General features: G+C 39.4%; 1 protein-coding gene across 1 annotated transcript; it reads left to right on the forward strand.

Annotated features, from left to right (window-relative positions):
- The first annotated feature begins 29,097 nt into the window (after nt 1-29,097).
- Nucleotides 29,098-59,871, forward strand: LOC132010153 (ceruloplasmin-like). Its single transcript, XM_059388091.1, has 19 exons — nt 29,098-29,252; nt 30,143-30,393; nt 31,813-32,025; nt 32,528-32,698; nt 33,524-33,766; nt 36,047-36,212; nt 37,893-38,023; nt 38,375-38,512; nt 38,787-38,998; nt 40,602-40,752; nt 41,392-41,604; nt 44,009-44,216; nt 44,993-45,132; nt 47,024-47,152; nt 49,181-49,287; nt 50,210-50,411; nt 53,873-54,012; nt 58,582-58,744; nt 59,731-59,871. Exons 1-18 carry the CDS (start codon nt 29,098-29,100, stop codon nt 58,738-58,740), a joined length of 3,129 nt encoding a protein of 1,042 aa, XP_059244074.1. The 3' UTR covers nt 58,741-58,744; nt 59,731-59,871.
- Nucleotides 59,872-60,948: the final 1,077 nt, after the last annotated feature.

Genomic DNA, 60,948 nt, shown 5'->3' on the forward strand with positions numbered 1-60,948 from the left:
CCTTGGCCATCTGTAATTTCTTGGTGAGTGCAATCAGCTCCACTTTTTGCCCCGAAGTTCCATGTGGCAGGGCTGTTGTCCAGAGTCCCTGCTCAGGAGAAACCACCGCAACCCCCACATACCTCTTTCCATTGACCATGTAGCTACTCCCATCTGTGAACAGAGTCATCTCTGCCCCTTGGAGGGGAGTGTCTCTGAGATCCAGCCTTATTCCTGTGACTGGGTTAGGACCTTCCTGCAGTTGCGTGGGTGCTTGGCCAGTTCCTCTGGCAGCAATGTGGCTGGATTTAGCACCACCTGAGGCTGGAATGTCACTTTTGGTTCACTGAGGAGGAGGGCCTGATATCCTGCCACTCAGGCATTTGTTATCCACCGGTCTGGTGGAGCCCAGAGAAGGTGCTCAAGAGTATGGGTGGTGGTCAAGATGAGATTTTACCCAGAGTCAATTTACTTGCATCCTTGACCAAGAGGGCTATGGCAGCAATTATGCGGAGGCAAGGGGGAAACCCAGCTGCTATTGGATCTAGTGATGCCCCGCGAGACTCAGGGTGCAACCCACTCAGACTCTGTAGCCAAAGTGGTGGAGCCATACAGACACATTCACACAGTCAGGCACTCTTCAGATTCAAACGGTTTGGACACCCTCCCCTTTGGGTATCCCTGGCTAATGGGAGGTGGTCAGTCTCCCCTTCTATTCTTTACGAATGGGTCTAGCTCAGACAGTGGCCCTGGGGCTGTTAAACAGAATTCAGTTAAGCACAAAAGATGTTTACCAACAGATTTCAAAAGCACAAACCTAGTTCCAGCAACCGACCAATGCTCTAGCATTTTATCCCATTTAGTTTAAAGTTTCAGGTTAGAAAAGACTTTGAAAGCTACTTTAACAATTACCCATTAAAACTTTGAGTCAGACAATTAACCATCAGTTTTAGTCATCTCTTTGCTAACAGATTTTAACCCAACAGATTTTAACACAGATTTTAACAAATAACACGAGCTTATTTGACTTTAAGAAAAAACTCTGAAGTTTCACATTTCTACTGTTAACTCAAAAGACATGTTTATCCTAATTAACCCAACAAACTTAACTTAGTTCAAATACTGATTTATGTTCCACCTGGGCCCTCTCCATTTCGAATGTTTACCTGAAGCCCAGGGAAGATCCAGAGCAGGGGGTGTTAGGTCCAGGGGGCGCTCTTCTTGTTTCTCGACAGTGAAGAACAGAACAAAGTGCCATCAGAAGGCAGAGAAAGGGTTCCCAGTTCTAGAGCTCATAAGCTCCAAGAGAAGAGCAGACGCCATGCTTTCCCGCCAGCAAGGGGGAGGGGCTAGGCAGTCTCTGTCGGGGAAGAGAGGGCAAGGAATGTCCCTGAAACAGTTTGTTTTGGCAGCTGCTAGGGAATATTCCTTAAAGTCTCTGTCTTGAGTTAAACTAACCCCAGCTGGCTCCAGTTATAGCCCTTAACACACGAAATGAGTGAGAGAGAAGCCCCACATCTATTAGGAGGAACAGAGAGACGAAAGTCAGAGTCCCCTTACTCTGCTTGCCCCATTCCTTCAAACACAACAAACACCACAACAGACAACAAAAAGACAAGACAGACAACTGCAAACCAAGGGGCCCTTACCCAGAGCCAACCATGAGTGGGGGTTTTTCCATCCCCTACAGGGGTTACCCGGCCCCCTACAGATGCTCACCAGAATGAACCACACAACAGAACCAGACCCAGTGGCCCTCACCCAGAGGCTGCAGCTGGTGGGGGTTTTCCGGTGTCCTACAGACACTCGCTGGGACAAGCCACGGCTGCTCCCTGAGATAAACCACAGACCAGAATCAGACCCAGTGGCTCTCACCTGCTGGTGGGGGTTACCCGGCCCCCTACAGACCCAGATGACTGCCTAGGGGGTACTCGGACCCCTAGACGATCTACCAGAAGAGTGATGGAGCATCCCCACATCCACTCCGGCCCTGGGGAGCATGACTGCATCCAGCTTCTCCCCTGTGAGCTCTACCTGGAGCTCCGCAACCAGACAGACAGATTCAGACCCAGAAATTTTGATGCTGGCTCAGTTCTTGTCGTTTAATCCCAGACGAGCCCCCAATGTTGGGTCACCCCAAAATTGGGTACCCCAATAGTGGGTCTGTGATTAAAGGAGAGAGACTGATACAAAGCGAAGGTCAAGCAAAGCTTTATTTCATGCCAAGCATCAGGAATTAGACCGACCGCCAAACAGACTGGTTGGGGCCGCCCTTTATAGAGAGGACAACCCCTCCCTGCTTTCCAGATTAACTTTTATAGAGCAAAGGCCATTTGGTTTGGCCTGACCACACACAGGTGGCCAATGAGATTGTAACACACACAGGAAACTCCACAGTGATGCTAGGCGACCAACTGAATTACAATTTACCCTAGTAGACATTTGAACCAGCCTATCACACCTTGGTTAGGATTGATGCCAAAAGGCTCCCAAAGGGCGGGAGCCCATACTCCTTGGTAGCTAGGGAACAGTATGAGCCCCCACTGATTGAATACCTCCACCGTCTGACCCACCCTGGTACTTGGACTTTGTTACCTGGGACTGGTTTCCCAGACCTGTTTTTAAGTAAGTTCCCCTAGGGGGGGGGTAGGCAAAGTCAATTTAAGTTTTACAACAAAATGGCAGTTCAAACGGGGTGGGGCCATTCTGGCTGAATAGGCCCTCACCTACTAATTTGTATAATCTTATTTACATATCATATATACATACATATGTATATCTCAGAAAACGGTGTTTGGCACATGGTTGTGATTTATAAGTCTATAACGTAGTGGTTTAAAGATGTACTCTGGTGTCAGAATGCTCAGATTCAGATCTGGACTCTGCCTTATTAGCTGTACGATCCAGGTCAAGTTACTTACAGTGTCTGTGCCTCAGTTCCTGAATTTGTAAGAGGAATAATAATAGAGTTGTGGGGCATTTGGGTGTCTCTGTCGGTTATGCAGCTGACTTGATTTTGGCTCAGGTCATGATCTCAAGGTCATGAGATCAGCTACCCACACCACACTGACCCAGGTCAAGCCCAACATCTGGCTCCATGGAGGAGTGATTGTGGAGCCTCCTTAAGAGTCCCCCTCTCCTTCTTCCTCTGTCCCCGCTCCCCTTCTTAAAAAAAAATATTTAGGAGTTCAAGATGGCAGAGAAGTAGCAGGCTGAAATGACATCAGGTAGCAGATCAGCTAGATAGCTTATCAAACCATTCTGAACACCTACAAATCCAATAGGAGATCAAAGAGAAGAGCAGCAATTCTAGAAGAAGAAAATCGACCACTTTCTGAAAGGTAGGACTGGCAGAGAAGCAAATCCAAAGCGACAGGAAGATAGACTGTGGGGGGAGGGGCTGGCTCCCGGCAAGCTGTGGAGCAACAGAGCACAAAATCAGAACTTTTAAAAGTCTGCATGGAGGACATTAGGAGAAAGAAAGGAAAAGGGAAAGGGGAGAATCGGAGGGGGATATGAACCATGTGAGACTGTGGACTCTGAAAAACAAACTGAGGGTTTGGGAGGGGATGGGATTGAGGGGATGGGTGCTCCTGATGATGGATATTAAGGAGAGCATGTATTGCATGGAGCACTGGGTATTATATGTGAATGGTGAATCATAGAACACTACATAAAAAACTAATGATGTATTGTATGGTGACTAACATAACCCAATTAAAGAGAAAAAGAAAAAAAAAAGTCTGCTTCACTGAGGGACATCATTCCAGAGGCTAAGCAGGGGTGAAGCCTAAGCGGGGACAGCATGGCCTCAGGTCCTGCGGGGTCACAGAAGGATGGGGGGGGTGTCTGAGTGTCATGGAGCTCACAGGTATTAGAGCGGGGAAGCCAGCTACAGAGATGGAACCTAGGAGTGAGCTCTCAACTTGGGGTTACCTTATTGTGATCCATGGCACAGGTCACTGCTCTGTGAGTAGGGTCCCCACAAGATCCAGGGAGACTCCCCTGGAAGAGCTCAGGGATCTGCAGGGTTTGGAGACTCCAGGTGGTACTGTGTGCCAGAGACAGAGACACTTGGTCACAGGCTGGGTGAGTTCAGAGCACAGCTGGAGGCCAGGGAGACAGGAGTGATTGAGCGCTTTTCTCTGAGGGCGCACTGAGGAGTGGGGCCTCAAGCTCTCAGCTCCTCTGGCCAGAGATTGGGAGGCCGCCATGTTCATCCCGTCCTCTAGAACCCTACGGAAAGTGTTCAGGGAACAAGAGCTCCCAAAAGCAAACCCAAATGATTACTTAGCCTGGCCATTGGTTAGGGTGGTGCAATTCTGCCTCTGGCAAAGACACTTGAGAATCACAACAACAGTCCCCTCCCCCAGAAGATCAACAAGAAATCCAGCCAAGACGAAGTTCACTTAACCAAGAACAGCGGAATTCCAGAGGAGGAGAAAGCAAAGAATGGAATTCATGGCTTTCTCCCCATGATTCTCCTCATGCAAAGTTAATTAATTTATTTTATTTTATTTTTTTCTTCTGCTAAATTTTTTTAGACTTTTACCCTTTCCTATTTTAATGTTTTTTTAACTAGTTTATCTTAACAATACCTTTCAAAAAAATCTTTTTGGAACCTTCATTATTACAGTCACATTTTATCCTTCATTGTATCTAACTTTATTTTTTGTATACACATAGGGTTTTTTCTTCTAAAAACATTTGGGATGTTTTTAGAACAACTTCTTCTAATAGATCAAAATATACCCTAAACCTACCACAGGGCTTTGTTCTAGTCTCCAGCCTGAGCAAATTTTCTCTACTTTCTTTTTCTTTATCCTCCCAACCAACTTATCAACTCCTTTTTTAGAAATTAAAATTTTTTTTATCTTTATACTCATATTCCATCACTTCATCATGTTTTAGATATGTCTTTAGATATGTTTTTCATTCTTTAAAATTTTGGGAGGTAGTTTCTTCTTAGAGACCAAAATACTCCCAAAATTAAGTGGGTAACCCTGTTCTAGTCACCAGTCTAATATATATATTTTTTCTTGTTTATATTTTTTCTCTTTTTAATTTTTTTTCTGAACTTTTTTTTTACTCCCTTTCTTCCCCCCATGATTTGGGGTCTCCTATGATTTGGTTAAAGCACATTTTACTGAGGTCTTTGCCACCCTTTTAATATTTTATTCACTCCTTCATATATTCTTATCTGGATAAAATGACAAGGCGGAAAAACTCACCGAAAAAAAAAAAAAAGAACAAGAGGCAGTACCAAAGGCCAGGGACCTAATCGATATGAACATTGGTAATATGTCAGATCTAGAGTTCAGAATGACAATTCTCAAGGTGCTAGCAGGGCTCAAAAAAGGCATGGAAGATATTAGAGAAACCCTGTCCAGAGAAATAAAAGCCCTTTCTGAAGAAATAAAAGAACTAAAATCTAACCAAGTTGAAATAAAAAAAGCTATTAATGAGGTACAATTTAAAAAATGGTGGCCCTTATTGCTAGGATAAATGAGGCAGAAGAGAGAATTAGTGATATAGAAGACCAAATGACAGAGAATAAAGAAGCTGAGCAAAAGAGAGACAAACAACTGCTGGACCATGAGGGGAGAATTTGAGAGATAAGTGATACCATAAGATGAAATAACATTAGAATAATTGGGATTCCAGAAGAAGAAGAAAGAGAGAGGGGAACAGAAGGTATATCAGAGAGAATTATTGTAGAGAATTTCCCTAATATGGCAAAGGGAACAAGCATCAAAATCCAGGAGGCACAGAGAATCCCCCTTGAAATCAGTAAGAATAAGTCCACACCCCGTCATCTAATAGTAAAATTTACAAGTCTTAGCGACAAAGAGAAAATCCTGAAAGCAGCGGGGACACGAAGTCTGAAACATACAATAGTAAAAATATTAGATTGGCCACAGACTTATCCATAGAGACCTGACAGGCCAGAAAGAACTGGCATGATATATTCAGAGTACTAAACGAGAAAAACATGCAGCCAAGAATACCATATCCAGCTAGGCTATCATTGAAAATAGAAGGAGAGATAAAAAGCTTCCAGGACAAACAAAAACTAAAAGAATTTGTAAACACCAAGCCAGCTCTACAGGAAATATTGAAAGTGGTCCTCTAAGCAAAGAGAGAGCCTAAAAGTAGTATATCAGAAAGGTACAGAGACAATATATAGTTACAGTCACGTTATAGGCAATACAATGGCACTAAATTCATATCTCTCAATAGTTACCCTGAATGTAAATGGGCTAAATGCCCCAATCAAAAGACACAGTGTATCAGAATGGATAAAAAAACAAAATCCATCAATATACTGTCTACAAGAAACACATTTTCGACCAAAAGACACCTCCAGATTTAAAGTGAGGGGGTGGAAAACAATTTACCATGCTAATGGACATCAAAAGAAAAGTGGGATGGCAATCCTTATATCATATCAATTAGATTTTAAGACAAAGACTATAGTAAGAGATGAGGAAGGACACTATATCATACTCAAAGGGTCTGTCCAACAAGAAGATCTAACAATTTTAAATATCTATGCCCCTAAAATGGGAACAGCCAACTACATTAACCAATGAATAACAAAATCAAAGAAACACATCGACAATAATACAATAATAGTAGGGGACTTTAACACTCCCCTCCCTGAAATGGACCAATCATTCAAGCAAAAGATCAACAAGGAAATAAAGGCCTTGAATGACACACTGGACCAGATGGACATCACAGATATATTCAGAACCTTCCATCCCAAAGCAACAGAATACACATTCTTCTCTAGTGCACACACATGGAACATCCTCCAGAATAGATCATATCCTGGGTCATAAATCAGGTCTCAACCAGTATCAAAAGACTGGGATCATTCCCTGCATATTTTCAGACCGCAATGCTCTAAAGTTGGAACTCAATAACAAGAGGAAATTTGAAAAGAATCCAAATACATGAAAACTAAAGAGCATCCTTCTAAAGAATGAATGGGTCAACCAGGAAATTAAAGAAGAACTGAAAAAATTCATGGAAACAAATAATGAAAACACAATGGATCAAAATCTGTGGGACACAGTGAAGGCACTCCTGAGAGGAAAATATATAGTGGTACAAGCCTTTCTCAAGAAAGAAGAAAGGTTTCAAATACACAACCTAACCCTATACTTGTAAGGATCTATTTAGCCAGAGCAACTCCATCTTGGTTAAAAGCCATTTTGTTGTTTGTGCAGTAAAACTTAAACTGACCCTGCCCCCCCCCAGAGAAACTTACTGAGAAGCAAGTCTGGGAAACTAGCAGAACGTGGTCGGCCAGTTCCTAATAATAGAGCCCAGAATACAAGGCCAGTTCAGCCAGTTCCTGATAACAGAGCCCAGAATACAAGGACGAGTCACACCAGGTGAAGACATCCAATCAGTAAAAATACACATATTGTCTCCCTAACTACCAAAGAATGTAAACCCCGCCTTTTGGGTGCCAAACTTGAGCGCCAATTCTGACCAGAGTAATAGCTTAGTTCAAACAGCTACTAAAGGGTAAACTGTAATTCAGTTGGCCACCTGCGTGTGGCCTAACATGAGTATGCAATATTACATTCTCACTGGCCACCTATGTGTGGCCAGACTTCTGCTCTATAAAAAGTAGTCTGTAAGATGGGGAGGGGTCATTCTCTTCAGAGGTGGCCCTGACCGGTCAGTCAGTCAATTCTTGAGCCTGTAAACTGGGGTTGGTCGCTCTCTTTGGAGACGGCCCTGGCTGGTCAGTCTGACTTCTAATGCTTAGCATAGAATAGAGCTTTGCATAACTTTCTCCTTGTCTCAGTCTCATTCCCCTGGGATCCTAACCTGAGCTGAAGGCAGAGGCTTTAACCCACTGAGCCACCCAGGCACCCCATCTGCCAAATATTTAAAGAATGTTTAATTCCTATTCTACTGAAACTGTTCCAAAAAGTAGAAATGGAAGGAAAACTTCCAAATTCATTTTATGAGGCCAGCATCACCTTGATCCCAAAACCAGGCAAGGATCCCATCAAAAAAGAGAGCTATAGACCAATATCCTTGATGAACACAGATGTGAAAATTCTCACCAAAATACTAGCCAATAGGATCCAACAGTACATTAAAAGGATTATTCACCATGACCACGTGGGATTTATTCCAGGGCTGGCAAGTTTGGTTCAACAACTGCAAATCAATCAATGTGATATAATATATTAATAAAAGAAAGAACAAGAATCATAAGATACTCTCAATAGATGCTGAAAAAGCATTTGACAAAGTACAGCATCCTTTCCTGATCAAAACTCTGCAAGGTGTAGGGATAAGAGGGTACATACCTCAATATCATCAAAACCATCTATGAAAAGCCCACCACAAACATCATTCTCAATGGAGAAAAACTGAGAGCTTTTCCACTAAGGTCAAGAACACATCAGAGATGTCCATTATCACCACTGCTATTCAACTAGTACTAGAGATCCTAGCCTCAGCATTCAAACAACAACAAAAAGAAATTAAAGGCATCCAAATCAGCATAGAAGAAGTCAAACTATCACTCTTTGCAGATGATATGATACTATATGTGGAAAACCCAAAAGACTCCACTCTAAATCTGCTAAAACTTGTACAGGAATTCAGTAAAGTGTCAGCATATAAAATCAATGCACAGAAATCAGTTGCATTTCTATACACCAACAACAAGAGAGAAGAAAGAGAAATTAAGGAGTCAATCCCATTTACAATTGCACCCAAAACTATAAGATATCTAGGAATAAACCTAACCAAAGAGGAAAAGAATCTGTACTCAGAAAACTATAAAGTACTCATGAAAGAAATTGAGGAAGACACAAAGAAATGGAAAAATGTTCCATGCTCATGGGTTGGAAGAACAAATATTGTGAAAATGTCTATGCTACCTAAAGCAATTTATACATTTAATGCAATCCCTATCAAAATCCCATCCATTTTTTTCAAAGAATTTGAACAAATAATCCTAAAATTTGTATGGAACCAGAAAAGACCTTGAATAGCCAGAGGAATATTGAAAAAGAAAGCCAAAGTTGGTGGCATCACAATTCCGGACTTCAAGCTCTATTACAAAGCTGTCATCATCAAGACAGCATGGTACTGGCACAAAAACAGACACATAGATCAATGGAACGGAATAGAGAGCCCAGAAATAGACCCTCAACTCTATGGCCAACTAATCTTCAACAAAGCAGGAAAGAATGTCCAATGGAAAAAAGACAGCCTCTTCAACAAATGTTGTTGGGAAAATTGGACAGCGACATGCAGAAAAATTAAACTGGACCATTTCCTTACACCACACACGAAAATAGACTCAAAACGGATGAAGGACCTCAATGTGAGAAAGGAATCCATCAAAATCCTTGAGGAGAACACAGGCAGCAACCTCTTCGACCTTAGACGCAGCAACTTCTTCCTAGGAACATCGCCAAAGGCAAGGGAAACAAGGGCAAAAATGAACTATTGGGACTTCATCAAGATCAAAAGCTTTTGCAAAGCAAAGGAAACAGTCAACAAAACCAAAAGACAACTGACAGAATGAGAGAAGATATTTGCAAATGACATACCAGATAAAGGGCTAGTATCCAACATCTATAAAGAACTTAACAAACTCAACAGCAACAGAACAAATAATCCAATCAAGAAATGGGAAGATGACATGAACAGACATTTCTACAAAGAAGACATCCAGATGGCCAACAGACACATGAAAAAGTGCTCCACCTCATTTGGCATCAGGGAAATACATATCAAAACCACAATGAGATATCACCTCATACAGGTCAGAATAGCTAAAATTAACAAGTCAGGAAATGACAGATGCTGGTGAGGATGCAGAGAAAGGGGAACCCTCCTACACTGTTGGTGGGAATGCAAGCTGGTGCAACAACTCTACAGAATGGAGTATCCTTAAAAAGTTGAAAATTCAGCTACCCTATGACCCAGCAATTGCACTACTGGGTTTTTACCCTAAAGATACAAATGCAGTGATCTGAAGGGGCATGTGCACCCAAACATTTATAGCAACAATGTCCACAATAGCCAAACTATGGAAAGAATCTAGATGTCCATCAAGATATGAATGGATAAAGAAGAGGTGGTGTATATATATAGATATATATATATCTATATATATACAATGGAGTACTATGCAGTCATCAAAAGAAATGAAATCTTGCCATTTGCAACGACATGGACAGAACTAGAGGTTATTACACTTAGCAAAATAAGACAACTGGAGAAAGACAACTCTCATATGATTTCTCTGATATGAGAAAGTGAAGATGCAACGTGGGGAGTTTGGTGGGGTAAGAAAAGAATAAATGAAACAAGATGGGATCGGGAGTTAAACAAACCATAAGAGACTCCTAATGTCATGAAACAAACTGAGGGCTGCCAAGGGATGAGGGGTAGGGAGAGGGTGATGGGGTTATGGACATTGGGGAGGGTATGTGCTATGGTGAGTGCTGTGAAGTGTGTAAACCTGGTGATTCACAAACCTGTACCCCTGGGGCTAATAATACATTGTATGTTTATAAAAAATTAAAAAAATATTAAAAGAAAAAGTTCAAGTATACCAAAAAGAAAAATAATAATCCAGCTTCACACAGATAGGTAGTTGGAAAAGGAGTCAGAGAGTCATGGAAATTCATCGTTGATACTACTCTCAAACTCAACAAGTATGGTTCCTAGATGGTTAATTACAATATGAAATTTGAAAACAGATCAATGAACTTCTCATAATCTGTTATGTTATAACCCATTGATCTGTCTTGTATTTGAGCGGATCACTTACCCATGCATGATTTTATGTTATTCAGTGTTCATTCGGAACATAATAGTTCACTGAGCTATGTAGATCTTCTAAATGTTGAAACATTTTGTTATACACTATAAAGAAAATCACATTTGTACTGTGCATTTTATATAATGAACTAACTCTAGCTTCAACACTGCTCCCAATACTGTCCTCGGGAAGTTATTTCTAGCCTCAGTTTTCCCATATGTAAAATGGGGGTGATAATTGTGCTTTCCTTTCATAGTGTCTCAGCAGGAGAGATGAGATGGCTGTGAATGTATTGTGTGAATGCTGGGATGCAATTTAGATGCAAGGATTAAAAAATTAGCAAATGTGAAAAAAATAAATAAATATTTAAAGAATTGTAGAGGTGTTGTACAGATTGTGAGTTGGTACATCTAAAGCCCTTAGAAGCTGGTTAACTCCAATCAGAACCCAGTGTAGTTGGAGCAGTTTTGGGGTTGCTGAGACCCAGAATTGCCACAAATATAACAGAAGGAAACAGAGTAAAGGAATGTCCTACATTTCTAGGGAGAGGATAGGGTCAGAAGTCTGGGGAGGGAAAGAAGGCAGAAGTAAGAGGCAGGCATTGCTAGGCTAGACAAAGTACAAGACAGGCCTGCACTACCTTTGTCACTTGTTTGGAGAGTGTAAACCTAATAGCCTCAGAATCAGGTTCCTGGGACACCTGGGTGGTTCAGTCAGTTAAGCGTCTGCCTTCAGCTCAGGTCATGATCCCAGGATCCTGGGATGAGCCCCAAATTGGACTCCCTGCTCAGCAGAGAATATGCTTCTTTCCCTCTGCCTGGCACTCCCCCTGCTTGTGCTCTCTCTTTGTCAAATAAATAAATACAAATAAAAAAAAAAAAAGAATCAGTTTCTTAAAACCTCTGCCTCTGGCCTATATGCTTCCATCCCACAGAAAGGAAAGGGGAAATTCAAGGGTGGTGTTATGAAAGCCCCAACTCTTTATATTCAGAATGACTCCTGACAGTTCTACTTCCTGCTTCATGAGATGAAGCTGAGAATTAGGGGCAAGATTCCAGTCCCAGAGAAACTGGAATATCTGGTAGGAAAGGGATGCAAGAAGTCAAGCTTCAGTGTGTGTCATTGGGCAGGTAGGGCAGGACAGAAAAACCTGGTAACTAAAATCCTTTTACTAGTTGTAGTGCCTAGTTACTCTGGTCAGAGCCAACCCATGCCTGGCCTAAACAATATAACCAATTCAACTCAAATGCTTTTTCTGCATTAATATGAAAACACACACACACACCATCTAATTTCACTCCTGCCTAAAATCACTAAATTTATAATGAAGAATTTTTTAAAGACATAAACTAACAAATACACAGAGATTAGGAGAGGAGAAAACAGCAATAAAATTGTGGAAGCTGCAAAGCCTACTGAAAAAACATAACTAACAAAACCAGCTCATGAAACATGAAAATCCCAGGCTCTGGGAGTTGGGGTGGGGGCAGAGAGCCAGCACAATTTACATGTCAGAATCTTCAAAAGACTTCCAAATGGACAGTTTTTGTTACAACTGGAATTGGGAGAAAAGGAAGAACACTAAAACAAGCAGGATTGAATGACTCCCTGTATCCCTTCTTTTCTCTATGTCACTGGAAAGTGGCAGACATTTGAAAGTTTATTCTCTGGAAAGGGTAAAATGAGGGGCTCTGAACTGCAGGGAACTAGACTCACCAAATATATGGACGCTGCAGCAAAACCAGAGACATTAAATGACCGGTACTTCCTGAATGAGGAATGCTGAGACACACCTGACCCCAAGACCTTTTAATTCACTCAGATCTCAGAATACTGGTAGCCAGAATTTTCCCTTCCAAGTTGGAGCCTCTTGTAGAGAGTCTGGCCAGTCCAAGAGGGGAAACTTAGATATTGACCCCCCAAAATGTGCATGTCCTAATCCCAGGAGCCTGTGAAATGTTGCCTAGAAATGGACTTTGCAGATGTGATTAAATTAAGTATTTTTAAACGGGGGAGATTATCCAGGCAAATCCAATGTAATCACAAAGGTTATGGAGGAAGACAAGAATATCACGTTCAGAGTGAGAAGATATGTGGACAAAAATAGAAATCGGACAAGGGAGAAGCTGCTATACTTCTGGTTTGAAGATGAAGAAAGGAGATCATTCAAGGAATGCGGGCAGCCTATAGAAGCTGGAAAAGTCAAGGAAATGGATTCTCATCTAGAACCTCCAGAAGGAATTCAGACACCTTGATTTTAGTCCAGGCAAACTGATTTTGGGTTTGCGCTCTCTAGAACTGTTAGATAATAAACTTGTGCTGTTTTCTGTCACTAAGTTTGTAGTTATTTGTCATCATAGCAATAGGAGACTAATATATTAACATTTGCAATTCTTCAACAAATGGCTCACACAATTTACCCAACAGTGAAGTTCAGGGTCAATAAGCTCGACACACACACTCAACTTGCAATCAGCTCTCCCCTTCATTCATAATCATGATCAGATAGACCCATCTGAGGAATGCCTCTTACTTAAAAGATAGAGACTAAAGCCAATAGAAATAAACACTGATTTGGACAAACAAACTTGGGAAGAAGAAACCTTAAAAAATACATATCATGAATTCCTCCCAAATATAAGATTCTGTGTTCATGAGAAAAGACAGCAATGCTATTTAAAAAGAAACATTCGAAGAACAACAGCAACAAAACCTCTTAGAAATTAACAATAAGATAGTGTACATGAAAAACTCAGTAGTCAATTTGGAAAATGAAGTCAAGGAATCACTCAGAGACTACAGCAAAAAGAATAAGTTGTTTGTTTGTTTGTTTTTTTAATAGGGCAAAAACTAAGGAAAATTAGAAAAACAGTCAGTCTTAGGGTCATTGGGGATGTGTATGTGCTATGGTGAGTGCTGTGAATTGTGTAAACCTGGCAATTCACAGACCTGCACCTCTGGGGCTAATAATACATTATGTGTTAATAAAAAATAAAAATTTAAAAAAAGGAAGAAAATCACTCAGTCTAAGAAGTCAACACCAAATCGTATGAATTTGTAAAAAGAGGCAACAGATAAAATGGAGACAGAAATAATTTTAAGATTTTATTTATTTATTTATTTATTTATTTATTTATTTTAGAGAGAGTGTGAGAGAGAGCATGCATGAGTGGGGAGGGGCAAAGGGAGAGAAACAGAATTTTCGCTGGTTCTCATAACCCTGAGATCATGAGCTGAGTTGAAACCATGAGTCGGATGCTTAACCAACTGAGGCACCCAGGTGCCCCAGGGCAGAAATAATTTTAATGCAAGAAAACTTCATGCAGCTGTAAAGTGTGAGTATCCAGATAGAAAAGGGATACTAGAGGAGGTTTTAAAACCCCTGACTGAAAGAGGATATTCCATAACTTGCCAGATAAAAAATAATAGGTCTCCTAGAAAGTACAGGGTATCATATTGGTTTTAAGCTTCAAAACAGCTAAATTAGAGAAAGGCTGGAACAATGCTTTTTAAATTTTGAAGGAAATTATTTCCATGACACAAAACATTTTCTGAGATTAAGTTCTCAAAATATCACCTTCCCAGGAAGCTCCTGGAGAATGTACTCCACCAAGATTGAGTGAACTCTCCCTCCACAAAGAGGAGGAACTCTGGTTCAGGAAACAGGAGATAGATCTTAGAGAGAGCTTAGGGGAATTCCCAGAGAGGAGGAAAAGTGTATTCCAAAATGACACCTGTTCACCAGGTGTAGAGCAACCAGTCCCCTGGAGCAGTAGAACTTGACACACAGATAGGTGGAGGGCAGTCGTCACCAAGAGCCCCGCTGTGAATTTAGGATCCTTTTAACTTGAGGATGGCATAACTGGGTGAGATTTTTCTCTCTACCCGTCTGGCTTCACCACGTGCTGCTGAAGTTCCTGATCTCCCTTCTGTTGTCTACCATTTGCATTGGCTGAGGACACTCACTCCACTCTCTGAAAGTGCTCCTCTGCCCACTCCCGAGAATGGGAAGGTCACGGGAACCATACTGTGACCTAGAGTTTGTTCCACTTATCTTCTCCCAGGAGCCTGCAGCCAATATTTGCCTCATTGCCTCTTTTCTAAGACAGGTTTATGTTTGCTGTCATTTTCTTTTCTTCGGAAGTAAATAACATTCTTTTTGGCTCAATATCTAGATAAAATGATATAGAACAGAACAACTTATTTGCCAGGGAATAAGCTATTTTCACCAAGGTGGATTCCCGGGTCACCCTGGCTGTGCCTGTGTCTTTAAGATCAGTTCTGGATTTCATACAAAATGGCATTTTGGAAGTCCTGGGGAATTCTAACTCAAGGAAAGTCTCAAGCACAGCAGTGCAGGAACTTGCATAAATATTGAGGGTTGGGGGTCTTTTCCATGTTCTCCAACCTTGTAAGCAAGACCCAGTGCAACTTAGGTCTTGCCCTCCATGTCCCTCCATGTGGCCTCAGCCATTTGGGCACCCATAGGAACTCTGGTTGTGGTGGATTTCATAACTTGTCACTCTAGGCACTAAGATAAATATATTTGAGTGATTCTAAAGATTTTTAGAGAAATTTATTTTTACTCACAGACAAACTTGGGAGCCTGAGATCTCTAGAGAACAACTCAACATAGCTTTTAGACTCCCCCTCCAGAAGACTCTGGTTCACTGTATCTAATGCAGAGACACAACAGAAGATACTCAATGGAAGTTGGAACTCCTTTAGGTGGGGAGCTAAGGTTTCCTCTGCAGACCAAGGATGGAGAACCCTGCTGAATGGGTATAACTGAGCAATCTTGGCCTCAGGGCATCCAGATAAAGCTATTCCTGAAGTGTCTAGAAAAAAGAACCCTGGGAAATGAGCAAAACGTGAAAGCTTCCATTCCAGGGAATAAGAAGAGGTACTCTGGCTGAGTCCTGCAGCTCTAGAGAATCCATCAGGTCCACCATGGTGGAAATCTCTAGAAATTCAGATGCTGCCTATCATGGGGAGTCTTTTGTTAGCTTCTCTGAACTGGAAAATGAGGTTCCTTGGAGACTTTTGATATTCTTTGCTATGATGGGGCAAATCTCACTGCTCTGCCTCTGAGTTCTAGGCCTACTCTTCACCTATTTTGGCAGAAGCAGTAGTACCCTAGGGGTAAAGGGGCAGGAAGATTGAAGAAAAACATTGGCAAGAATCCTGGAGGCAGTTCCTGGTATCTTGGGTCAGTTTCTGTAATGCCATAAACCCTTAAGAATGAGTTCTTTAGATCCAAAGATCTAAAAGGATGACCAAGGGAAAAGATTAAGGCAGGCTCAAAGAGTTCAGGGGCCCAGGTGAGGGTACTTGCATTAATTATAGGCTTTTTGGACCTCAGTGATCAGAGATAGGGTTTGATCCCTTATGTTAGTAAGAGTTATAAGTGAGGGTACCTGAGTGGCTCAGTCAGTTAAGCATCTGCCTTCAGCTCCAGTCATGCTCCCAGCGTCCTGGAATCGAACCCAAATTGGGCTCCCTGCTCAATAGAGAGTCGACTTCTCCCTCTGCCCCTCCCTGCCCCACTCCTGCTCTTTCTCTCTCAAATAAATAAATAAAATCTTAAAAAAAGAGAGAGACTTATGAATGAGTAATGGTAAAGTCATTGAGTAAAAGTATGTTTAGGGAATAAGATGTTTAGTTGATCTCAAAAATCACCTTTGGGGGCACCTGGGTGGCTCAGTGGGTTAAAGCCTCTGCCTTTGGCTCAGGTCATGGTCTCAGGGTCCTGGGATTGAGCCTCGCATCGGGCTCTCTGCTCGGCGGGGAGCGTGCTTCCTCCTCTCTCTCTGCCTGCCTCTCTGCCTACTTGTAATCTCTCTCTCTCTCTGTGTCAAATAAATAAATAGATGTTTTTAAAAAATCACCTTTGAAATTACTTACAGATTACAAAGGGAGAAAGATACTTTTTGAATGGAGATATCTGACATCACCTTCTCTAAGTGCACAACTGAGTGTGGCAGACATGTCAGTGTTTTTCTCTTTTCCCCTTGGTTCACCTGGTAGGGCTTCTGCAGATAGTACCAGTACTGGCAGATGACTTTCTGCATTTCTCTACCTGAATATATTCTCTGGGTTAGGAGCATGCTTGCACAGCACACAGGGAGGCAACAGCCCAGCAATGACTTTCCTGTGCGTAAATTCCATAACCTCCTTGCTCTTCGATAGGATAGCTCTGAGCAGGTATTATCCAGTTTCACAAAGAATCCCCAGCCTGACTGAGCCCTAGTTACCCACAGCATTAACTCACTCCCTTTTTGGCTTCTCTCTGTTCCCTGCTTCACTTCCCAGTGCCAATTAAATGTAAATGTTGCGGGACTTAAAAGTCATTGAAAGTAATGGGGAACTACTCAAATCACACACAAGGTCTTGACAAATAAGGATCTGGCAGAGGGAGATTAGCAAATGTTTGAAGAAAAGTCAAAGGATTATGGTAGGTTAAATGTGTCAAAAGAATGATTTGAATATGATAGATTAAGAGAAGCCCTTAGGCTTCCCTTCAATATTTAGGCAAAATGACCCTCTCTGTGAAAGTGCTACATGTATCAGAAATGAAATGAAGGAGTCTATGTTGTGCTCTCTTAAAGCTTTGTCAACAAAAATGATAAAATTGAAATCCAAGAAACATTTGATTTCCTTTTTCTGCATCCTAAGATTTGGAGCAGATTCATAGGCCTAATCAAAATTGTGTTAAATATTAGATAAAACCATGTGAAACTCATTTTTATAAATCAAAAAAGGAGGATTTCAACGGACATAAAATAAAATAAGCCCATTCTCTTAATTGGTTTCATTTCTAACAATAAAATCCTAATCAAGTATTTTATTTCTAGTTTCAAATGCATTTACTTTAGGTGGCCATGTTTCAGTAACAATGATCATTGGTTATTTATCTATATTTGGGTTTACAATGTCATTTGGAGGGCAGAGGTAGAATTCATCTACCACTCGTAACACTGCTTCGTTGGGAGATAACTTCATCCTGAGGTTCAAAGAATGAATTACAAAATAATTTTTGCAATGAACCCACTTATTTTAGCTGATAGGAGCTAAAGAGTTGTGAATGTGACATAGTTTAACTGTTTTAATAAGAAACACACTGGAATGTGCATATTCTTATGAATGTAGATATTCTCGAAGTCATCAACCTGGGAAATTACACAGATATTATCACAATAAGATCATGGTTTCAAATAGTTGTTGAGTCTTCTCTTCTGGTTGTCCTGAAATTCTGTGGCAATAATTTTTTAAATACTTGAATTTATTTGTAATTTTTTAAAATTTAAATTCTATTAATTAACATATAATATATTATTAGTTTCAGAGATAGAGGTCAGTGATTTATCAGTCTTACATAATACCCACTGCTCATTATATTACATGCCCTCCTTAATGTCCATCCTCCAGTTACCCCATCCCCCTATGTCCCTCCCCTCCAGCAACCCTCAGTTTATTTCCTATGATTCCTATGATTCCTATGATTATTCCTATGATCTCTTATGATTTGTCTCCCTCTCTGCTTTCATTTTATTTTATTTTTTCCTCTCCTTCCCTATGACCCTATGTTTTGTTTCTTAAGTTCCACATATGATTGAGATCATATGATAATTGTCTTTCTTTGAAGGACTTATTTCACTTAGCATAATGTCCTCTAGTTGCATCCACGTCATTGCAAATGACAAGATTTCATTTTTTTGATGGCTGAGTAGTATTCCATTGTATATACATACACCACCTCTTCTTTATCCATTCATGTGTCAAAAGACACCTCGGGGGAAAAAAAAAAGACACCTTGGCGCCTACCACAGTTTGGCTATTGTGGACATTGCTACGATAAACTTTGGGGTGCAGGTGCCCCTTCAGTCACTACATTGTATCTTTGGGGTAAATACCCAGTAGTGTATGTAATTGCTGGGTTGTAGGGTAACTTTATTTTCAACTTTTTCAAGAACCTCCATACTGTTTTCCAGAGTGGTTGCACTAGTTTGCATTCCCAACAGTGTTAGAGGGCATCCTTGCCAACATCTGTTATTTCCTGAGTGGTTAATTTAAGCTATTCTGACCCACAGTGAGGTGGTATCTCACCCACAGTGAGGTGGTTTGATTTATATTTCCCTGATGCCATGTGATGTTGAACATTTTTCATGTGTCTGTTGGTCATTTGGATGTCTTCTTTGGAGAAATGTCTGTTCATGTTTTCTGCCCATTTCTTGATTGGATGATTTGTTCTTTGGGGGTTGAGTTTGATGAGTTCTTTATAGACTTTGCATACTAGCCCTTTATCTGATATGTCATTTGTAAATATCTTCTATTCTGTCAGTTGTCTTTTGGTTTTGTCCACTGGTACCTTGGCTGTGCAAAAGCTTCTTATCTCGATGAAGTCCCAATAGTTCATTTTTGCCTTTGTTTCCCTTGCCTCTGGAGATGTGTCTAGAAAAAAGTTGCTGCAGCCAACGTCACAGAGGTCACTGCCTGTGTTCTCCTCTAGGATTTCGATGGACTCCTGTCTCACATTTAGGTCTTTCATCCACTTTTGAATCTATTTTTGTGTATGATGTAAGGAAATGGTCCAGTTTCATTCTTCTGTTTGTGGCTGTCCAATTTTCTCTACACCATTTGTTGTTGAAGAGATTGCCTTTTTCCCTTTGGATATTCTTTACTACCTATAGTTGACCATAGAGTTGAGGATCCATTTCTGGGCTCTCTATTCTCTTCCACTGATCTATGTATCTGTTTTTTGGTGGTTGTTTTTTTTTTTTTTTAAAAGATTTTATTTATTTATTTGACAGAGAGAAAGATCACAAGTAGGCAGAGAGGCAGGCAGAGAAAGAGGGGGAAGCAGGCTCTCTGCTGAGGAGAGAGCCCAATGTGAGGCTCAATCCCAGGACCCTGAGATCATGACCTGAGCCGAAGGCAGCGGCTTAACCCACTGAGCCACCCAAGCGCCCCTATGTATCTGTTTTTGTGCCAGAACCATATTGTCATGATGATTATAGTTCTGTAATAGAGCTTGAAGTCCAGAATTATGATGCCACAAGCTTTGGTTTCCTGTTTCAACATTTCTCTGGCTATTTGGGGTCTTTTCTGGTTCCATACAAATTTTAGGATTATTTATTTCAGCTCTGTGAAAAAAGTTGAGGTATTTTGATAGGAATTGCTTTTAATGTATGGATTGCTCTAGTAGCATAGACATTTTAACAATATTTGTCCTACAAATCCAAGAGCATGGAATGTTTTTCCATTTCTTTGTGTTTTCCTTAGTTTCTTTCATGAGTGTTCTATAGTTTTCTGAGTTCAGATCCTTTGCCTCTTTGGTTAGGTTTATTCCTAGGTATCTTATGGTTTTTTGGTGCAGTTGTGAATGGGGTCGATTCCTTAAGTCTCTTTCTTCTTCTTCATTGTTAGTTTATAGAAATACAACTGACTTCTGTGCATTGATTTTATATTCTGCAACTCTGCTGAATTCCTGTATCAGTTCTAGCAATTTTTCAGTGGAGTCTTTTGGGTTTTCTATATGGAGTATCATGTCGTAAGTGAAGAGCTTGAGTTTGGATTCTTTGTTGGTTTAGATGGTTTTTATTTCTTTTTGTTGTCTGATTGCAGTGTCTAGGAATTCCAGTACTGTGTTGAACAACAGTGGTGATAGTGGCCATCCTTGCATGTTCCTGACCTTAGGGGAAAAGCTTTCAGTTCCTCCCCTTTGAGAATGATATTCGCTGGGGGTCTTTCATATGTGGCTTTTATGATATTGAGGTATCCATATTGTGAAGACTTTAAATCAAGAAAAGATGCTCTATTTTTTCAAATGTTTTTTCTGAATCTATTGAGAGACTCATATAGTTCTTATCTTTTCTTTTGTGAATTTAGTGCATTACGGTGATCAATTTGCAGCTGTTGAACCACTCATGCAGTCTGTGGCAATAACTTTTTAAATGTCTTTTAAAATAGCAGCTGCTCATCCACTGAAGATAGGCTGATTTTAGTAATGTGTCAAGTAAATAAGCCAGGTAATATATTTGAGAATACAAACAAGAAATAAAGTTTGTATCTTCCTCTGGCCATATTTTATGCGTGGCTCTACCATCAGCCACAGACACACTTCACTCATTATACTGTCCTGTTTTACAAATGCCATTGCCCCCCTTAGTGACTGGTATAAGGCTGGACACTTATAACATCTCTGTAAGCATCAACTTTCAAAAAGTTGAAAATAGAGCTACCCTACAACCCAGTGATTACACTACTGGGTATTTACCCCAAAGATACAAATGTAGTGATCTGAAGGGACACTCATAATCATTATGAGTGTCATTCACATATACAGTGAAGTAAAAATGGCTCATAGTTGGTAAACTATGTTGGTAAACTATGTTGGTAAACAAAAAGGGCAAAAAAATTTTTTTTCCAATACAGTTTTCTATTAAACCTACCATTTTATATCCCAGTATTTCCAGCCAGTTGAATATCTCCGAGCTGTACCAGACTCCTTCAGTCTCTCCTCCACACAAGTCCCTGTTTTCTCCTAAAAGCAGGACTGGAGACTCTGCCAGTTTTGGTTAATCTGGCTATTCAAAATTCTTCTATTTTCTGTGAAGAACTTTGATTTACACAATCACTGTTTGCTCATTCTTACAGATACTAGGGGAACTTGGATAGGAAGGACTAGCCAGCATTGTATTGTTATGGCAGGAAAAATAAAGTTTACTTATGTACAGTTGTGTGACATTTGCATTGGGAAATAGGAAGGAGGAACATTCCGAAGGATCTGCAATGTGGTGTTCACAGAGCTACTAGTTCCTGGTTCCATCAAGTCATTATTTTCTTACTTAGTCTGAAAACCATCAGCAAAGTAGATAAAATAGTAAAGCAGAGTGACATTCGGGTTTGTAGATATGAAAGGATTCTTTAAAATAATCTGGCACAACAGTCTGTAAGGAAGAGGAAAATGCTTGAAGTACTGAGAGGATAATTCGCTTTCCCAACAAAGCACATTGTTTGTAAACTTGAGCTTTGGAGCCCAAATACCTGGGTGTTCAAATTCTGGCTCAGTCTTTCACCACCTGTGCAGCCCTGGGAGGGAGTCTTTTTTTTTTTTTTTTTTTTTTTTTTGTACAAGAGAAAGAGTGAGCACAAGTAGGGGGAGGGGCATACAGAGAGGGAGAAGAAGGCTCCCCACTGAGCATGGAGCCCCATGTAGAGCTCTAGGTGGGTCTCCATCCCAGGACCCTGAAGTCATGACCTGAACTGAAGGCAGCACTTAATGAACTGAGCCACCCAGGCACCCCCTGGGCTGGAGTCTTGCCTGCTTCCTGCTTTAGTTGTCTCATTTCCAAGGTTATAGAGATTAAATGAGTTTCACTCATAAAGTACTTAACTCACAAAAAGCACTCCAATATTGTCATTAATGTTGCTGCTACTGTTTTTCTAGCTCACATAGCCAGTTTCAGGGTATCCTACCATGCATTCATTCAGCAAATATTCATTAGACACATACTTTGCGCCAAACACTGTTCTAGGTGCTGGGGATACATCAACAACAACAACAACAACAAACCAACAAAATTTTGTGCCCCTATGGAGTTTACATTTTAGTATAAAGAGACTTACACACAAAAAAATCATAAACCTGATAAAGAAGATTGTATAGTACATTGGAAGATATGTGCTGTGGACAAAAGGAAAAGTAGGAGGGAATCCCATGTGCTAGAGAGAAGAGAGGTAGAACAGGTGCTGCTATTAAAAGTAGATCTCATTGAGAAGGTGACATTTAAATTAAGACCTGGTGGAGATGAAGAAGGGAGCATGAGGATACCAGAGGCGAAGTGTTCAGGCAGAGGGAAGAGTCAGTGGCGAAAGCCTTCTGTTGCAGATACGACTGATAGGTCAGAGGAACAGCAAGGAGGCAAGCTTTGTTGGAGCAGAGAAGGCAGAGGAGAGAGGAGTGGAGATGGGAAAAAGAGGGTAATGGGAAGTGAAGTCATTAAGGAGCTTTGTTTTTTGTTTTTTTCACAAGACACATTTATTATCTGTTATCTGGAATATATATACTTAACTTTTTTTAAAAAAAAGATTTTATTTATTTATTTGACAGAGATCACAAGCAGGCAGAAAGGAAGGCAGAGAGAGGGGGGAAGCAGGCTCCCCGCTGAGCAGAAAGCCCGGCGCAGAGCTTGATCCCAGGACCCTGGGACCATGACCCGAGCCAAAGGCAGAGGCTTTTGACCCACTGAGCCACCCAGGTGCCCCTTAACTTTTTAAAAATTATTTCTTTATTTTTAAAATTTATTTTCAGTGTTCCAGAATCTTTGTTTATGCCTCACACCTCGTGCTCCATGCAATACGTGCCCTCCATTATCCCCACCACCAGGCTCACCCAACCTTCCACCCCCAAAACCCTCAGATTGTTTTTCAGAGAGTCCACAGTCTCTCATGGTTCATTTCCCCCTCCAATTTCCCCCAACTCCCTTCTCTCCATCTCCCCATGTCTTCTCTGTTATTTCTTATGCTCCACAAATAAGTGAAACCATGTGATAATTGACTCTCTCTGCTTGATTTATTTCACTCAGCATAATCTCTTCCAGTCCTGTCCCTGTTGATACAAAAGTTGGATATTCATCCTTTCTGATGGAGGCATAATACTCCATAGTATATATGGACCACATCCTCCTTACCCATTGTCCATTGAAGGGCATCTTGGTTCTTTCCACAGTTTGGCGACTGTGGCCATTGTTGCTATGAACATCGGGGTACAGACGGTCATCGCTGCTATGAACATTGGGGTACAGATGGCCCTTCTTTTCACTACATCTGTATCTTTGGAGTAAATACCCAGTACTGTAATTGCAGCATCATGGGGAAGCTCTATTTTTAATTTCTTAAGGAATCTCCACACTGTTTTCCAAAGTGGCTGCACCAACTTGCATTCCCATCAACAGTGTAAGAGGGTTCCCCTTTCTCCATATCCTCTCCAACACTCGTTGTTTACTGTCTTGTTAATTTTAGCCATTCTAATGGGTATAAGGTGGTATCTCAATGTGGTTTTTATTTGAATCTCCCTGATGGCTAGTAATGATGAACATTTTTTCATGTGTCTGTTAGCCATTAAGGAGCTTTGAAAGTCATAGAAGAGATCTTACACTTCAGGAAATAGGGAGCCATTGCGAGATTTTTCAAAAGAGGAATGACCTGATGGAATTTATATTTTAAAGGGTCATTCAGGCTCCTCTGTTAAGAACAGACTGGAAAGGGGCAAGAGTAGAAGCAGAGCAACTATTTAGGAGGTTCCTACAGCTCTCCAGGGGGACACAATTGTGGCTTGAACCAGGGTAGTATCAGTAGAAGTGGTGAGAAGTGGCAGGATTTTAAGTTATACTTTGAACTGGTGACAGACAGCTTGTAAAATGTGAGAAAGAGAGGAGCTAAGGATGAATCCAGCATTTTTGACCTGGCTTTATTCAAAGACTGGAGGTGCCGTTAACTGAGATGAAGAATGGCTTTAGCAGTGTAAACAAGATAAGTCCAGTTTTCTAATTCTTATTCTTGCTTCTCTGTTGGGAAGATACATTCTTCTTCCTAGCTTCTTTCAAGATTTTCTGTCTAGATTTGGTCTTCTGTAGTTTAATATGATATGCTTAAGTATAGGGTTTTGTTTTTGTTTTTTTGGTATCTATTCTAGCAATTGTTCTCTGCATTGCTCAAATTTGTAGTTTGGTATTTGTCTCTAATTTTGGAAAGTTCTCAGTCCTTATTACTTCAAATATTAATTTTACTCTTTTCTTTCATTCTTCTCCTTCTGGCATTCCAATTTTGTCATATCTTCTGAAATTATCCCATAGTCCAAGATATTCTGTGTGTGCATGTTGTTTGTTTTTTTGTTTTCGTTCTTTTTTCTCTTTGCATTTCACTTTTGGAAGTTTCTATTGACTGTTCTTTAAGCTCACTGATTCTTTCCTTGACTGTGTCCCGTCTAATGAAGCATCAGAAGCACCTTTATTCTTGTTCCAGTAATTTTGATTTCTAACATTTTCTTTTGATTCCTTCTCTTAGAATTTTCATCTCCCCACTTGCATTACTTCTTTAATAGGTTTAAGAAAAGTCGTTGACTTCCAGTTTGTCCAGTGCTTCTTGTTATAAGGATGGCAGTGATGACTTCCAAGCTCTCTTAACATGCTGGAGTTAAGAATGAAAGTCTTAGAGGTTCATATTTGGCACGTTGAGTTTGGACTATTAGATTGTTGCTTCCAAAAGTATGGTTCATGGACCTGTGACACTGGCATCACTAGGGATCCAGCACAGAAATACAGAATATTGGGCTCCACCTCAGACCTATAGACTCAGAATTTGCATTTTGAAAAACCCTCAGATTTCTCTAGGGATTCATCCACACGTAAATGTTCGTGAAGTGCTGTACTAAACAGCTAAGTGAAGATGTCGAATAGACCACCACATACACTGGAATTAGGCAGAGAAGTTCAGGTTGGAGACATAAATTTCTGAATTTTTGTCATATTGATAATATTTTAATAGTAGCCATGTTATGGATTTTTTTTCCTAGGGGAAATTAGTGGCAATGCACTCTAACCAAACCACAGTAATACACCTGTAACTGAATAAATTGTATTTATTGTTTGTTGTAATGAAAGACAACACATACCATGGAGAACCACAGGGCATCTTGGAAAGAAGGTGCTACAAAGCATTGACAGGATCAGTGCTTATATTAGGTGATTTGAGAGATGTTAAGGAAGCAGAGCTTTGCTCAGGACTGGATGCAGTAGGGTCTATTCTATGATTGGATGTCTTAAATCTTATCTATAAGTCAAGAGGAAGTTATAATTGCTGAAGAAACATCATCAGTTATAGCCAGGATAAGGGAATTCTTGGTTATTTTAAAGGTTTGGACAATGTTTATGTGTGTTCAGACATTATTTTGGAGTGGACATTTTTTTTGTCTTGATTCACTGTAGTCACAGTGATGTAGTCTGATGTTAGAGTTCTGGAAATTTTATGTGAAATAGGAGAAAAACACCAAGTGTTTTCAAACTGTGAGTCCCAGGACAAGGCCCAACTGATACTATCAGGCCAGCTCCAAATATCAGGGCATGCTTTTCTCTTTCCTCTTGGTTCTCAACACTTCCTACTCTTTTCTTCTATGCATTGTTTTGTGGGCATCTGGTCCCTCATGGAGTTTATACCATACTGTAAAAGATTGTAGTTTACATAGTTCCAACCTGAGAAGGACACAGGGCTCTAGCCTAAGTGTACCTATCTGCCCCAGCTGCCAACTGCTCTACTTATTTAAACTCCTGATCCCAGAGTTGCCCAGAATAACAGGTGGGGAGTTTAGTAGTAAGAACATCTACCAGGCTTTAAGATCTGGGTTCAAATGTGACAATAACCCCAACTTGCTTTGGTCAGTTCTTTAGAACCCCCGAGTTCTAGTTTCCTCAACTATCAAAAGAGCTTAATGAAATTCCCTTTCAGGATTTGTTGACACAGTTAGAGTTATAGTTTAGAAACTGACTAAGGACGATCTGACTTTCAACAAATAGTGATTATTGGCAGAAGAAACAGAAAGAATGGAAATGGATGTAAATGTTACTAACATCTTCCCCATTGTCCTTAAACTCCCCATCCTGCCCCCACATCATTTATATCCCATTGGTCTGTCTTGTTGGAAATAGAATTAATTATATATTCTGAGCAAAACTTAGCCTTTATTGATAATATAGAAGTATAAACACTTAAATTATGGAAGCCAATTAATAAGATCACATGGAAGAAACATTTGACTTGGAAGCCAGGGATTTCTGTTTGAACCCTGGCACCATAACTTGGAAGCGTGCATCATGCAGTGAGTTACTAGACCTTCTGAGCTTTAGCTACTTCATGTATTAAGCAGGTGTAAGAGCTGGGGTGAAGGAGAGTGCTTTGAAGAATACATTTTGAAGAATAATTTTTTAAAGGTATTTTTATATATTGTAAAGCTTTTTTGCAAACATAAGATGCTGGTATCACTTGATCCTTATGCATATTTTCATGTGTTCCATTTCTTCTTAAATAATTTTCAGCTGTGGAATGGAAAAACCAGGAAGGAATCCAAATTTTCCTCCAAGGTGTTTGAGCTTACACCTTTGGGCCAAATTCAACAAATCTTAGCAAAGTAAGTTGCCTCATGGTCTTGGGCTACAAACCAAGAATATAGCCAAATAATGGTGACTAACCTCAAATACAGCTGTACCAAAAGACGGATCTATTGAGGTCTATGCAGGAAGGGAAGGACAGAAATTGTCAACTTTCCAAGCCATGAAATATAATATGACCTAAAAAAAAAGTTCTTCTTTCCAATCTTACCTATTTTCCTCCCATCCCCCACACAAAGCCATTTTCCCTAGTCATTTCTTGAGAAGAAAAACAAACAATGAATGTTTACCAACACAATTTTCATTGTCTTTGGGGGAGGATGCTTAACTCTATTTGGTAGGCTAGAAGGTAAGTCCTCCCAGCAGCCACAAGCTTTAATTGTTATTACCTTTGTGTTACGGTTAAGGGGACTTGGGTTCAGAATGATAACACAACTTACCCCAAATCACATAGCTAGTATATGGTGGAGTTGGGAAATGAGGGTACCTCTGTTTGTTTTAAATACACTAGACTTTACACTTCTAGGGGTGCTTATTAAGTAAAAGGAAAAAAAAAAAGGCAGCTGAATGGGCCTTCAATTATCCACATTCCAGAATAAAATTAATGTTTCTGGGAGAATGAGGAAGGAAGTCACAGAATTTCAGGATAAAGGTATATTGGAAAGCCCATTTAAGGAATCCCACCCCCTGCCTGATGAGTGGTGTCTTTTGCAGCTCCTGGTCTAGGCTACAGTAAGTGACAGGGAAGGTCATAAGGTTCTTACATATACAGAGCTAAATTTGTGAGACTCAAGCTTCCAACTATTCCAACACATGGGTCTCCTCAGAGCCATCAGGTCTGATGTGGTCTGCTCCCCGACCCTTTCCACAGTTTCCCCAGTGGTACCCCTTGTGAAACCCTTCCTTGTCTTGATTTTCCTGTGGACAGTTTATCCACACACCGAGGTCCCCTTCAGGCCTAGCTTTTCTGAATTCCTTCCAACATCTGCTGGTGACATTAAAACCTGTCAAAGCAGTGGACTGTTTACTCAACTTGTTCTTAAAACTCACCTATGAATTATACATGTTATACAATCACCCTACTTTAATATTTCTAAGTGTGTGTTTCCAAACCTAAATCAGAATGCCACTCTAACTGTTGAAGGTCATTGTGGTTTTCCAGTTGTAAAGTCTCAAACAAGATCTAATGGAAATAGATATCCAAATATGTAATTAAATACAAATCCATGACAAAGACTCCTGTTCGTTTCCTTACTATAACTTATAACTATTTGTTCTGTATAGTTATTTGAACTATAACTATTTGTTTCAAGAAATTTTACATTTATTCCTTGACATTTCTAGAAGATACACAAAATAAAAGCAAGTGGTCTCTAGGATTTATAATCTAAGGACAGGTAGAGAAAATACATGAAAATTTTAAACACCAGTACCAAACTGTGCATTTAATTGCCATGTCTGGACACAGCCTGCTGAATTCAGAAAGAGAGAGGGGTCTATAGGCTGATTTAATCAGGGAGGTCTTCACTGAGGAGGTAAAGTTCCAGGGGGCTTGAAAAATGGGGACAATTTGGATAAGCTCTGTCCCTAATAAGTCAGCTTCCCAGGGTAAGGGGTCCTGTATATGAATTATGGAGATGAACTTGGAATATCAAATTGAGGGCTAGATTACGGATAGTCTTAAATTTCAAGAAATTTGAGAATAATTTACAGTATTAAATGGCAAGGAATTTAAATTAACATCTAGAGCAAGAAATAACTAAAATTAACATACAATGAAGAATCTGGGAGAATGTGGAGGCTGGAGAATAAACTGGAGAGATTCCTATAACCTAGGGATAGCTAATAATTGTCAGAGGATGGTGGGTGATCTGGTAGCCCATCTACCCAATAATTCAAACAAGTTCTAATGCTGGCCAAGCATAATATTCTCTGTGGGTTGTGCAACATTTCCCTCAGCCTGACTAATGAAAACTAGATGCATTTGGAATGGAAGTGACGTGTGTGTAGATGAAACACATGTTGGGCTCTTATGCAATTCTGACTTATGTAAACTGACACAAATAAAGGAAGAAAGCCTGGCTTATAAAAGAAAGACAGGCATCACTCACTTAGAGTCTCCAGGCTTAGAATTTGAAAATGAAGGCCCTTTTACCATTAATCTTTCTGGGTTTTGTTAGTTCTCCAGGTTGGGCAAAAGATAGGCACTACAACATAGGCATTAAAGAAACCACTTGGAATTATGCTCCTACTGGTAAAAATATGCTCAATGGGAAGCCTTTTTCAGAAGATCAGTAAGTAATACCTTTGCAATGAAAAAGTTACTATCAGAAACAAAAGTCGGTAATTGTTATTCACCGATAAAATGCTAATGAAGAATTTCTAACCATTGACCCTTTAAGGGCACGTTTGGTATTAAAACTGCTTCCTTAGTTTTCTTGTAAGCATGGCATGGAAGACCGATATTGATAGAATCAGAATTTATTCCTGCTTATAATTGTTGCCACTCTTGCCAACATGGCACAGTATTTCAAGGATCATCTCTAATTCAGAGTTTATCATCAGTTTAGTTTGTGTGGCACTCGAGACAGAAAACAACACTTCTCCTTCCTATATGGAAGGTATGGCAGAGATTCTAAAATTGTAGCTGTGTTCTTGATTTCTCTTTTCAAGTAATTAGGAGGGAGAGAGCTAGTGGTTATACATGGGGGTTTGGATTTGCCATGTTTGTTGGCCAAAAGGCCCCTAAGTCTATCAGCAAATGCACAAATCCATTTAAATGGATAAATAATTCCAAGTCATCGGGATCGATGTAATGCTTGAGATGTATAGAGACCTTCACGTAGGGTTAGAAGCCTTTTTTTGTGGCTCAGTGTGAAGAGTTTAGTAAGTCTTGTAAACTGAAATGCCACATATATTACTTGCTACACTTGTATTTAATCCCTTCGTCACAGACTCCAATGCTCTCCTTGCCTATACCTCCTTTTTTGATTCCCTTCACATTTTCTCCAGTGTCTGAGTTTTGTCGTTCTAAATCAGGCGGTAAGGCTTCTTACTTCTAGTTTCAATTGACTTAACTTTTTTTTTTCTTTCCTCTCAAACTTTATTAAAGTTCTCTCTTTTTGTTTCTTTGTTTTTTGTTGTTTTTGTTGTTGTTTTGTTTTTTTGGTTTTTTGTTTTACAGAGAGTTTGAGTCCCATAAAAATCTGCAACGGAGGCAAGACAGGATAGGATCTGTTTATAAGAAGGCTTTGTATTTTCAGTATACTGATGACACATTCCAAACAATCATCGGAAAACCATCCTGGCTGGGATTTTTAGGGCCCATAATTAAGGCAGAGACTGGAGACATGGTTTATGTTCACGTAAAAAATTTTGCTTCAAGAATGTATAGTTTCCATCCTCATGGACTCACCTACTCTAAAGAAAATGAAGGTAAGTGAATCCTTTTTCCTTACATTTCCAAGCTGTTGCTTATGGGAAGTATGAGCCCAAGACCTCAGGGAAAGCAGGGTAATTATCAACTGGGAGTAGTTTGGGGTGGATGTAGACTGTTTATATCCAGTCTTTTTTCAATTTCTCTTTAGTGCCCCCCCTTGTGCAATTCTTAGGAAAGAAAACACACTTTTCACTCACAGTAATAATAATAATACAAACTAATGTACATTTATGATGTAATAGAGAAAACATGGGTCACATTCATTTGTACTTATTTATTTAGGTAGGAGATACTCATGAGCAAATGTTAGGTTGGCAGAAGTACTATTCTACCCCCACCTCCTTTCATTTCCTAATGGATGAGGATTAGCCTCTTAAAAAAAAACACTGACAAGAAAAATCATTATTGGGAATAGTGATGCCCATAACAACTGCCCGAGTGGCTTGCTTGTTGAACATCTGCCTTCGGCTCAGGTCATGATCCCAGGGTCCTGGGATGGAGCCCTGCATTGAGCTCCCTGCTCAGCAGGAAGCCTGCCTCTCCCTCTCCCACTCCCCCTGCTTGTGTTCCCTCTCTTGGTGTGTCTCTCTCTGTCGAATAAGTAAATAAAATCTTTTTTAAAAATTTATTATTTCCCAGACAGTATCTTGTCTCCTGCACATCTATACTCACAACTGCCTAGTGGTGTTAGAAAAAGGAAGGGAAGAAAAAACCCAACAAATAAGATTTTATGTTCACCATGGAGCACAGGGGGTGGGGAGATGTTGCCGGAAGTTTGCAAGGTGGGTAAATATGAGATGTTGGCCATGCTTCAAAATCTTCTATTGAATGTAAGACATTTATTCATAGTTATGAGGACTCTGGCCTCAAGAGGTAAAGATCTGAGGCAAAAATTCTAGGAAAAGAAGAAAGAAAGAAGAGAAAGGCCCCAGATTCAGGACTGGGGTAATAGCTTAGGGTAATGTAAGCTAAGGGAGGGCCACTCTTGGGGCTCCAGTGATCTACTTGGAGGACACATGGATGCCTCTTGTGCCTTATGGATGCCCTCTTGATGCTCCAAGTCTGAAGAAAATGTGGAAGGCCTCTCAGGAGCCTAGATTTCTGTATCTGCGGTCTAGGCATATAGTAGATACACAGTAAATACTTTTGGAATCCATCCATAATGGTAATAATAATCTGCAGTAATACTATCTCATTCCAGTTTAGTCTAGAAACTAGACAAGCTGGGTATTCAAGTGAAAGCCAGCTAAGGAAGAAGAGACAGGAGGCAGGAAAAGAGGAGGGGAGAAATGCACACTTGATTCCAAAACTAGAAATTAACGTACATTTATGGCTTACTAGAGAAAACACGAATCACATTCAAAATAGTGTTGCCCAATGGTTACTGTGCCCACAGTGTGGATTATGTTTTCTAGGTGCTCTCTATCCTGATAATACTACGAGCCAGCAAAAGGAAGATGACCGTCTGCAACCAGGGGCACAATACACTTACAAGTGGTATGTAGAAGAAAAGCAGGGGCCTGGCCCCAATGACAGTAACTGTGTGACAAGGATTTACCACTCCCACGTAGACACTCCAAGAGACGTGCCTTCGGGTCTTGTTGGACCAATTCTGACTTGCAAAAGAGGTAACATATTTTTAAAATCTCACTGTAGCAACAGAACCAGAAAAAGCGGTCTCTCCCCTGCTCTTTAGTGGAATTTTTCTATCAAATGAAAAATTTGATTTTTCATTTTTTCCTTTCCTTCCTTGACCTTGATTCTTGGATCAAGTAAGTAAATTGCCCTCTCAGATTCCGAGCACTAGATGGCGGTGGTGAGTCCAATGCCTCGGTTCAAGTCTGGTGATGCAGATTGGTCACTAGATGGTAGTCAAACCCAGCAAACTTCACTTGAGCCACCTTTTCACAAAATGACTGACCCCTTTGTCCTACAGAGAAGTGTTGAATCTGCAGGGTCGAAGAAAGTAGGAAAATGAGAGACTGTCTGCTTGTTCCTTGCATGCTTTGTTCCTTAGAGTTTTGTCTGTAGGTGTGCGAGATTAGGATGAATCAGTTAGAATTCCCAGTTTATTTTATGGCAAAAAATAATTATTGCAAAGAGCAAGTTTTGTTGTTCTTTATGTTTCAGGCACCCTGGATGGAGACACCGAAAAAGACATCGACAGGTCTTATGTTTTGATGTTTTCCATAACTGATGAAAACAAAAGCTGGTATATAGATGACAATATTAATACATATACTGAACCCGGAAAAGTTAAGGCTAGCGATTCTGACTTCAAGAACAGCAATCTGATGCCCTGTAAGATGAAAGAAAGCTTGCTTATTCCCACATGCTATAATTCTAACTTCAGTGATTCTAGTTACTAATTTCCTTCTGTTCAAGTCCGTATGCTTGAGTTTACATTTTACACTTTTTCACTCAAAGTACGCTGGTTGATGTGCAAGGCCTGCAGTAAATCTTGCTGGTTGGCAAAGTTTCAAAACATGAAAAGTTAGGGAAATGCATTTGTTTTCTAAAGTCTGATCTTGATCCAAAGTAGATGGTAAAACAGGAAAGATATCACTTTAAGGTAATAAAATATTATGGAAGAATAAAAACATAACTGACCAGGTATTTTATGAAAACCTGTTTCAAAAAAAAAAAAAAGAATGTGTTTCTACATAAAATTTTTCAGGAGAGATACGATCATTCTCTCAGTCACACATTCTTGTTTTCTTCTTTCCAGGGCTTAGCTTCTTTTTATTCTTTTCCCCTCGTCACTGACCCTCTGCTCTTCAGCTCACTTTTCCTCCTCTTACCTGTAATTCTTTGTGCTCCTGACACTTTTAATTATATACAATATTTATGGCCTTTTTGTGTGTGAAACACCAATCAAATCCCATGTTAGAATCTGCTTGAGAATAAAGCGGACACTGTGAGGTTTGTGTAGTGAGGAAATGCACAGAATGTATAGCATATGGTCCTCATCTACCATGTGTGAGAGATCAGTGCATGTTTGTTTTCTTGGCTCAGTCAGCATGGCCTGCAACTCTTGCTGTCGGGGTCATGGGTTCAACCCCTATGTTGGGGGTAGGGTTTACTTAAAAGATAAATAAAGAAAATAAAACATACATTTGTTTTCAGCAATAAATGGATACATGTATGGAAATCTGCCCAATCTCACCATGTGTGCTGAGGACAAGGTCAAGTGGTATTTTGTGGGCATGGGTGGTGCATCGGACATACACCCCATCTACCTGCATGGACAGACTCTGATATCTCGTAATCACAGAAAGGACACCATTACGGTCTTCCCTGCCTCACTGGAAGATGCCTTCATGGTGGCCAAGGGCCCTGGAGAGTGGCAGCTGGGATGTCAGATACACGGTAGGGATTTGTGACCTTTACATAATAGAGGGTCAGAGAATTTTCAAGGTTGCAACCCCTCACAGATGCCTTCTCTTCCAAATGGAGAAACTGATTTCTAGGGAGGTGATGGGATTGCCTTTTGGGAAGGTAGTGACAAGATCAGAACTGGAACCCAGGTCTCTGACAATTAATCCCACAATAATGAACATTTGTAGGAATATAGGGGTGTTTTGTTTTGTTTGTACAAAAAATTTTTATATTTATTAGCCAGCGAACCTTATAAAAAGCCTGAATGGCACAGTAAAGACTATCACTGTTTGTTTTTTAGTTGAGGAAACAAGTTTTAAGAGGTTAAAACACTTGTCCAAAACCTTATAAGAAGAATTGCCAGGAATATTGTGGGACTGTAAGTTACTGACCCAGAACTCAGGAGACCTCTGTATTTCTATTTATTTCTCTCTTTAATCACAGCCTCCAATGAATCATACAATGGCCAGCTATGAAGTCATTAATCTTTTCTATACTTAAATATGACCAAGCTCTACCTACCACGCAAATGTTTTCTCTTACCTTTCAATCAAAAAACATGATTATTAGAACTGAAGAATGTAAATTTTCTTATTTTGTACAAAACTGGGGTGTACTTCTGTGATCAAACCTGTCTTCCACGTCCCATACTTTGGTTAGAATCATGCTTCCCCTAGTCACTGAAATAACGACACATAAGTATTTATCAGGATTTCCTATGTGCTGCGGCCCTCAAGGGCTAGGGAAAAAGGAGAACCACTCGCAGCTACCGCAACTCGAGGACTGAATTTAATGGTAAAAAGTTTCTCACTTAGAAAGGAGTATCATTTTCAGGTGACAGTGTACACTCAGTCCCACTCTCCCTATTTGCTGACTTTGCAGATGGTGCCTTTTTCAAGCCTGATCTGGCCCTCAGCTCTGTGGAAAGAATAGGGTCAGCCCTAGGCACAACTGAGAAGCTTCTTAGGTTCCTCGGCTGATTTGATTGACTCCATAGCTTTCTCCAGTGTCCTGTGTCCTAGAGTGGGGTGTGGTTTTCAAAATTTACTTCCACTCTTTTTAAAATTCGTATTTAAATTTTTTTAATTTAAAATGTATTAAAAATTGTATTTGTTTTTTTAGTCATTACAAGAATAGATGAATAGACTTTGGCTGGAAAGAAAGGAAGGATGGAAAGAGGAAGGACTGAGGTTGTGCGAAGAATTGGGTGGAGGCAGTAGGCAGCTCAAGAGGGTGGAGAATTAGGTCAGCCAGCTGCTAAATTCTTGGTAACCTCAAACTGGTCAGAGTGGGAGGGTTTAGACCACAAAAATTAGCAAAATCAATAAAATATTGTGTTTCTTGTCTTTAGAGAGTGGATTTAAGAACGTGCCATTGGTCCAACCCTCCCATCACCGCCCTCTTTGTTCCTCTCCAGAGAGTAAACACTGGGTGTGAATACTATGCATTCTCACACAATATATATGAAAATGTAGAAACCAAAAACACATTGCTGTATTTTGTGTTTCGTTTTACATAAGTAGATCACACTGCATGTAATTTTCTGCTGTTGCTTTTTTCAGTCATCCATGTTTTGGAAACTTTTCCCTGACGTTCCTCATACATCTAACTTACTCTTTTCCACTGTTGTATAGTTTTCCACATTGGGAATATATCCTAAGTTATTTATCCATTTGCCTGCTGATGGGCATTTAAATTGCTTCCACGTTTTTTTGCTTATTAACAATGTTATAGTTAACATCTTTTTATTTGCATCTTTTTATGTTTTAACAAATGCTGTCAGTTTGCCTTCCAAAATGTCTGTCCAAATTCACACTCCCACCAACAGTACTCCGAAATCAAAGCACAGGATTAGTGTCCTCATGGAAAGGCACCTGCCTTGATTTTCTTCCTGCCTGCCTTCTAGTTAATATAATAACTCAGCTAATTCATTAGTGACTCACAGTAGTAATTTCATTCACCTGAGGAAAGATGTTTTTGGCCAAATAAACTCTCAAATTCTTCTCGGTAAAGACGCCATCTTCATCTAGGGACCAGTCCAACGGTGGTGATTGTTCCCTGGTAATATATGTTCCTCTAACATTCATCTTTGCATCCTGCTTTTTGTATTTGTCTCATACATTTTAGGTTTTTACACAAATTCCATAAGTAAAATGCCTCAAATTTCTCCGAAAAGGAGAAGTTGCAATACTGTTGGCTAAAACATAAAATACATATGGAGTAAGAAAAATGTTGTAGTAATGTTCTCTGCTTGGGTTTACTGTTTTTCAGTTAGTATGCAGGCCTTTTTCAATGTAAGGAATTGCCAAAAACCTTCAACAGACGTTCCTGCGACACATGTTATACATTACTACATTGCTGCTGAAAAAATTGTTTGGAACTATGCGCCCTCTGGTGTAGATTCCTTCACTAAAAAAAATTTAACAGCATCTGGAAGGTAATAATTTGGTGATTAGAAGTATTCTTGGTTAAATAAAGATAATCGAACTTTTTCATAATGAGCTATTCTTAAAAAGGATTTAGGCATCTTATCATAAAAAGATACCGATAAAACAAAAGTAGAAAAATAATTATATCAATAATTAGAAAATATTGAATCAAAGGATCACTACCACACAAAATTTTTCTCTAAATGGCTTGGCAGCCAGTGCAAAATAAAACATACTGCTCATATTTTTTCCTAGCTCTAAATTTCAAAATAGGTTTATTATATACAATGATGAGACACAGTGGCTATGTTATCAATAACAGAATTTTACAAAAATTCAGAAACATTCTTCATGTCTAATTTATACCTTCCCACTAAGATCTTAAGGCAAAATTAAATAACTGTCCAAGACATTTTTTATTACTCTTTTATTTCCTATGACATTCTTAAGTCATGTTTTATAAATATTTTTATTCCAACAACACCTCAGAATCTATTACCAGTTCCTATTTTAATGACCAAAAACTATGAGATTACCCATGGCACCAGGGTTTAAAAGTACACAAAAAGGGGTACCTGTGTGCCTTCAGCTTAGGTCCTGATCCCGGAGTCCTGGAATTGAGTCTCACATCAGGCACCCTGCGCATCAGGAAGCCTGCTTCTCCCTCTGACCTCTCCCCTCTCATGCTCTCTCTTTTTCATTCTTGTTCTCTCTCTCAAATAAATAAATAAAATCTTTATCAAAAAAAATTACACAAAAATTTTTTCTGGTAGTCCAACTGATATAATTATATTTACCAACTCAAAGATTACAGGAATTTTAATCCTTCTGATCTACTGAATAAAAGTTACATGTCAGAAAATATCAAGTTCTAAAATCATCAAGCAGTGTTTCCCCTGGTAATTATTTCTCTCTAATTTTCTCACAGAAAATTTGTGAAAACTAAGAATGTCATACCAAGTGAATATTTTCTCTTCTTACAGCAGCTCATCAATAAATTATTCAATCTGTGATGTGGAAACTTTATATAAAGGATATCTGGACTTAGAGCAAAACTTAGATTCAGAGTTAGGTCCAACTCTTATTTTATATTGTCTAAAATAAGTATGAATTAATAGATTTTTTTTCAGTTTGCTTGATTGTCCTGGCTATGAAATTCTATGATGTGTTAGCATGACAAGTCACTACTTCACTGCTAGGGAACACCTTTTTTCAGGGGAACCTATTTAATTTTATTATAATGAGACTTAAAAAGAAGAATGACATCTCTTATCTTACTATTCTAACATCTCAGCACATAGTTGTTTTAGAAATGATGTTTGTTGTTTGTTAACTACCCGGCTGGAAAAAAAAAAATTTTTTTGTTGTTCCAGAAAAAAAGTGTTTGGATAAACCACCAAGTAGACAGACATAGATACTCATATACATATACATAGATAAAAGACTAAGAAGAAATCCATGAAAAATGTTGACAGTGGTTATATGCAGATAGCAGGACTATGAAGATTTTAATTTGGGGGGTCAGTTTTCCCCTTATTTTTCAAATTTTCTACAATGAACATGCATTGCTTTTATAAATTACAAGTAACTTAAAACAGATGTATGTAAATTCTAGATGTATGTAAATTTCTTTTCACAAGATCACTGTTGATTTAAAAGTTCTTTGTGTATCTACTTTCTCTGCACAGTGAATCCCAGCTACATTTTGAACAAAGTACAACCAGAATTGGAGGATCTTACAAAAAGCTAGTTTACCGTGAATACACAGATGCCTCCTTCCAAACACCGAAGGCAAGAGAAGAGCACCTCGGAATCCTTGGTAAAATTCTCTTCATAGCTCTGCAGGGTTATAAACACCATTGACATATATTCTCTGCAATCAAAATAGTGTTCACATCTCACGCCGTTTTAGAGATTCTAGATGTCATCTGATAACCTTATGAAAACGATACATTTTTTTGTCCCCGTACATCCAATAAGATTAATATATTCACATAACCCAAAGTGACTTTCTAAGACCGCGAATCATCTAGAGCTCTTGCTGTCGGATGCATTCCTGTTCGTGGCATTTTCTCTTTACTTTGTTCCTAGAAAAAACTTACTCAAGTAAAACACCTGACAATCATGTTTGTGAAAACAGAGGACAATTCCTAATTCTGTTGCTTTCTAGGCCCTGTTATTAAGGCAGAAGTGGGACAGATCATCAAGGTCACTTTTTATAACAAGGCTTCCCTGCCCCTCAGCATTCAGCCTCATGGACTACGTTACAACACGAGCAATGAGGGGGCCCACAGAACACCTGGAGGAGGTAAGTAAGGCTCGAGGGAGGCCCATGCAAGCCACACCGCAATACGATGTCAGCTAGAGAATAAAATTCCTCCTCAAATCATGGTGCAGCCCACTTTTCGAGTCATAACAGCTCCGTATCCTCATTATGGCGGGAATTCCTTCAGCCCCTTCCAGCTGTCACCCAAAGTGCTACAAGGCGAGCAAGATACAGTCCTTGCTCTCAGAGATTTCACAGCCTAGAACGGAGACTCCTGGTCCTCGGTCCTATTTTACAAATATTTATTTCTTACTAGGTACTCCTCCACCTTCCTCACATGTAAATCCTGGCATGACATTTGTCTATACGTGGGAAGTTCCACGAGATGTGGGTCCTACCTCCGCGGACCCCAACTGCCTGACCTGGTTATACTATTCCTCGGTAAATTTGCCAAACGACATCAACAGTGGCCTCGTAGGGCCTCTCCTCGTGTGCAGAAGTGGAAGTCTTGGAGAAGATGGCAAACAGGTGAGTCATGGACCTATGTCCAGATATGCCTTGGTGAGAGGTTCCCTGACACAGAACAGAACTGCAGAGGAAAAGCAATGTGGCAATCTGCAGTTTCAGTTTCTTCTGTGTGCTGATTCTCTCAATCCTATCCTTTTCTGAACTCCAGACCTGTATCTTCTTCTTTTGCCCAATGAGCACCTACCCTAGCATGTTCTAGGCACCTCTAATTCCACTTTACTACTTTAACTCCTCTTCTCCCTCTGGACAACCACTACTTGGCCCTCTCTCCTCCACTCTGTCTCTTGGTTGATGACACCACCCCGCCTAGGACTTTGATCAGCAACTCCTTTCTCACCTCCAACATTAATCACCAGATTCCCAATACCACTGCCTTCTTAGAGGTACCATCCCCTCTTTCTGAATTCCTTTAACCTCCTGACTCCTGTTTTCACGTTCACCCTGTTTCGACAGAGCTCCACATCTCTTCCTTTCAAATCCAGCTCTAGCACTCTCCACACTCTGTAGTTTGCGGGCTCAGCACACCAGACCCTTGTCGATCCCTCCACATTCATGCCTCCTTCCCTGCCGCCCTGTGCATGCAATTCGTATTCTACTGCAGAATTAGCTTGTTAGTCCCTGAGTAAGAAAGACTAATTGATTTTGTCCTCTTCTCTCTATCAAGAATGGCCTTTCCTCACTGCTTTGCCTGCTAAAAGGGAGACATTTTTAAAACTCCGACAAAGTCCCTTCCTGCCTTTTGGAAAATATTTACTAACTATAGTGGTTTCTTCTAGTTATCATAGTTCCTTGTGTATGTTTCTATTGGAGCACGTACCCATGCAATTATATTTATTGGCCTTTCTGTCCCACAAGACCATAAGTTCCTTGAAACCATACAGGAAGTTTTATTAATTTTTTGTAACAACCACAGCTCTTCTCTGGCGCGTAGTTGGTGCTCAATTAATGTTTGAGGAATCAATTTCCCTTGTTCTTTACTCACAAGTAAACTAATATCTGATTTCTTTTTGGCATTTATAATTTATAAGGTAATAAAACCCAATAAATCTTCCCAAATAAATATATGTGTAATTGAATGTATATTTTTTAAATGAGATGTTGTACTAATAAGCATCTGTACGATGAAAACATTATAATCTCATAATTCTCATAGTACGTGTAATCTTTCTATTTATTCAAAAATACAAATACGTGTACATATTTAATTTCTTCATAAATGATAAAAATGCGACTTTCTAGAATTGAAAAAGTTTTATTTAACTCACTTTCTACAAAGCATCTTATGAAAAGTCAGTACAAATAGCTATGATCATACAGTTTGGTTTTATGAAGTTCAGCTGTGGGGGTCCCTAAAGTAAGAGCTTTATATGAAGACAGCTGTAGATAATTTTCCTAACTTCTTGGTTCTGTGATAAATCTATTCACTGGGATTCATGCCTTTATCCATGCCTGGATTTTCCAGAAGTATACAAAACACTTTGCATAGGAAATCCTGTATGCAGAGCAACTATTTGACTAGATTGTGTGTGTGTATATACATATATATGTCTATGTATGTATATATGTATTTCATGTCTATTTCTTTTTCTATTCTTATCCACAGAAAGGAAAAGACAAAGAGTTTTATCTGCTTGCCACAATATTTGATGAAAATAAAAGTTATCTCTTAGATGAAAATATTGAAACATTTACCACAAAGCCTGAAAATGTGGATAAAGATGATCCAGAGTTCCAAATGTCCAATCAGATGTACTGTAAGGAAACATGCAATTTACAGTATAAAGGCATTAAGCACTTGTTTAATTTCATTAAGTCTAAAGAATTACAGATTAAGAGAGACATACATTTTTCCCCAAGGGTTGGCTAATATATTTCATGTTTCTTTTAAAGATAACTTTCATAACAAAAATATTATCTACTAGGATGATTATGTTAAATTCAATTTATTAAATATTTAACAATGCCTTGTTGGTGTACTATGTTGTTTTAGCTATTATTAAATGTGAGATAGAATTATCATGTATTTTTTTTACTGCCAAATTAGTGGCTTTGGTGGGTGGAGTGTTTATTGAGTTAGTTAGTTGATTGGTTGGTTGGTTGGTGGGTGCGTGGGTGGGTTTTTGAAGACTGTAAGTGTAGGGAGAAAGGACTGGTCTAGAATCTAAAAACCTGGACTCTGATCTTATCTGTTCCAAATATCAGCTTAATGACACTGGATAAGTAATTACCTCTTTGGCATTAGTTTCTCAAATCTAAAAGGAAGGGATTAACTCAGATAATCTTGAAATTCTTACATGATTGGGCTGCCTTCTGATTAGTCCTTTGGTAAGTTTGAAGGGATGGTAATTATCAATGAATTAAATATTCTTTTCTTTGTCACCAATGTCTTGTAGCCATAAATGGATACATGTATGGAAATCTGCCTGGACTGGATATGTGTTTAGGAGACAACGTTTCATGGCATGTTCTCAGTGTGGGATCAGTAGAAGACTTACATGGGATATATTTTTCAGGAAATACCTTCACTTCCTTAGGATCAAGGGACGACACCATAGCTCTGTTTCCCCACACCTCCCAGACACTTTTTATGACACCCGATTCTGTAGGTAAGTGGAAGGTCTTCTCTTTCATGCTGAAATGTATCCAGATTATGAAAAACAGTATCTTCACATGCACTGAATATTGTTTGTATAGAAAAAAAGGAACCTACATAAACAGTGCCTGCTCCATGTAATTCAGAGGAACAGTAATATATCATTTCCCAGATCACAAAAATCACCTCCATCCCTCTCGGTTTTCTCTTCCTGGGCTCCAGACTCTAAATCAATCCACACTCCTCCAAAGCAGTGAAGATGCTTTGAAGCATTTTAACCCATTTTCACTCTGTGATCTTCTCTACATCTTACTCTTGCATCCGTTTGTTTCCCAGACCTGCCATCTGCTTTTGCCTTCTCTCTACTCCACTCCTTGAGGGCCTGGCTCTCTAGGGAAATGTTTTCACTTCAGTGAGGTCAATTGCTGCTGGTAAATTTTTAAAATCAGAATACTGTTAGGGGCGTCAGAGGAGCCTCCCCTCTGCTCCGAACCTGAGACCCTCATTTGTAAAATAGGGATTGAAGTAATTTACAATCCACAAAAAGGAATAGATAAGGACCAGGTGAGACAGATGTGGCATAGTAAAGCGCCTGGTATATGTTAGATGTTCAATATTAGTGCCTTCATTATCCTGCAGATCCACCTGCACCAAAATAAAATAAATAAATAAAATAAAAATCCATTCATCTTGGTCAAAAACTACTGAGACCAATCAAATGCTGGCTACACATTAAGCTAGCCACTCCGTAAATGCCTTGGATTGGTATCTGAACTCTCAGTGATAGTGCAGATTCATTCGATTACATTTTCTGCATTTAAAAATTTTTTATTTTACTTTTCAAACAAACAGAACCTGTGATTAAGAGCACTGGGAGGAAAAAAAGAAACCTTTTCCAACACTCATTCTCTCTGCCCTGTGCACTCAATCTGCGGCAAGGGATTTCCTGCCTCTGCCTGCCCCACTTCTTCCTCTCCTTTTCCCGGGAGATGTTTTCCTGGACTTAAGAGAAAAAATGCTTCCTTCTTCCTCTCTTTCCTTAATGAAATCAACCACAGTAAACCCGTGGAGACACTGCTATGGGTCAAGAGCTGTTCTCCATGGGCATCACCTCATTCTAAACAAGTACTTCTTCCCAAATGCTTGAGTCTGAAGGTTTTGATTCTTGTTCATCTTCCTGAATCCTACCCTTTGCAAAAAGTAACAGCAACAACAGAATTTGGTACAGATGAGACAGAAGAGAGTGTTAGGGGATGAGAAAGGTAGCTTTCAGAAGCAGCGTTGGCATGTGATGACCATAAAATTAGCAAAATCAGAGAAAGAAAACCTGAATTCCAGTGGAATTCATGGCCTGAACCAGGCTGGAGTTTTTGTTGTTGTTGTTGTTGTTGGGTCCTTGCCTGGGGATTTGGAAGTGTGAGTCTGATTGCCTTCCACTTCCGCCACTCCGACCCAAGCCACACGTTATCTCATGGATCACTCTGTAGGGTCCTAACAGGTCTCCTTCCCTCCGCACTTGCCACTGCCATCTGTTCTCAGCACAGCTGCCAGTGTCCTTATCCCACATCAGCTCAAAATCTCACAATGGCTCCCCATTTCAGAGCCACAGACTTTCGGTTGTCCCCAAGAACCCTTGGGACCCAGTCCTCCAACTTGCACCAAGCGTGTCTCCTCTCATCCTTGTTCACTCCACTCCAGACACACGGGCCTCTGGAATGGTCTGTAGATCCACCAAACAGACCCTCAGCTTGGGGATTTTGCTGCATGTTTCCTCTGCCTGGACTACTCTTGTCCCGGATCCATCTCTCACCTCTCATCTTTGTCCAGGTGTCACCCTCCCATCAAGGCCTTCCCTGGCACCTGGGTGGCTCAGTGGGTTAAGCCTCTGCCTTCGGCTCAGGTCATGATCCCAGGGTGCTGGGATCGAGCCCCACATCGGGCTCTCTGCTCAGCGGGGAGCCTCCTTCCTCCTCTCTCTCTGCCTGCCTCTCTGTCTACTTGTGATCCCTCTCCTCTGTCCAATAAATAAATAAAATCTTTAAAAAAAAAATATTGGTCATTGTTCCCTGCCCTGCCACACCCCACCCAGGATTCTCAGTCCTCCTGAGACCAGTCTGCCTTTCACTTCAATCCATAGCACTTCCAACATCCATAAATGTTACCTGCTCTGTTTACAGCAACACCCACCTGGCAATATGAACCCTAAGGGCATGGATTTTTTTTAACCATTTTGTTCACCGGTGTTTCCCAAGTTCCTAGAAATAAGCCTGGCATAAAGAATAAGTACCCGCCAAAGTTATGAAAAAAATAATAAATTTTACTGTATTCCATTTGGGGGTTTGTATCTTCTAGACGACTTCACAGAGAAAAGGAATCGAACATAAAGCTTTATGCATTCTTTTCTGACTCATCTCCAGGAACTTTTGATGTGGTTTGTATGACAGCAGAGCACTATCAAGGAGGCATGAAGCATCAGTACCACGTGAGGCAGTGTGCGGAGGCAAACCCTGATGAAACACAGTATGAGGAAGAGAAAACCATTTATATCGCTGCGGAGGAAGTTGTGTGGGATTATTCTCCTAGCAGGAAGTGGGAGAAACAACTGCAGCATTTACAAAGAAAGAAGTACGGCAGTAGCTTCCGTCTCTAGCCCAGGAGGGTTTGCTGTGGGGTCCTCCCCCCTTTCTTTTCAGTCTCACTCATGTGTGCACCTGTTGTGTGCTGTGTATGAGTTTTCTATGGTATGTGTGTGTGCTGTGCTTGTGCAGGACAGGTGTGTGTGCGTGATACGTGTGAGGCACCTGTGTGGTTAGGATGTGTTCTAAATATAATGTTTATCTATGTATTTTACCTTTGATTATAAATGACTTCAATTCTTTCTGAATATCTGCCTCACTTACTTCTGGGCTTTGTTTCTCGCTGTCTTTCTTTTCACTCCTCTTCCGGAAGTGTGTTACCATCCCGCCTGACCACTCTGAGGTGTCCTAAACATCACTCGAGCTACATTTAACATTGGGCATCAGTCAGATTTCCCTTTTGTCTTCCTTTGTCTCTGTCAATCTGTCTTCTTTCGGGAACCTCAAATTGGAGACCCTTGCTTTTCTTTTTGTAAAACTCGATTTCTGTCTCTGATTTTAACTTTTGCTATATATCTATGTATCAAAACTAAAATTTCCTCTGGAAAACACGTTTTAAAGTACAGAATGAATATCCAGCAATCTTGCCAGTACTGAGAATTTTTTGTTTTTAAGAAGAATTACTTTTCGAGGTAAAGAAGCCTCTAGACATTAATCAATTGTGTTGTTTCAATAAGGAGTTCTTCCATATGAGAATTTGTCGAATTTAATGATTGAATTAACTAACTTTGTGGGTTTTTTGGTTTTGTTTTTATTTCCTTAAAGTGAAACGGACATATATTTGGATAGAATTGGAAAGTTTCTTGGGTCCAAATACAAGAAAGTCCTATACCGTCAATATGATGATATCACATTCAAGAATCAAACAAAGAGAAATGAAGATGAAAAACATCTGGACATACTAGGTATTAATATACGATCAGACTCGTCTTCAAGTTTTTCTTCTTGTCCTCGGCCACCAGAGATAACAATCTCTGAGATAACAGTTCTCAACACACATTGAGGTTATTGTCCACCTCCACCTTGACAGTAAAAGTGCCTATGACGTTAATTCTAATTTGTTTGCCAGTAGGCACTTTTACTGGGAAAAGGAAACTGATTCAAGTGTTGTTTCATGGAAACTGAAGAGACGATAGAAAGTTACTCTGGTCAGGTTCAGATTACCTGACTCCTTTCCCGCAGAATTCAAGAACTCTAGAGAGACCTTAGAAGTAGCATTTAGAGATCATTTCCTTGATACTAAAATGAAGCCCAGAAGGCATATGGTAGTGAGGAGGGGGAACTTTTTGTTTAAATTTAAGTGTTTAATTTAAACATTTCAAGTGTTAATATTTAGTTTCATTTGTCTAACAGTGAGCAAAATTACAGCTATTTCTTCTACCCTTGTCAAGTAAGCTAGGAAAACTACAAGCCACCCCAAGCACCTATATGTAGCATTTCCCTAAATCTGGCAGGGTCTGCAGAGGTCACATGATATTATCATATGTCAAATGACATTTCTGTATGTTGCATAGTATTTCCAGAAGTCACATGGCATTTATGCTTAAATTTTATTTGGGTCCTAATAACTCTTTTGTTGGAGACTATTTTCTTCTTTTTCTTTTTAAGGTTTTATTTATTTATGTATTTGAGGGAGAGTGCACTCACACACACAGAGGGGGGTGGGGGAGGACCAAAGAGGGGAGGGAGAGGGAGAGAGTCTTAAGCAGACTCTGCATTGAGCGAGGAGCCCAACATGGGGCTTGATCTCACCACCTGAGATCATGACCTGAGCCAAAACCAAGAGTCAGATACTTAAGCGGCTGAGCCACCCAGGGACCTCTATTGAAACTATTTTCTGTTGTGGGACCCGAGAAGATGGGTTTACATGTTGTTGGAGAAACTCATACTCTTCTTGACTCCTCATTAGCCTCCCAAGCTTGTCTGTTTGCGACCCCCAGAAGGAGGTCTGTGCTGTCCAGTTCCCACTTGCTGTTGGGTGGCTCCTGTCTTTAGTAACAGTAGGATGTTAGTTTTTGCTGGGATCCTGGCTGAATGAATCAAGGTAAATAATACAATATGACCTTCTAGATTCCATTCTTATTTATAAAAAAAGAGAAAAATCTTACAGAAAAGGGAAAACAGTTCTCTCCTGTTTGGGAAGGTGGGATGGCCATGGGGACAAAGAGTGGATGTCCCAAGCTAGCATCTCATGTCCAGCAGGCACCTTCAGGGCTCTGATTTCAGTAATTATAGTGCAAGTTTGAAGAAATCCCCATGCTTAATTTATCTCAAAACTGTCTCTGTTTCAGAATTTTTATAGACACTGATATAACTGCTTCTAAATAGAAGATTTAAAATAAAGTTTTTACCTCCACTTCTTGGCCTGGGAGGAAGGGAGAGAGAGTACAATGAAGGGGTCTTCAGGCTTGAGGGAAAAAGAATCATCTTTGGTCAGTAAAAAGGCCTTCCAGCTCCTGCTAACTCTCCACTAAGGTGAAAAGGGAAAAGGATAAAAGGTTTAAGTGATAAGGTTGGTTAAGAAAGAAAATAAAAGATTTCATTTCTAAATTGTGTGTTTTCATAGGCATTAACTGATGCTACTCAAAATAAATGTTCTGAAGACTTAAATTTTCCAGACAAAAACTATGTTTCATAAATCATCAATGATCCACTTGTTAAAAGTGTGTTTTATTTGGCTGCATGTTCAGGAAAAAAGATAAAAATAAGTCGCAGTATAAATACTTAAGAGGACAGAGGATTCATAATCTATAATAAATAACAATTTCCACACATTTTCCTTTTTATATTCCCTAGGTCCTTTAATATTTCTCACTCCTGGTCAAAAAATCCGAATTGTCTTTAAAAATAAAGCCTCAAGACCATATTCGATCCACGCTCATGGAGTGAAAACAAACAATTCCACTGTTGTTCTAACACAGCCAGGTAACTGCTTCAGAAGAGAAAAAAGCTTCACAGCTTTTGTGCAGGACTGTGTGCTAATGTCTTTTCTTAAGTATGGGCATAATTCAAGATGAGAGAGACCAGTGGACTAGTAGGAAGGGTCTAAAGAAGGAGTTTGGGAGTGAGTTCCTTTTGCAAGTCTTGAGTTTGCTTCCGGGATGGGTACCATGAGGAAAAACTCCCCCGGGTATACAATTTCTTCTAGAACCACCTTTCCTCCCATCTCTCCACCATTCAGCTGCCAGTATAATAGACTATACTCCAACTCTCCAATTCAAGTGCTAAAGTAGGAGTTGAATATACAACTCAGTGTGTGACAAAAGGGGTAGGAAGAGAGAGACACTAAGAGGAAGTCATGAACCTCATGTATTAACATTTCTGTGGTAACACCATTATACAGCATGCATTCTATATACCTCAGACAAAAATAAGTGATTTTTAATTTTATTTATTTATTTGAGAGAGAGAGAGAGCACAAGCAGGGGAAGCAGCAGGCAGAGGCTGAGGGAGAAGCAGTCTCCCCACCAAGCAGGGAACCCCATGTGGGGCTTTATCCCAGGACACTGGGATCATGACCTGAACTGAAGGCAGATGCTTAACTGACTGAACCACCCAGGTGCCCCCAAAACAAATGCTTTTTAATATATGCCCAGGGAGCAGACCCTGAAATGAAAATGTGTGGGCAGATAATGCTCTTGGGATCAAAGGCTATGGAGAGAAAGACAAAGACACAGAATCGGGCACAGGAAGAGCTTATGTAGAGATGCTGCCTCAGCAGAAATCACAGCCATCCCTAGAAGTTCTGAAGAGAGGATGGTCCTCGGTTGCCCTGAGTTGGGGTGAGAAAGCTGGGCCTTTCTGCCCCTGCATCTGTCATTGGATGTAAGCCTGGGTGAGGTGGCTCTCTTCTACTAAGGCTACCTCAGAAGCTGACGGACAAGCCTGTGGAGCAATGATTCCTTCATTCTTAAAGGGGAACCTGAATGTCTACCATAGTTGACTACCAAAACAAGGAGTTCTGGGAATTAAGGATATCAAGGAAAGAGCCAAATTCAGAAAGGAAAGATGCACGGGGTAGAGGGATGAAAGAGACATTTTGATGGCAGGTGAAATATTCCCTTTTGGATTTAAAAAAAAAAAAAAAAAGATAGTCCCATGGTAGTGCCAACATGAATCTCCTACCAAGAGAGTTTGCAAGTCAGCATTCTGTTTTCATTAGTCAGAGAAGGATTCCATTGCGTACATTCCACAAACACTTCTGGGTTCCTGCTGTGCTCAGGCCCTGTGCGGTGAGCTGGAAGGAGAGGGCTGGTACTAAGTTGTTAAAGACTCAGAAGCAGGGAAGTTGGGGATAGGATCAAGTTAGCAGAGATGCTTAGGAAAATTAATTTAAGCCTCTGGAAGTGGGAGACGCAGGATTATATAGCAAAGCACAGGAGTAGAAGGAGGTGTCCAAAAAAACTTCTCTGAAATAGGCAAGAGTATAGGATTTAGATTCCATAGGGCTAATGCAAATGCTCTGGGAAGAGGGAAGAGGCCCATGTGATCTATAAACTAGAATGTTCAGAGCTGGAATTCAAAGCAAGTCTGTCGTGTTGCAAAGCCTGCATTATCTTCACCACAATAATATTTGTTGAACACATGAGTTCAATATGTAATGACTGACATTTTTCAATGGCAAAATCACTGTAAGGTTTTGATTCATTAACCCAGAGGTGGTGAGAGGCAGCAGTGTGAGTTATGTCAACTTCACCCTGTGACCCGAGCAATGCCTAATTTGGACCATCTTGTCTAATCCCTAAATTCCCATTTTATGTGCAGGAGGAAACAGAGGCTCAGAAACTATAAACATGTTGACCAAGACCACAGAGCTAGGAGGGGTAGAGCCAGAAGTGGAAACTAGGACTCTGTCACCTAATATGTGGATAGCTTCAGGGTTTGCTTGTTATCTCCCTAAAAACATGGGCTTTAAAAGATTCTGTATATAAACACTGTATTTGTCTATTTTAGGAGAGATCCAAACATACATTTGGCAGATTCCAGAAAGAACTGGTCCTGCCTCAAAGGACTTTGAGTGCATACCTTGGTTTTACTACTCGACTGGGGATGTGGTTAAGGTAAACGTTAAGTCATCCTTTTTTTTCTATCTCCTCTTGGAAATTATAATGAAAGAAAGAAGGAATTGATTTGTGTTTTAAAAAAGAATCTTAGTTCTATGTAATCTTTCATTTAAGTGACCTGAATCCTGCTCAGCTTTTAATTCAACAGATGTTTGCTTTTTCCAAGAGCAAGATCATTGCGTTATGATTACTTCAATTCATGGTATTTTCTAAAATGTCACTGTGAATTGGAAAATATAATAATATCCTCTGCTTTGCTTTGTTATATTTGGATTATAGAAAACAAAGTATGGAGTTAAAAGTCTCTGATAAATGAGAAATAAACATATATAGATGTATATAGCTTTTTAAAACCATCAATGCTGGCGTTCAATTTATTTTCACTTAACAACAACAACAAAAGTCTTGTCTCCAAACTTTTAGTTATTTTGGCCTGCTCTCTGCCTAGAACAAGAATCTACACAGACACTCAACCCCAAACCAAAATGAGTATAAACAAACCAAGGCTCCTAGCCGGAAGCGGCTCTGGGGGCAGAGGCGTTGCATGGCCAAGGATCCGAGACCTTTAGACTTTGCTGCCCGCCAAATCCAAGGCCAAGAAATTATAATTAAAAACAAAGCTCTGGGTTTTTGTTTTTTATTTCAAAAATAGAGCTAAATCCACCGAGGAATGTGACTAAAATCCCTCTCAGGAGTTAGTTGTTCTCGTCAGACTTCAGCTCGAATGAGTGAGATGACTGTTTTTACTCAGTCAAGGATTTAACATGTCAAACATTTTCTTAGTTGCAGACTTAGAATCCTAATGACTACAAACTCACGATCTGAACTCGTTAGAATTCAACCTTTATTCTACTCATTTCACTGGTTGGGGGACATTTTTAGTTTTGGCACAGCTGGTAATCTTGCTTTGCCTCTTCAGGATCTTAACAGCGGACTGGTAGGCCCTTTGATCGTGTGTCGCAAAAACACCAAAGCCAGCATAGTTCACCGTGTGCTCCACTTTATGATTTTTGATGAGAACAAATCCTGGTACTTTGAAGAAAATGTCAACACCTATTCTTCAGATCCAAACAACATAGACAGGAATGATGAACAGTTTGACCTCAGCAACCAAATGCACGGTAATGTCCACTAGCTGCTTCAACAGCTGGAACCTCTACGATGTTTCATACAAAGGAAACAGGGGAGGGTTCACACTTACCAGACTCGGCAGTTTAGAGAAGGCAATCACATAGGACTGTGGCGTAGATCACGTGGCCCAGGCTGGCAAATTTTTCCATAAAGGGCCAGAGAGTAAAGAGTGTAGACTTGTAAACCACACAGTCTCTACCATAGGCTATATTTTACTTTGCCATGGGGCACAAGGGCACTCACAGATAAGATATAAAGAAATGGAAGTGGCTGTGAGCCAATATAAAACTTCATTTATGGACACTGAAGTTTGTTTTTTTCATAAAGTTTTCACATGTTGGGAAACATTCTTTTTTGGTTTTTTTTTTAATCACTTAGAAATTTAAAACCCATCCTGCACTCAGGGGCCAGAGAGAAACAGGAAGTAAGAGGGCTGGATCTGGCCTAAGGGCTGTAGACTTAGCTGCAGGGCAAATTCCAATGCTTCCGGAACCACACAGGTGATGTAAAACCGAGAATACCAGCTATCATTTCTGAATATCCTTCAGAAATGATATTCTAAGTCTCTTACCTGGACAGACACAGGGAGAGGTGGGGCTTGTGGCAAATTGGTGAGCACATGGTCTCATCCAATTTCCCACCAGGCAGACCGTTAAAAAACCCCATGCTCACCTACCAAAATTCTTTTGTCGATGGCTTGTGAATAGGCATGTCCTGTTTATGTCCCCCTGCCCATCTAGAATCATAGTAATGAGCCAATTATTCAAAGAACAAGCACATAAACAATCTCACTTGATCACAGTCACATTCAGTCAGACTTCTGGTCCCAGTCCTTTCACGGGTGGAAGCTCCGGGATGCAACTAGGTAAGGGATCCTTAAGTAAGGCAAACCCAAATGTGATCTTTTTCAACTTCTTCATTTTCTTCCCCCAAGATACATACAGTAAATTTGAAATTAATTCAAGGACTGCATCTTTGCTACCCATCATCTTTTAATATGCCTCGTGGAGGGCACAGAGCACCACACTGGTGCTGAGGAGATACGAAGGCCAGGAAGATGAGGCGTCTTCTCTCAAGCGGTTCACAGCACAGGGCTGGCCCATTTCTGCTGACCTGGAAGGGTGGGGGTGGGGGGGGTGCTGGAACAGAAATATCAACACAGTGCTGTGTTTTAAATTCTTATTTCCAAGACGGTCTTCCTGAAGGGGAGAGGACTTTGAGTTGAATATTTAAAGATGCATGGGAGTCTGTCTAGTAAAGAGGGAGGGGGGTGACATTCCAAGTAGATAGAAGAATGTGACCTAAGAAAAAAAGAAAAGCCCAGAGAATTGTGCAAGAGCTTGAATACCCTGTTAAGAATTTAGACACAATCTAAACTGGGGTTTCTCAAGCTTGCCACTCTTCATATTTTCCGTCTGGTAACTATTGGGAGGGGGTTGTCCTTGTGCATCATAAGATGTTCAGCAGCCTGCTTACCCTCTGGCCCTGGGAAGTCAGTAACACCTTTCCCCAAGTTGTGCAACTCAGAATATCTCCAGGCACTGCCATAAATGTCCCCTGCAGGACAAAATCCAGTTAAAGACCACTGTGCAGAAGGCACCAAAGGCACCAGACGAGGGAACAGTAAGTAGAGGTGCATACTCTAGGAACTGCTTTGGCGATCAGCCAGGCCTTCATGCTCCAGGCCTAGTCTGAGCAGCATCAAGCATCGCTTGGGAGCTTGTTAGGAATGCAGAATTTCAGACGAAACAGATCTAGTAATTCATAATCTGCACTGGAATAAGATTCTCGGGATACATGCACATTAAAGTCTAAGAATCACAGTCTAAAGAAGTCTCCTAGTTTTTTCTATTTCTAGTGTATCCCTCCATCAGCTAAAAGTGTTAGAACCCAACCTCCATAGATATAGGGTTATAAATTAGATATTTGTACCACTGTATTAAAGCATTTTTGGCATTTCAACAGATGAACACAAAATAGAAAAGTAAAAAGGAGTTAATAATTATTATAAAAATATTTTATTTATATTTATCTTAATATTTAATTATTAAATATCAAACATAATATTTATTAAAATAAATTATTTATATATAATTAAATATAATATTAATTACATAATTTATATAAATAATATATAATTTATATGGTTTATATATAACTCCATATCATTTATATAATTTTATATAGATTAATATAATCTATATATGTAAATTTAAATATTTTATATTTATATATTGATATAAATGATCAATATCATATAAATATTATAATTAATATATTATTATATATTATAGAATTAATGTATAATTTAGTATATATTTATGCATTAATATTAAAACATAGTATTAATATATTATATTTATATTATATATTATATATTAATATATTATAATTTATAATTCAATTATATTAATTATTACATATTAATATATTACACATATTAATATTAATATGTTACATACTAGTATAATTACATGTTATATTACTGTTATATATGTTAATGCAATATTATATAGGATTACATTATATTATAATAATTTTATATATTATATCATATATTTAATTATATATTAAGTTAAAATTAACTTATATATTATACATAAATTATATTATATATTAACTTAATATATAATATGTAATTATATATTAGTGATGACTAAATTATATAATTGATTATATATAATTATATGTATATATAATTACATGCATATATAAAATACATAAATTATATATTATACCTATAATTAAATTAATATTTTTTTCCTATTACTCTTTGGAAACCGCAGCTATAGAGGATTAGAGCTAGAGAGAGAGACCCCAGCTCAAAGGCCATTCTACTCATACCTGTGACAGATCATGAAGGTCTGAATACAGCAAAGAACACACTCAATTTCTAAGCCTCTTATGATCACTTTAAACATACTTTAAATATATAGACACATTTAAATATCCATCAATTTATGTATCCATAGTGGTGAGATATTCTAGTGCAACCCAATTACTTAAAGCAAGCTCAACTCCTCATTTCCTGAGGCAAGAAAAACTCCCTGGAATTAGACTCATCCAAATAAATGGATGGTTTGGTCATGTTTAACAGCTTCCTTAGAAGGAATTTAACTTTCACATGGCCTCTGAAAACACATATGATACTTTCTATGAGGTGTTTTTTTAAAGCCTACATTATTTTATTTTTTATAATTTCGTTTTTTTTTTTTAAGATTTTATTTATTTGACAGACAGAGATCACAAGTAGGCAGAGAGGCAGGCAGAGAGAGAGGAGGGGAAGCAGGCTCCCTGCCGACAGAGAGCCTGATGTGGGGCTCAATCGCAGGACCCTGGGATCATGACCTGAGCCGAAGGCAGAGGCTTTAACCCACTGAGCCACCTAGGTGCCCCAAACCTACATTATTTTAAATCTTTGTTGAATATAATACATTGTGTCCCTCCACAGCAATTAATGGAAGAATGTTTGGAAATAACCAAGGTCTGACGTTCCATGTTGGGGATGAAGTGAATTGGTATCTGATTGGCATGGGGAGTGAATCTGACCTGCACACGGTTCACTTTCACGGCCACAGCTTTGAATACACGGTAAAAGCCCTGGGCAGTGTCACCTAATTATTGTTGTGTCTTGTGAAGCAGTTATGGGGGCAGCGTGGCGGGATAACAGAACTAGAAAGGAAATGACCCAGCCAGAACTGAAGTTCAACACCTACAATCTGTAACATACCGGGTACATGTAAATAATTATACATTTAGCTCTTTGTATCCCGTGGACACTCAGAAAGTGCTTATGAATGCAGGAAGGGCACTTCTCACTCTAACCTGGTGTTACCTGATAGGTAAATAAGACTTCTATAATCATCTCGAGTTTCACCCTTTCTATCCCAACTTTTGTTTTCAAACCCTTAGTAACTTAAGAGAAAAACAATTGGAACACATACATTTTGCCACACTTTCTTTCTCCATTTTTCTGGACTCCATTTAAAGTAAATTGCAAACATCATGGTTCTTCCCCTAAGTACTAAATAAAGTCATGTGCATCCTAAGACTAAAGAATTTCTGCCCCATTGTGCTAACATTATCACACCCCATGTTAACATTAATTCAATAGTATAATCTATCATATAATCCATCAAATAGTCCCAGTTATCCCCAAAATGCTCTTTCTAATGATTTTGTTTTGTTTTTAATTCAGGATCTAATCAGCTATACATAGCATTTGGTTGTCATTGTCATATCTCTCCTAAAATAAGTGATTTTTTTTTTCTCGATCCTTCATGGCATTTCATTTTTGAAGGGTCCAGGCCAGTTGCTGACCATTGTAGAATGTCCCATATTCTGCCATGGTCTGATAGTTTCCTCGTGATCAGAGCCATGTCAAACATTCTTGACATGAACAGCACATAAGTGATATTATGTGCTTTCCATGTGACACCAAGAGGTACATGCTGATAAGAGGTACTGACATTGTTTGGGCTGTTTGATAAATTTATTGGGATGATCCCTACTATTTTTCTCCATTTATAAAAACATCATTTTCCCCTTGTAATTAATAAGCAAACTGTGAAGTGATTTTTTTAAACATACCTTATTCTCCAACTATATTTCGCCTTGTAGTTTTAAAAAGGATTTATTGATGAGTGTTTCTGGAATCAATTTTTACACTAGGAGTTATAAATGGTAACTTTCTAATTCTGTCATTCCTTCAGCATTTGTTATAACATAAAAATGCAGAATTAGGTGACAATTGGCTTTATGGTAACCTTTTAAAATAACTATCTTCATCTTTTTCTCTTGTATGTATTCTTAGTCTATTTCTCTGTCTCAATAGCTTTTCCCCCATCTCACCTTCATACTCTTTACTGGAGTTGTTTCACTGACCATCTTTTCCTGGACATCTCTCTAATTTATTAAAAATATTTTAAGGTTTATTCTTTCCCTTTTCAGTGTCCAGGTTAGTGTCACTTATTTACTTAAGAAGCATCTTCTTTATCTCTTCATCCTCATTCCTTATATACACATTAATGTACAATTGAGGACCAATTATATTTCATGCATTTGATACCTCATTTAGTTCAGCCACTTGGCATAATACAGTTCAACTTTTGGCGTTGATAAAAGTTTCACCTAAAGCTTTCCTAGATTCTAGGAGCACCTGGGTGGCTCAGATGGTTAAGCCTCTGCTTTCAGCTCAGGTCATGATCCCAGAGTCCTGGGACTGAGACCTGCATCAGGCTCCCTGCTTAGTGGGGAGCCTGCTTCTCCCTTTCCCTCTACTTCTCCCCCTGCTTGTGCTCTTTCTCTCTCTCTGTCTGTCAAATAAATAAATAAAATCTTAAAAAAAAAAAAAAAAGCTTTCCTGGATTCTAGATGTATTATATTAGCTTCTGTAATGCTCAGCCTCAGACAAATTCGATGAGTCTGTATGACTTGATTTGCACCAAGCTTTATCAGTGTGCTGCTTTCTTTTCTGTCCTTTAATGAACACATTTATTCCTCTTAAACTTATTTGTTTTGGCTTAAAAACTATTTTTATTATTCTAGGGAACTTTACATGACAAAGTAGACAGAATAATATAATGTTCTCCTTTACCTTCTACCCAGGGCCAACAATCATGACCTTCTCCTATTGCCACCCACATTCCTTGTGTTTTTGAAGGAAAAGCCTTGATACAAGGGTTGTTATTCATAAGTGTTTACATTAGATTTTTAGGATTACAACAAAAGAGAGAGATTTAAACTCCGGGTATAGTTTTTAAGTGCGTTTAATGTTTAGTTCAGATTAGTTCAGTTTGGCAAGTGCTTCTGACATTCCTAGAACCATGCCAAGCATTGAGTGGAGAGAAAATCAAGAATTAGCTCTACATAAATGATTATAAGGCATCAAATTAAGTGGAATTTGTGGTACCATTTCTATAATGTTAATTAAAGCTAACCTTGATTAAGTACTTCTTATGTGCCAAATGCTATGCTTAGTTCTTTGCATGGATTTCTCATCGAGCCTTCCCACAGATAGGCACTATTTTATCACTGTTTCATAAGGGAATGAAATGAAGGATTAATAAGATGAAGAACTTTCCGATAATCAATAATTAGTAGAAGTAGGATTTGAACCCCCAGCTCTCACTCGAGAGTCCCTCACTCTCTACCTCTTCACAAAATTGCTCTTTTCGAAACAATCCTATTAAATTTAAGAAACAAAATGAACAAACAAAGAAAAAAAAAGAGACGAACAGGAAACCAGACTCTTAAATACAGAGAGGAACTGGTGGTTGCCGGAGAGGAGGTGGGCGGGAGGGTGAGTGAAATAAGGGAGATTGAGAGTTCGCTGATCATGATGAGCACTGAGAAAGGTATAGAATTGTTGAATCGCTATATTGTGCATCTGAAACTAATGTACACCTATGTTAATTATACTTGAATTTAAAAACAAGAATAATCCTATTCCTAGTACCAGCAGCTGTCAGTTCTAGCCACTCACTCTTTTTTTTTTTTTAAGGATTTTATTTATTTATTTGACAGATCACAAGGAGGCAGAAAGGCAGACAGAGGGAGAGGAGGAAGCAGGCTCCGTGCTGAGCAGAGAGCCGGATGAGGGGCTCCATTCCAGGACCCTGAGATCATGACCTGAGCTGAAGGCAGAGGCTTAACCCACTGAGCCACCCAAGTACCCCTAGCCACTCACTCTTAACCTCCCTCAGATGATCACAAATAGTCTTCCCCTCCCTTGAGGTGAAATTTAATTACTCTAGCATTAATGCAGCCTCTGGGCTTTACTCTCTAGATCTCCTGAGTATAGCAAAGCAGCCCTCTGGGGTTACTCACTTGGCCTTGGAACAGCCAGCCGCCTGTTCCCTGAGGCTGTGATCTCCCTTGATGCCAGAGCTCCAGATACATGGTGCATTGACTGGTGACTGGAACACTGTCAATTCTTAGTTAAAATTGTTTAGTATTGTTCTCTAAATTTCTGACATCTTAGAAATGGATCCCTGCCCCCCATCTTATTGTCACTGTAGATGCAAAATTAATCTTCCTAAATAAAAATGGCTCAGGCCCCAATCTACAGCTGGTAGAAAACACTCTGCCTCTCTGCTCTCTATTTTCCAGTATCTCCCACTCTCACTTCGTGCTTCTGCTCACCTCCCTTACCTCTCGCCTCACATGGCTGGCATTTTCTCATCTCTGTGCATCTCCAGAATGGAACACACCCCCATTTCCTCTAACTCCCCTTAACAACCACAAAAACAAGGCCACCATGGGTCATAGACGCTTGGTGAAATTTTGGAGGTAGATGAAGAGTTTTCCCCCCAATACTACACAGTGAAAGCATTTACCATTTGATTTAAACAACCCTGTCTTCAGTTATCCCTCTACCATGCATTACTGTGAAACACGGGCTTTCCACCTTTTTCTCTTACACTCAGTACTTCTTTCCTCACACTCTTCCTCTCCAGATTTGCTTAACATCTGTCCTCTCCTCAAATTATTCCAGACCCCATCTTGAGCTGCACTCTTCAACATGCCCCCATCCTCCAAGTACCTCCCATTGCATTATTCAGAGCAATTCATCTTCCTATGCTCTTCCAAATCCATCCTGATCCAGCCAGGCCCGGCCCTGGGGCTTCATTTTTCAAAATCAAAGTAGCCTGCAGAGGAGGTAGTCTTCTGAACATCTGGTTCTCTGCTTAGGAGAACAAATAGCCCCTAAGGCCCTCAGTCTTCAGTTCTGACCCCGGAAGGCAGATGAGCTCCTCTCCTTCCTGTAACCATGAGTTTTCCTGATTAGCTACACCTCAAGAAATGGTCATCTCACATCCCCAACATCCTTAGTTAGAAATACTTCAGTTAAAATTTTTGGGATTTGTAAGACCGGATGTTGTCTGAAATCTAGAGCTTTCTTCTGCAGGAGGCACTGACAAGGTATCCAACACCAAGAATGATACAAGATCCCTTTAGAATGAGATGTTTCTCTGTGGCCTATCCCTGAAATGTTCTCAGACTTTCTCCTTGAAACCCTCACTTGTACTCGGAAGATAAGTGCAATGGCACCTAATGTTTTCTAATTGTTGTCTAACAAAGTATTTTAGAATTTATAGGGTATATAAATGACTAATACCTTTTATAAGTTATTTAATGGTGTTTTGTCTCCTTATTGAGGATACGGGAATCTATCGCTCTGACGTTTATGACCTTCCTCCTGGAGTATATCAGACTGTAAAAATGTATGCAAGAGATGTTGGGACCTGGTTATTTCATTGCCATGTTAGTGTTCACATTGAGGCTGGAATGGAAAGCACTTACACTGTAATCGAATGAAAAGGTAAGCTAAATTAATTCGAAGTGATCATATTTAAATTAACTATGTTTATATAAGGATATCTGACTCACTGAACATTTATATGATCTGACACACCATTCATTTAAAGATTGCTGTTTTGAAGAATACCTAGGTGGCTCAGTTGGTTAAGCATCCAACTCTTGATTTCAGCTCAAGTCATGATCTCAGGATCATGAGATGGAGCCCTACATTAGGCTCTACACTCAGTTGGGAGTCTACTTGAGATTCTCTCTCTCTCTCTCTCTCCCTTTGTCTCTCCCACCCACCACTCTCTCTCTCATTCTCTTTCTCTCTCTAAAAGACATAAATAAATCTCAAAAAACCTCAAAGATTACTGTTTTGAGATGACCAAGAAACTCTGGTATTATCTTCTTTCTCAAACTTAGGTAACCATTTCTAATCTGATAAAAGATACTTTAGAGTTATATGCATTATTTACAGACTCTTATAACATACACATAAGGATTTGAACAATTTATAGAAGATGAAACACAAATGGCTATTGAGCCTATAAAGATATCTAACCTTGCTAATAATCAAATCACTTAAACATTGTATTTAAACAACAGATACAATTGTTGAGTAAGGAAGCTATTGATTTGGCAAAGATTTCTTTTTTCAAAGATAATATCAATGACAGTGTGGTATTGAGTGAGGTAGGTACCTTACATATACTCTGGTAGAATTATAAAGTGTTTTCACAACTCTTGAAAAAAACTAAATAATGATTACATATTTTTTCATATTCAAATTACACTTTATTTCTTCTTATTCCCTTCTCTTCTCTAACACATTTTACTACTAACAACTTTAGGATGAAAATAATATCTTTCTTTCTAAGATTTTCATCAGTTCCTTAATTACTTAGGCTCTCCATGAAGTTATTACCCTTTTGGTCTCTTGATATAATGATTTAATATTCTGACTCAGTTACTTCTTAGAAAATCATGAAACTTTCTTTTCCACAGCCTAAATATCTTTCTGATATGAATGTTGACAAGACCATGAGCAGAGCTAAAGCTACTGAAGAAGAGATGAAGGAATCCAGGGCCTGGCTGAAGTCTCATGGCAATCTACCTGGAAAACAAGCTTGAAATACATTTTTTTTTTTTTTTTGTCAGTTTTGTGTGTGAGCTTCCTCTTTCTGTCAACTGTGCCACGGCGGTAGAGTCTATAGTGGTGTAACAAGGTTTTCAACACATAGTGAAGGGAGTGGGCAAGAGGAACAAAGATAGCAGGTACAATCTGAAGTCTATCTCAGAAAGAAAATACACAATCCAAGACTAAACTACACCATCCGTAAGTGTGGAAAAAAAAAAGAAAAAAGAAAGAAAGAGAAGAAATGCTTATAGTATGGTTGAAAATTTGAGTCAGTATTTAAAATGCAAATTCATGTATTATTATTAGACTGAAGGTTATAGAATGTGTAAATGACAGTTTTCCAGAACTAAGAATAAGGCCTCATGCTCTGTCTTTGTATCTGGCAATATTAACATTTGGGATGTGTTCTGCTACAAGTAACAGAAAACCCAGCTAAGCTAACTGAAACTAAAGCCAGCTAAGAAGATTACCAATGGTGTTTGTGGCAAACTTTTTAAGTAATCTAGGAGGCTGCTAGGGTTGGTCCAGTAACTTGATGGTGCAAGGGCCAGTTTCTTTAATGTCCTTGGCATTTCCCTCATGACTATTGCCTCATGATTGCAAGATGGTTGCTGCAACTCCAAATATTGCATATATACTGAAGGTAGAGAAGAAGGTAAAAAGAGTACCACCAACCACATATTCTTTTTTTTATCAGAAAAGTAAGTCTTCTGAGGAGACCCTGCCAACTTCTTCTGTCTCATTGGTCAAACCCCTACTCTCTGGCTATTCCTAACAGCAAGGAAGGCTGGGAAAGAGATTTTGTAGCCTCTGTAGAGGAAATAACAAGAAGAGGGGACTACAAATGTCTTGTGGGTTGTCTAAAAAACAGCTTATGCCTTAGACAGTAAGAATATTTAAAATCAGAAATTAGTTAAATAAAAGGGTTCAACATGAGAATTGAAACCAAAGCCATACTTTTCATTTTTTCTTACTTACAACTTCTTAACTTCACAAGTAATACATAAATACCCAGAATCTTATCAGACAAATCCCTGACACCATTTCATTTTACCCCAAAGTACTCCAGCTTGTGTCTCCAGAAA

This window comes from Mustela nigripes, chromosome 2 (genome assembly GCF_022355385.1).
Source record: "Mustela nigripes isolate SB6536 chromosome 2, MUSNIG.SB6536, whole genome shotgun sequence".
NCBI classification, from domain to species: Eukaryota; Metazoa; Chordata; class Mammalia; order Carnivora; family Mustelidae; genus Mustela; species Mustela nigripes.

Excerpts from the sequence above, each read along its gene's own strand:
- LOC132010153 (XM_059388091.1), top strand. The coding sequence starts at position 29,098 with ATGAAGGCCCTTTTACCATTAATCTTTCTGGGTTTTGTTAGTTCTCCA. Across the intron at positions 38,513-38,786 it reads CCACAGAACACCTGGAGGAG|GTACTCCTCCACCTTCCTCA; the intron begins GTAAGTAAGGCT and ends ATTTCTTACTAG. Across the intron at positions 40,753-41,391 it reads AATGTCCAATCAGATGTACT|CCATAAATGGATACATGTAT; the intron begins GTAAGGAAACAT and ends AATGTCTTGTAG.